Raw genomic sequence first — 71,010 nt, 5'->3', positions numbered from 1 at the left:
AGGTCAGCAGTCACACTATCTGGGTTGTCCGGAACATCCAGATGTTTCTGGTATAATTCCTCTGTGTAGCTCTGGCCACACAGCTAGGGTATCTAGATTTGGGGTGTGGGTGGAGGGATCAAGTGTATCTCTCCAAATCTTGTTCAACTGCAGCTTCCACTATGTCTTACCATTCGCTCTGCTGGCTTTGTCTGATAGGTTTTGTAGTGGACGGCTATGTTTAATGAGCAAAACCAGGAATGAACATTAGTTCTTCTAATGGGAGTTAAAACAAAAAGCGAGCAAGTAAAAGCATACAATAAAATCTGACTGTGAAAGCCAGTGGGGTGTCATAGGTGGAGAGTCTGACGAGGATTCAGGTGTCCTGGGTTCAAATCCTCTCTTGCCCCTGGAAGCTCGCTGGTGGGGTGTCTGTGGGATCCTGGTAAACCCATCCTTAAATATCTTATATGCCTAAAAACCCTGCTGGGTTTGCCTTCATCCAGAAGAAATGTGATGGCACAGAAAAAGCAACCAAATTTTGACTGGTGCCATAAAAATAATGTGCGACGCAACCATGTTGGTATGTATTGTGAAGTTGCTTCTGACATATGGTGCTTCTATAAATTAGGGACCTCCAAAAGATCCTCTCTGGAACATCCCTGCTCAGGTCTTGTAAAGCCGAGGCTCCGATTTCCACGACTGAGTCGATCCATCTCATGCTTAGCCTTCCTCTTTTCCTGTTTCTTCATTTTCGCACTTTTTTTAGCACAACTGTCTGTCTTCTCCTAAGGTGCGCAAAGCACACTACCTTCAGTTTAGTCATCATTCGCAATCAAGCCCGGCTGGATTGGATTTGATCTGGAACCTGGTTGTACGTCTTCTGGGTGGTCTGCGAGGTCCCTGAAGCTGTTTTTCCAATGCCACATTTCAGTTCATAAAATATTCCATACACAGCATGAATGGCTTGGTGGAAGAGAGCAGCCTGAGATGAACAAGGAAAGCCAAAGAAACAGTGCTTTAAACACTGAAAGCCAAATTGAATATTCAAAGGGGAATTATGCTATAAAAAGGGACCTGCTCTTGAAAAGGCACCCACTAGCCTAGCCCGCCCACCACCACCCCCGTGAGTTGGGACACCACCCGCGATGCTCCTAAATTACACACAGGTTGATGTGGAAGAAAATAATCTTCAGATACTGTATCCCAGTCCAAAATCACCTAAAGTCAGGGTTGGCTTTTCCGATGATAACAGACAACTATGCCCATTGTGCTTCAGCAATGGTCAAGCTGGAGGATGGGAACTGGAGTCCAGCCACATCTGGAAGGCCGAAGGTTGCGGCTCGAGGCTTTGCTGGGTCAAAAAGCAAGCACATGAAACCTGTCTCGGAGCAGCGGGGAACACTCCATAAAGTGGATGCACAATGGCTCGGTGTATAAACCAAACATGCTCCTCACAACCCATCCGCCCACTACCTTTTGCACTAGCAGTGGTTGCCAAGCCCCTTGGCCAGGGCAGGCCTGCACGGTGTGTCTTAGGAACACCCAACAAGGCGCGATGACAGCCGGCGCCTCGGTGGTGGAGCCTTTTTAACCCCACAGAGGGTTAGGAGTGGACTGGCCACCTTTTGGCACACCAAGCTGGTGTTCCAGAGGCCACAGACCTGTGGCCCCTCACGGGCACAGGTGTTCAGAAAGCGAAAAGTGTGGAGCTGAACACGTTTGCCCTTGAGAAGGAGAGCCATCATCCTTGAACACATTCTAGATCCAGAGTGGGATAACACCATAAAATTATGAAGTTTGCCCTTTTTAATTATATTTTCATGGTTTCAAGGTGCAGCTTCTCTCCGGCTTCTAGGAAATAAGAGGTTTTAAAGCTTGCATCTTTACAGATCCCCTAAGCATTTTGCTTAGAGGAGAGAGAACCCCCCCCAACCTGGACTTAAGAGTAAAAAAATCTCCCACACACACCAGATTCTCTGTGTGGGCTGAGCCAGCGAGATTAGGTTCTGTCGTGCATCGTATGGACTGGAACTATTCTAATTTGCTGGGTAGGTGGGGCTCATCAGCCTTGGAAGGCAACCCATCTAGGAGAAGGAAAACTCCCATTTCATACCTCCACTGCCTTGTGGCTATATCCACTGATGGAAAAGGCTTCAGGAGTCAACCTCAAGGCAAAATCTGGAGCTGGAGTCCCGGAGGCAGTTCGTGTCGTTCTGACAACTCCTGCGACGTCACTGGAACCAGTCGTATTGGCTCTTGCCTTACCATTGGACTATTTTAGCGACGTGGAGAGGGGGGATTTGCTGCTTGGGTAGCAGCCTATCCTCCATATTCTTTTACCCAGGCTTTGTGCTCTGGAGAGGTTTTATCCTTTAATAAAGGATAGATTCAAAACTTCACTTTTCAGGTTCCATTCTTGTTTAATAACACTGTTTATTGCAGTCTCCTGCAGCTCAACCAGATTAGCAACGGGCAACATTAAATCACCCACCACTAGGATAGAAGTAACCTTAGCACCCAAACATTGCTTTCCTGGTGAAAGATCTAGCCCAGGTTGGATTCCCATATTTGGTGGCCTGGACCACTGTGAACCCAGACAGGCACCTGGTTCTTCCCACAATTCCGAGGAATTTGGACATGGTCTCGTTTCTCTGTTACTAGCTTCCTGGGCAAAACTTTCTCTTTCCTTACTTCTTTGTGTTGGCTAGTTAGCAATCTTGATGTAAATTTCAAGATATGGGAGGAAGGGCTTCCATCACAGACTATTTGATTGTCTGTTTGCATGCTAACTAATCAGAGGGGTTTGTTTTTGCTGGGCTAGATAAACTCTGCCCTTGTTTCTTCCCTTCTCCTCCTCACATGTTTTGAGAGACTCCATTTTGTGTCAGACCCTTTTTTCACCTTGGAAGATGCTAGATCTCCAGGCTGGATCTCTGAACCCTAGAGATCCGCCCAGCCATGGGCTGAGGAAACACACCTTATTTTTACTATTTTTCTTTCTATTCACTTTAAGCCTAATGAGTGCCTGTTTTAAGTAAGTAAAATACACAAAACTTTTTATACTTAAAGATTGCCTCCTGGTCTTATTTTCTAAAGTGCTAGGCTTTGGTGAGGGTGGATACCAAGAACAATTGGGTAAAGAAGGGGACTTCTACAGCTAATTCTAATCTTAAGGAGCTGTCCTTCCGCTGTGTATTTTACTGGAACTTAAGCAAGTTCCCAGAACTCTGAATAGGATTCCCATACAGTGGTGCCCCACAAGATGATTACCTCGCAAAACGACGAATCCGCATGATCATGAGTTTTTGCGATCGCTATAGTGCTTCGCAAAACAGTGTTTCCTATGGCCGATTTTCGCTGTACGATGTTTCGGACTGTGCTTCGCAAGATGGGTTTTTTCTCGGGACTGATGCTTCGCAAGACGACAATTTTAACAGCTGATCGGCACTTCGCAAAACAGTGTTTCCTATGGGTGATTTTTGCTATACGATGTTTCAGACCGTGCTTCGCAAGACGGTTTTTTCCTCGGGACCGATGCTTCGCAAGACAGCGATTTTAACAGCTCATCAGCGCTTCGCAAAATGGCTTCCCTATGGGCGATTTTCGCAAAACAACGACAATTTGTCCCCATTGGAATGCATTAAACAGATTTCAATACATTCCAATGGGGAATCGCATTTTGCAAGACAATGTTTTCACAAGACAGCGATTTCAATGGAAAGGATTAACAGTGTCTTGCGGGGCACCACTGTATTTGGCGGCCTGTATCACTGTGAACATGGACAGCCACCTGGTTCTTCCCATGATTGGTCTCTGAGGAATCTGGACATGGTCTCGTTACTCTATTAGTAGCTTCCTGGGCAAAACTTTCTTTACTTCTTTGGTCTCTTTTTTCAATTTCTCCCCAATAAAGGAGGCTTTCTCATTGGCTGGGAAAGTGTAAATGAAATGATCAGTGTTACATACAGCACTGATGTTACCTGTCTGTCATGGGTTTGGAGGGAAAGTTCCATCCTATGGGGAGTGGAAGGCGGGACATCAGGAGGAGGGGCTGTACTGTATATATATGTGAAGCGTGTGTGGAGAAGCCAGGAGAGAAGCTGGGGGAAGAGCTGAAGGAGAAGAAGCAGCAGCTGGGAAGAAGAAGCTGGTGTGGGAGTCTGTGTGTCAGACAGGGTACTACTGTGTGTCAGTCAGTACCAACCTGATAGGTTCAGGTGTCTGATGGTTAGCCAGAACTGATAGGTTCAGGGTCTGTGCTTCAAGTTAAGTGTTCTGTGTGAACCAAACTGTGTGCATGTATGAATGAGACTAAGCCACGTTACTATATCTTATTCACCTGATCATTTTATTTTCCCTGAGTGTTGTTTTAAATAAACCTTATTCTTTTATTTGTTGAAAATCCATCCCTGGTCTGTGTGACTTCTTATAGGGAATGGTTGGTGGCAGCTTAGTGAAACTGTGGCAGATCCCAGTAGGTCTGGGTTTGTCACATTGATTGGTGTCCAGCGTGTGGGATACGACTGGTCCAGTTGTCCAGTGGTACAGCAAAGCCTTGGCAAGTGTGCCCAGAGCAAGGGGGGTCTAGTCAGGGACAATCTGAGAGCGCGTAGGTAATCTTCTAGGCTTACCTCACGGGGGGGTAAGCTAGTAGAACGTGTAACCTCAGATTGGGGGCTAGATTAGGGAGCTCTGAGGCAGCCTGTTTTGGCGGGAAAAGGCTGAGGCAAAACTGTGAAATAGCAGTGAGCTAGCTTGTCTGCTGAGAGGCCTAGCAGAGGGGGGTGGACTCCGGCTGGCTACAGTTGCAAGTTAGTGCTGAAGAACAGCAGCAATCTATAGAGAAAGCTGGTTCTGAGGCAAAAGAAAAAAAAAAGTGGTCGCTTTATTTTGAGGCTTGACTTTTGAAAGCAGCCTGTTCTGGGGGGGGATTATGCCCTTGACTCGAAGCCAAATGGCAGAAATGGGTGAAGTGAAAGACCCACAGGTGGACCAAGGTTCTGAGGATGAATTTGGCTCAGTGCAGGATGAGAGCACGGGAGAACAGAACCCAGAACTCAGGAAAATACTCCTAGCCCAACAGCATGAACTGAGGGTGAGGGAAATGGAGGAAGTGAGAGAACCACAGGGAGACCTAAGAAACTTTAAGTTATCTCTAGAACATGAATTCAGAATGAAAGAACTAGAGAAGGAGGAACAAATTGAACAGCTTAAAATAAGAGGAAGAGAAAGAGCTGAAATCAGGCAGGCAGAGGCAGATGCCAAGGAAAGGGGAATGGCCATGAGGATAAAAGAGATGGAACTGAAACACAGAATTAGAATGGCACAATTAGAATTAACATTCCTCAATAAGAGAAATAACAATTTATCAGTTGAAGAAATTTTGGAAAAAGAAAAGTATGAGGCTCAGGCCAGACAAAGTGAGCAAGATCTTGAAAAATATAATCAGCAAAAAGACATTAAATTAAAGGAAATCAGAGATAAGACTGAAGAAAAAGTAAAAGAGATAAAAACTAGGGCTGAGGAAGAAATTTTACAGATCAGGGCTGAGTTTGAGGCTAAGCGAAAGGAGCTGGATTTGAGAATAAAAGGGAAGAAATTGCAGCAAGGGGGAGGGGCCCATGGTGAAGGGAAGCCCTCAGACATGAAACCAAGACCTCAGATTTTGGAGGGAAAACCAAAACCAGAGGAGAAAGACTCCAAGTACAGCAGAAAATGTTATTTCTGTCAGGGAAAGGGCCATCTAATCTCAGGGTGTGAGAAATGGAAGCAGATAAAAGGAATTGTGCCTCAGGATTCGAGTGGAACCAAGCCAAAAGCTGTGTTCTGTGTCCAGAAAGAGCAAGGCTTATTGTCACTGAGGGAGCCGGTTGCCATGGCTACTCAATCTGGAACAAGTACATCTGCTGGTCAGGCTGAGGAAAATGGTCCTCTTGTGGAGGTCAAGCGATGCTTGCTCGTGAGAACAGATTCTCAGTTGTTTGAAACCGTAGGGGTGGACGTAGGAATACTTGACCATCAGTATCGGGGGCTGAGGGACACTTGTTCCCAGGTGACCCTGTGCCATCCAGATATTATTCCTAGGGAATATATAATCCCAAATGAGAGCATGAAGGTGGCAGGGATTGAGGGGCAGGTGATCTCACTGCCAGTAGCGGAGGTACCTGTGAACTTTCAAGGCTGGAGGGGAGTTTGGCGGCTAGCGATTTCATCGACTCTGCCAGCAGCCGTGCTCGTGGGAAATGACCTGGCTGAACATGTGAAACGGGTGCTAGTGATTACGCGCTCACAAGCTACCACGGGGACAGTTCAGGGGGGTACTGTCGAGCCCGAGACGGAAGCAGAGGGGAGTTCAGAAGCTGTGGTGGAAACCTTAACCACAGACAGCAGATTTGGCCAAGAGCAAAAGGCAGACGCCACTCTCCAAAAGTGTTTTGAACAGGTGACTGACGCCCAGCTAACACCTGAAACCCCAGTGAGATTTCTAGAGAAAAAGGGGATTTTATATAGAGAGACCCTGAGGAATATCTCAAAAGGGGGAGATGGGATCAGAAGTCAGCTAGTGGTACCTGAAAAGTATCGCCCCATGATCTTACAAAGGGGGCACTCTGACATGTTTGCTGCGCACTTAGGGGTGAACAAAACACAGCAGAGAATCACACAGAATTTTTACTGGCCTGACATAGGGAAGCAGATCAGGGAGTTCTGTAAACAATGTGATGTGTGTCAAAGGCAGGGGAATAACCGTGACAGGACCAAAGCAAAGTTGTGCCCTTTGCCTGTGATTGACACTCCGTTCAAATGCATAGGGGTGGATATTGTGGGACCTTTGCCCAAGGCCACAAAGAGGGGGAACAGGTTCATTCTCACCATTGTGGACCATGCCACGAGGTACCCTGAAGCCATTCCTTTGACTAACATTGAAACTAACACAGTGGCAGATGCCTTGGTGGGGTATATGTCCAGGATGGGATTTGCCTCAGAAATAATCACAGATTTGGGAGCATCATTTACATCGAAGCTCATGAAACGCTTATGGCAAATCTGTGGAATTAAGCACAAGGAAACCGCTGCCTATCACCCTGAAAGTGATGGGTTGGCTGAGAGGTTCAATGGGACTCTAATGCGCATGATTGGGGCTTACTTGGCAGAGAATCCAAACAGTTGGGACCAGAAGCTGCAATCCCTTTTGTTTGCTTATCGATCAGTGCCACAAGCCAGTACCGGGTTCAGTCCGTTTGAACTTTTATTTGGGAGAAGGGTGAAAGGGCCCCTTGATTTGATCAAACAAAATTGGGAGCAGATCACCCAGGATGACCCACAAGACGTTGTGACATACATAGACACCTTGATGAATGACCTAAAGAGAAACCTAGAACTGGCAGCAGAAAACCTGCAAGCTCAGAAGGTCAGACAGAAAACATGGTATGACCACAAAGCTAGAGAGAGGCACTTTGACCCAGGGGAGGAAGTGCTTTGGCCTAGGCCCTGCAAAGAGAACAAACTGCAGCTGGGTAGCCCAGAAATAAAAGACTTGGGTCACATAGTAGGGGGAGGAGTGATAAAACCCCTCGAGGCCAAGATAGAAGCAGTTCGTGATTGGCCCAGACCCAACACCAAGAAAAAAGTCAAATCATTTCTTGGGTTGGTGGGCTACTACACAAAGGTCATCCCGAGGTTTAGCGAGATTGCGGCTCCGCTGACCGATCTGACGAGGAAGAAGGCTGATGACCGCATCCCGTGGACCAGCGACTGTGAGGAGGCGTTCCAGAGGTTGAAGCAGGCGCTCATCAACTATCCAGTGCTGCGTGCTCCAGACTTCGACCGGGAGTTCATCATCTACACCGATGCGTCTAACAGCGGGGTAGGAGCAGTTCTTTGCCAGGAGGATGAGAATGGTGACCAGCATCCAGTGTCCTACCTGAGTAGGAAACTCCAGAAAGGTGAGAGACATTTGGCAACCGTGGAGAAGGAATGCCTGGCCATAGTCTACGCGATCCAGAAGGCCAAGCCTTACATCTGGGGAAGACATTTTATTCTGTGCACTGACCATTCACCACTGCAATGGTTAAAGACAATGAAAACCCACAATAGTAAACTTATGAGGTGGGCTTTAAATCTGCAAGACTATGACTGTGAAGTGAAGGTGGTCAGAGGGTCAGTGAATTATGTTGCTGACGCCTTGTCAAGAAGACCTGAAGAATGAAGACGGCGAAAGAAACATGGACTATGTATATATGTTGGTGACCAAAGGTTAAATGTACCTGTTTTTTTTTAACTTGGTTTGTATGAATAAAGGTAACTTAATGTATGGTAAATGTTTAAATGCCTAATAGAGTGTAAGTATAAGTAAGTATGATATTGTATGTTATTATATAACTGTTTTGGTGTGTTTTATCCAGGTTGTTTTTTGGTGAAAAGCACCTTAGCTTTCCCCCTACAAAACAACTTATAAAGAGGGGAGGTGTTACATACAGCACTGATGTTACCTGTCTGTCATGGGTTTGGAGGGAAAGTTCCATCCTATGGGGAGTGGAAGGCGGGACATCAGGAGGAGGGGCTGTACTGTATATATATGTGAAGCGTGTGTGGAGAAGCCAGGAGAGAAGCTGGGGGAAGAGCTGAAGGAGAAGAAGCAGCAGCTGGGAAGAAGAAGCTGGTGTGGGAGTCTGTGTGTCAGACAGGGTACTACTGTGTGTCAGTCAGTACCAACCTGATAGGTTCAGGTGTCTGATGGTTAGCCAGAACTGATAGGTTCAGGGTCTGTGCTTCAAGTTAAGTGTTCTGTGTGAACCAAACTGTGTGCATGTATGAATGAGACTAAGCCACGTTACTATATCTTATTCACCTGATCATTTTATTTTCCCTGAGTGTTGTTTTAAATAAACCTTATTCTTTTATTTGTTGAAAATCCATCCCTGGTCTGTGTGACTTCTTATAGGGAATGGTTGGTGGCAGCTTAGTGAAACTGTGGCAGATCCCAGTAGGTCTGGGTTTGTCACAATCAGGAACACTGTTCTTTTCAATTCTTTAAATATTTATGTCACCAATTAAAATATTTGTCATTCAAGTAAACAGAGGATCCAAACGGTTCAAAAATTTTGATACCTCTTGAACATTTCTCATACATTGGTTTCCCTAACAACAGGATGTGAAAGCCTTCACGAATACATTTATTCTGAAAGGTTTTCTGTTCCTTATGGCTCAGTTCCCATTTGTCTGCAGAGTCCAATGAAAAACAGGATCCAGAACATTTTGTTTGAGAAAATTGTAACATTGCTTCCTCTTTTTCTTTTCTTACTGAAACAGAAGGATCCTTTCCCTTTCATTTTGATGGCCTTGGTTCTCCTTTGGGATTTTTCTCATGTCAGTCAAAGATCAAGAAAATACCTTGGCTAATTTCCCCATGTGAATCCCTTCTGTGCTCCACTACTCCTTCGTAGTCCTTCATCTCTTTTTTTCTCTCTCCATAAGGTAACAAAGAAAATTGGATTTCTATAGAGCTAATAGTTCTTTCATGGAAAAAACACCCAAGAGTGAAGGCAACGACAGGAAGAAAGAAATCCTCAGTTCTGCCTCCTGTTGATGTTTCTGCATTTCTCACCATCTGAAAAATACCAAGAGGAAAAAGGAAGGAGAATATTTTTGATGGGCTGATAAGCATTGATGTGTACCCCAGATTACAGTAGAACTGGAAGAATCAACTCAAGGGACAAACAAAATCAAGGGACAGAACACGGGAAGAGCAGCACCATGTACAAAAATTGTACTCCATGTGAAAAACCACTGAGAGGGGAGAAAGAGTATAAATGCATGGAATGTGGAAAGAGCTTCAGTCAGAGCAGTCACCTCAGGAGACATCAAAGAGCTCACACAGAGAAGAAACCTTATGAATGCATGACATGTGGAAGGATCTTCAGCCATAGCAGTAACCTTAGTGTACATGAAAGAACTCACACCGGGGAGAAACCCTATAAATGCATGGAATGTGGAAAGAGTTTCAGTCAGAGCTGTAACCTTCGTTCACATCAAAGAACTCACACCAGGGAGAAACCCTATAAATGCATGGAATGTGGAAAGAACTTCACCAACAGCAGCCAACTCAGGAGACATCAAAGTGCTCACACAGGGAAGAAACCTTACAAATGCATGACATGTGGAAGGAGCTTCAATAAAAGTGGTAACCTTAGTGACCATGAAAGAACTCACACCGGGGAGAAACCCTATAAATGCATGGAATGCGGATTAAGCTTCGGTCACTCAAGTAGCCTTAGGTCACATGTAAGAACTCACACAAGGGAGAAACCCTATAAATGCATGGAATGTGGAAAGAGCTTCAGCAAAAGCAGTGGCCTCAGCAGACATCAAAGAGCTCACACAGGGAAGAAACCTTACAAATGCATGGCATGTGGAAGGAGCTTCAGTCAAAGTGGTAACCTTAATGAACATGAAAGAACTCACACCGGGGAAAAACCCTATAAATGCATGGAATGTGGCAAGAGTTTCAGTCAGAGAGGTACCCTTAGTTCACATCAAAGAACTCATACAGGGGAGAAACCCTATAAATGCATGGAATGTGGAAAGAGCTTTAGTCATGGTTCTACCCTGAGTTCTCATCATAGAACTCATCTGGGGGAGAAACCATAGAAATACTTGATATGTAGAAGGAGTCTCTGTCAAAGTCCTAGGCTTCATTCCCATCTAAAAGGTCCAAAGGAGAAACCGTTAAAATCCATGGAATGTGAAAAACCTTTTGTCAACTGTAGTGCTCGTCCGATTAATCAGATCCACTAATGAGGGAAAAACCATAGGAGTAATGTCAATATAGAATATTAGACAGATTTTGAATTGCGGTAAGGGGTTTGTTGACTGGAAGAACTATGGTGCTACGTTCCCTTTGCTGTTTTTAGTATATCAAACTGCTAATCTAGATGGACGCTTACTGGAGTTTTGCTGTTACTATGGTCTCTGTGTCAGCAACACATTCTTTAATACGAAGCTGCAACACAGAGTTTCCTGGAGACATCCAAGATCCAAGCATTGGCATCAGCTCGATTTGATCCTCACTAGACGTTCTAGCCTTCCTAGTGTTACGATCACACGCAGCTACCAGAGTGCTGATTGCGATACTGATCACTCCCTGGTGTGTAGTAGAGTAAAACTGCGAACAAAGAAATTGTATCACATGAAAAAGGAAGGAAGACCACGTATTGACATCAACAAGACTCGCGATCAAAGAAAAGTGAAGGAATTTGCCCAAGCACTCGAGGAAACCCTTCCAGGTCCAGCGAATGTAAATGCACCTGAACGATGGGAACACTTCAAGAACACTGTCTACAACACCGCCTTGTCCACCTTCGGCAAGAAGACCAGAAAGATGGCTGACTGGTTCGAAGCCCATTCGGAGGAGTTAATGCCAGCCATTGAGGATAAGAGAAGAGCTCTAGCAGCATACAAAGCCTGTCCTAGCGAGTACAACCTGCAAGCTCTTCGAGCCGCTCGTAGCCAAGTCCAACAGGCTGCCAGGAGATGCTCCAATGACTATTGGCTTCAGCTTTGCTCTCAGATACAGATAGCAGCGGACACAGGTAACATCAAAGGAATGTATGATGGTATCAAGCAGGCCTTAGGTCCATTACAGAAGAAATCTGCTCCCTTAAAGTCTACTACAGGTGTGATCATCCAGGACCGAGCACAGCAGATGGAACGCTGGGTGCAGCACTACTCCGAGCTATATTCCAGAAAGAATGTAGTAACCGAAGAAGCATTAAATAACATTGAGTGCCTGCCTGTCTTGGAAGAGCTGGACAGCGAACCAACCCTAGCAGAAATAAATGCGGCCTTGGATTCCCTCACCTCTGGCAAGGCACCTGGAAGGGACAACATCCCTGTTGAAGTGCTGAAATGCGGTAAGGAGATCATCATCACCGAACTGTATGAAATCTTTTGTCTCTGCTGGAGGGAAGGTGGAGTACCACAGGACATGAAGGACGCAAACATTGTCACGTTGTACAAGAACAAAGGTGACAGGGGTGACTGCAATAACTACCGTGGTATCTCTCTTCTTAGCGTTGTAGGGAAGCTGCTTGCCCGTGTTGTGCTGAAGAGGCTCCAGGTGCTTGCAGACAGAGTCTATCCGGAATCACAGTGTGGATTTCGAGCAAATAGATCCACCACTGACATGGTATTCTCCCTCCGACAGTTGCAGGAGAAATGCAGGGAACAACAACAGCCACTCTTAGTGGCCTTCATAGACCTTACAAAAGCATTTGACTTGGTTAGCAGGGATGGCCTTTTCAAAATACTTCCCAAGATTGGATGTCCACCTCGACTCCTTAACATCATCAGGTCCTTCCACGATGGAATGAAAGGCACTGTAGTTTTTGACGGCTCAACATCAGATCCCTTTGACATCCGAAGCGGAGTGAAACAGGGCTGTGTCCTCGCACCAACACTTTTTGGGATCTTTTTTGCTGTCATGCTGAAGCATGCCTTTGGAACTGCAACAGAAGGTGTCTATCTCCGGACTAGATCAGATGGAAAGCTCTTTAATCTCTCTAGATTGAGAGCGAAGACCAAAGTCCAACTGAAATGCATGAGGGACTTCCTCTTTGCAGACGATGCAGCCATTGTTGCCCACTCTGCTGAAGACCTCCAACAACTCATGAACCGTTTCAGCAAGGCCTGCCAAGACTTTGGACTAACAATCAGCCTGAAGAAAACACAAGTCATGGGCCAGGGTGTGGACTCACCTCCCTCTATTACCATCTCCACACAAGAATTGGAGGTTGTTCATGACTTTGTGTACCTTGGCTCAACCATCTCTGACACCCTCTCTCTAGATGTCGAGCTGGATAAACGCATTGGGAAAGCAGCCACCATGTTCTCTAGACTCACAAAGAGAGTATGGCTCAATAAGAAACTGACAACACATACCAAGATCCAGGTCTATAGAGCCTGTGTCCTGAGCACACTCCTGTACTGCAGCGAGTCCTGGACACTTTGTGCCCGGCAGGAGAGGAAGCTGAACACCTTCCATATGCGTTGCCTACGACGGATTTTTGGTATCACCTGGCAGGACAGAGTTCCAAATAGAGTAGTCCTAGAACGAGCTGGAATTTTCAGCATGCATACATTACTGAAACAGCGACGTCTACGCTGGCTTGGGCACGTTGTGAGAATGGCTGATGGTCGGATTCCAAAGGATCTCCTATATGGAGAATTAGTGCAGGGAAATCGCCCCAGAGGGAGACCACAGCTGCGATACAAGGACATCTGCAAGCGGGATCTGAAGGCCTTAGGAATAGACCTCAACAGATGGGAAACTCTGACATCTGATCGTTCAGCCTGGAGGCAGGCAGTACATCACGGCCTCTCCCAATTTGAAGAGACCCTTGTCCAGCAGGCTGAGGCAAAGAGGAAGTCACAAAGGAAGCAAAACCAGGGAGCTGGACAGGGGACAGATTGGATTTGTCTTCAGTGTGGAAGGGATTGTCACTCTCGAATTGGCCTCCTCAGCCACACTAGACGCTGTTCCAAGTCCTCCATACAGAGCACGATACCATAGTCTTTCGAGACTGAAGGATGCCTACTAATCTAGATGGACAAAATTAAATATTTTGTTAGATAGATCTGAGTGGACATGAGCCACCCTGGGTTAGAACCCTCTAGTTGCGTGTTCTTTTATATGAAGTGATATTTTCTGTTACAAAAGGAGGCTGATCATCCATTAAAAATTTGATTTATATATTCCCTGAATCGGACGTATAGTAATTAGATGTCTTTTCCAATATATGTCTTTTTCAACTGTTGACATCCACTTGTTTTTTTTCCATTCAGGAAACGTTTAGGTACCTTTTCACAATTGGTGTTGCAGTGAATGATTTTAATACTTGCTTAGATTTCTTCTTTTACTTTATGCTAACATTCAATTCTATATAGTTTAGAGGGGAATGCTTTAGTTAGCAGTCAATACTTACAGTGATTTCTTTAGCATATTATGAGAAAAAATAATATTTTAAAAATAATATCTTGCAGAGTGTGGGTGGCATACAAGTCAAATGGATAAATAAATAAAATGAATAAAGAAGATGGAAACTGGACTGAAATTTACCTAAAACCTATATGAAACCTTGAAGGTTGATGGGTTGATTTTTTGTTTATTTTTGCTTATTTGTTCATTTTTTGGGGTAATTTATCCCCCTGCGTTAATGGTTTACATTTGGAAACATCCTGCACTTTGAATAACTTGTGTGAGAGTTTTCCATGCTAGAATTTACAGCTGTAAGGAAAAAGACTGAGTTGTGTGTGAATTTGTTGAGGAAAGGAAGATTATGAACTTCCAATGAGGGTTATTTTTACTACAGTCTTAATGAGGTCCTTTCCAGAGATTTTTTCAAGTTACTAAAGTCAAGAGCAAATTCTAAACACATACAGTGGTGCCTCGCTTAGAGATGTTAATCCGTGCAGCAAAAATCACTCCTAAGCGATTTCATTGCTAAGCGATTTTAAAAAGCCCATAGAAACGCATTAAAACACGTTTAATGCGTTCCTAAGGGGTTAAAAACTAACCTTATGTGAAAATCCTCCATTGCGGTGGCCATTTTCGGTGCCTCTTAAGCGAGGCAAAACAGCGGGTGGCCATTTTGTTTACCCGGCGGCCATTTTGAAACCACCGATCAGTTGGCCGAAAATGGGGGCTTTGCGATGATTGCTTCCCTGCGATCATCGCAAAGGGAAATTTCCCCATAGGGGCCATCGCAAAGTGATCGCTCTTGCAATGGCAAAAAGTCCATCACAAAGCTATTTCATCGCTATACGGAGTGATCGCTATGCGAGGCACCACTGTATACCATCGTGACTGATAGTAACACAGGCACTCTACAGCCGGTATGAATGGCTTCTGTTGAAGAACCAAATTGCCACAAGCATCCACCTGAAGAATTGTTGCCAGTCACTCACCTAAAGAGGAGTTTGTTCCTCCATTGTTTGAAGCAAAAGTCACAGATGGAGAAGAAGAGGACCTGATTGACTTAAAACCTAGGATTTAAATGTTCGATCATTTTTAATGTAGGTGGACATCAACTTACATGGTTGATGAGCTACACGGTTATGAGCTATCTATTCAAATTTTAAAGTGAACCCTTTCTAACCTTATATTGGGAAATACATTTTCGCCCCTTGCAATTAAGGAATGTGATTTTCTTAATCATAACCGGAGGGGTGCTTTATGTTTTAGACATTAGGAATAATAGGATAGATTAGGTAAGAATTTGTGTGTGAGAGAAGACTCCAAAGAGAAGACTCCCTGGAAAAGACGCTGATGTTAGGAAAGTGTGAAGGCAAGAGGAGAAGGGGACGACAGAGGATGAGATGGTTGGACAGTGTCACCAAAGCAACCAACATGAATTTGACCCAACTCCAGGAGGCAGGAAGACGCTGATGTTACGAAAGTGTGAAGGCAAGAGGAAAAGGGGACGACAGAGGACGAGATGGATGGACAGTGTCATCGGAGTGACCAACATGAATTTGACCCAACCCTGGGAGGCAGTGGAAGACAGGAGGGCCTGGCGAGCTCTGGTCTATGGGGTCACGAAGAGTTGGACACGACTAAACAACAAGTGTGTGAGTTGGTAGCCACTCATTCAATAAAGACTTAAAACCAATATCCTTGTTTGTTGTCCAGGCGGAAGTATATTGGTTTAGCGACTTTAGGGAGATGGCGCCTTTGGACATATTGGATTTGAGGGGAATTATGCTATTCTATGACCGTGATCTCAAATAAACCGTCTGCTTTAGTGGAGAGCTCTGAGGTTTATTAATTATTTGCTCTTCATTTTTGTGACATTCTGAGTTTTCAGTGTAGCACAGAAGCCTTGTCCACCACACACAGTCTGGCTTCTTCTGTCCACAGTGGCCTCTCAGCAGAGCAGTCAAAAACATCCTTCAAATCTCTGCTCAGAAGGGAAACAGATCCTTACCTGGAGAGACCACGTTCCCAGAAATCTCTAGAGTTGTGATGCACAGCCCAGATTCCAAAGACCCCACTCTCTCCGTTTTCAGCAGGAGTGCAACATGCTTTATGTTTTAGAGATTAGGAATAATAGGATAGATTAGGTAAGAATTAGTGTGTGAGTTGGTAGCCCCATGTTCGATAAAGACTTAAAACCAATATCCTTCAAAGGGAGTGGAGAGTTGGGTTTTTCTTGCAAATTTGGGGGGAGGCATTTCGCAGGGAATATTCCTTTGGGGACCACAAGACTTTCTACAGAAGTAGAACATAGCACATATCCTATGAGCAAAAAACATATCACATGAGCAAAAACGTACATCTGTGGCCAGATTCGGCAGACCGTGCCAAGAGGGTAAAGGATACAGGAGTATCTTTGGGATATCAATGGGATATCAATGGAGGCCAGAAAGCAGGAGGGAGAAAAAAAGTGTGGGACACAGAACATGCAGGATGGTCACACCCCCTGAGAAAGGGGACATCAGGAGACTCTGCTGAGGGGGTGTTAGATAGAGATGTCTTCGCACTGCCTGAGATTTCATTTCCTCAAAGGACTCTCTTGTGTGGCTCAGGCATGTCATCAAAAATACAAAAAAGTCTTGTGTCACCTTCTTCCCTCCCTCTTCAACTTGGGAAAGTTACTTTTTCAGGTGAGGACTCCCAGAGACCCCTCCTGCCCAAGACAGCAGGGGTTCCCTTGCACAACCCCTCCCAAAATTGCCAGAGAGGTTTAATTTTTCATTCGCTGGCTGCTTTTTCTTAGATGAAACATCCAAGAGGGGCACCGAGATCTGCCTCAGGCTGACCATGGCAAGGGCTGATGACCCAGGGGAAAATTGTGGGAAAAGACCAGATCTGGCATCTCTTTCTTAAGAGTTCAAAACATTGATTTTATGAGGTGCAGAGGTGTTGCACTAGAATAGAAAAGGTATTTTAAATGTGCCTCAGAGACGTACAGTCGTGCCCCGCTGGACGATTACTCCGTTCTACGACAAATCCATTTTATGTTGACGTTTTTGCGATCGCTTTTGTGATCGCAAAACAATGTTTTAAATGGGTTTTTTTCCGCTGTGCGATGATCAGTTCCCTGCTTCGGGAACCGTTTTTCACTGTTTGCTGATCGTTGGGTTTCAAAATGGCCGCCGGCTGAAGAAAATGGCCTCCTTGCTGTTTTCTAGGATGGATTCCTCGCTTTACAGGCACCGAAAATAGCCGCTGTATGGAGGATCTTTGCTGGACGAGCAGTTATTCAGCCCATTGGAACGCATTGAACAGTTTTCAATGCATTTCAATGGGGTTTTTAATTTCGTTTGATGACATTTTCACTCTACAGCGATTTCCCTGGAACGAATTAACGTTATCAAGCAAGGCACCACTGTATGTTGAAAGTGAAGTGATAAGAGAACCATGTAGAAGAAACTCACTTTTCACGATGAAAAAGTAAACCACTAAAGTTCCCCTTAAACTGCTGCTTGAGAGGGGTGGGGCTTCGTTGCAGCAAGATCGGTCAGGTTTCAGGTTGCATCTCCTGAAAATGACTGAGACCATTCTATTTTGAGCCCTCCAAAACTTGAGGGGGAGGTATTTTACTAGGAGAAGTGAAAGTCTGAAGTAACATAATCTGATTGAGAAAGGGTTACTTGGCCCGGGAGGTTCCTGGATTGGCCTGGAAGCCAAAACTGAGTGGGCGCCATCTTAGCACAAAGCTGTGAATCTCCCAATGACAGAGAGCGGAAAAGTAGAGAAGGATGTTGGAAAATAATCTGCACCAGAGCTTGAAGGACGTGGCTTTTTTAACATACGGAACTCTTAAGGACCTAAACACTGAAGAGAGTGGGTGTAACCTGACAGAGAAAGTGATTAGACCAATATCTGGCCAGATAAGCGAACATTCCACCACCACACCCTTCATCTGAGGCTTGGTGAAGGGAGCTTTCCACTTAGACTGAAGGGAGGCAATTTTAGAGGGACCCTCAGTACTCTTTCGTAATGCTGGGCTAGTGGCTCTCAGAGCAGGAGCTTCATCAGATGTCTCTCCCTCAAAACTCTAGGCCATATTTTTCCTGTGAGGAAAATATGGCCCAAATATTCCTCTGAGCCTACATCTTTCAGGTCACAAGGTGTCTCAGCCCAAGGCTTTCTCCGACCGGGACTATCAAAGCCCAGCTTGTTGCATCTCTTGTTTGGCTTGGCAAGTTCTTGGCCATCCATGTTGGACACAAATTCCCCCTCTGTGGGGGAATGCCCCTCCTCAAGGTTGCTAAGCTGTTGTCTGATTCTACAGTAGAAGAGAACACTCTCCTGGATGACGTCTGAGAGGAGGTGTGGCTACCCATTCTTCCTCTTCCTCTTAGAGAGCTAACTTCAAAGCCTTTCTTTGACCAATCTAATTGGCATTATGTAACCACTGTCCTATCTGAACTCTGTCAACTATCTGTGAGCTTACTAAAATAATAAAAGAGAGTCCTCCAGGGGTGTGTGTGTGGCATGACTAGTCGTCCATCAGGAGCACCGCTAGCAGACATCCTTGTGTGTGTAGCTGACTTCTTTAACTTCTCTCTAAGACTTTTTGCTATCCTAATTATCTGGTGATCACCTAGCCTATCAGTCTTCTCAGTTTTCGTGAACCCTACACCCTCCTTTGAGCACCACCAGATAGACTAACGTTAATTCACTGACAGTACAAGACATCTGCATTTTTCATGAATAGTACAGAATATACACGGGTTTGTACTCTTTTCCAAACTGGCCCGTCTACAAAGAGACATGGATGCACTGTTTATGGTGGCTCCAGTCCGTCCTGGAAGAGGGAACTCCGAAGGTGGTGCTGGAAGATTCCTGTTTGACACCCTGGCTGTCCACCTGTGGGGTCCCTCAGGGTTCTGTTTTATCTTCTCTGTTACTTTGCATCTACATTAAACCACTGGGAGAGACTGTCCGGAGTTTGGGGGTTGGGAGTTAAAAGTATGTCGATGATACCCAACGCTCCCTTCCTTGCTAACTAAATCTGAGGGACCTGTTTCAGTTCTAAATCAGTTTTGGTATCAGTCATGAGGCTGAATAAACTGAGACTTAATCCAAACAAGACAGAGGTACTTCTGGTGGCAGATCAAGGCAAAGGGATACAGCCTGTGCTGGGTGGGATTACACTCCCCCTGAAAACATAAGTTCACAAACTTGGGGTCCTCCTGGAGTCGTCCCTGAGCCTGGATGTCCAGGTTTCAGCGGCGGCCAGGAGTGCATTTGCACCATTAGAACTAGTACTCCAACTACGTCCATTTCCGGAGAGATCTGATCTGGGCACTGTGACTCACACAGGCTAGGTATTTCCTTGACTGGATTACTGTAACACCCTCAATGCGGGGCTGCTGATGGAAAGGGTCAGGGAACATCAGCGGTTTTTGCTTGATAGTTGGACTTGACATACTTTATTCTTGGAAGATTTGCAAGAGCAAAATCATTCTAGTAAAACAAGCAACTTTAATCCAGACACTGAACTGCTGCCCCCGGAAGAATACAGAATCCAAGCCCAGCATCTACAGCCTCTTTCTCTCTCCAGGCAGAGGTTAGAAAAGTTATTTTTTTTCGGACTACAATGCCAGAATCTCACAAACGGCACGAGGGTTGGCCATGCTGCCTGCAGGAACTGAGATATCATAGTTTTGAAAAGAGTACTTTTCAGAGTTCTGCTGTCTGGCAGAGCCAGTATTTCCTTGTAAAAAGCCTTTGAAAAATGGATCTGTGGACATGCCGGAGTTCCTGAACTGAAAGGCTAGGTTATTCCCCATATTGGTTGTTGTGGGTTTTTTGGGCTCTTTGGCCATGTTCTGAAGGTTGTTCTTCCTAATGTTTCACCAGTCTCTGTGGCTGGCATCTTCAGAGGACAGCACTCTGTGCTCTGATGTAGTTTGCTTGGGAGTGGAGTATTTATGGCTGTGAGATCAGCTTTTGTCCTTTTCAGGAGATGGGTGATTAGTGTGTCTTGTTGTGGGTGTATTGTTGTGATAAGGAGGAGAGATTATCACAATCTGTGATTGATGGGCATCATTAGCTGATCTTTTGTGTGTAGTGATCCCGGGTCTTCATTGACTTAAAAAACCCACAACAGCCATTAGATCCCGGCCATGAAAGCCTTCGCGAATACATTTCCCCATAATCCCTGCATGCTGGTCTTCTAAATACACTTTTCTAAAATGTATTACCAGAACTAGCCACTAGAGGGAACCAGGAGCTATACAGTATAGAGTGTTTTTATATCCATGCTTTCTGGGATGGGGGGCTTGAAACCAATTTCCCGGAGATACTGCGGTCCGGCTGGTTTCTCTCTTATCACTGCCTCCCCTTTGGGCTTTTCCTTTTGGTTGAAAAAGCACGACAAAGACATTGCAATGTGAAAAATAGGACATGGATTCTCTCCTATCCCAATTTCAAACATTTTCAAATCTTTATTGCATAATCAACAGATCATTGCAAATTTTAAAAGAATACGCTGCGTTCGAGCAATAGTACTATCATGCCATAGGTATCAGTAAAAATACAATGAATTAAAATAATGCTAATATCAGTAGTTCAAAATGGGGCCTGTAAATATGATAATCACTTATTTAAAAAAATTAGCTGGAACCTCATGAAATCCAATGATAACAGTTAAATATAACATTTAAATTATGTTCCATGTGGCTATCTTCATACATCTAAATCTTTATTTGTAGTGGCTTCAAAAGCAAATATTGCAACTCTATTTATTTTATGTGAATTGGGTGTTTGTAATAACAAGCTTAATTTCTCTGGTATGCTTCTATATTCCACTTTCTTAAAGATGGGCTGTAAATATTGTTCTCTCATGCAGTGGTGCCTCGCTAGACAGTTACCCCGCATGACAGTTTTTTCACTAGACATTGACTTTTTGCGATCGCTATAGCGAATCGCAAAACAGTTATTCCAGTGGGGGAATTTCGCTGGACAATGTTTGGTCCCTGCTTCGCAAACTGATTTTCGGTAGGCGACGATTTTGACAGCTCCGTCCGCGCTTGCAAAACAGGCTTTTTCGGGACCTAAGCTTCGCAAGACAGCGATTTAAACAGCCGATCGGCGGTTCACAAAGCGGCTTTCCTATGGCCGATCCTCACTAGACAACGACGATTCTTTCCCATTGGAACGCATTAAACAGGTTTCAATGCATTCCAATGGGGAAATGCTTTTCTCTAGACAATCGAGTAGACCAGATAGGCGGGGCATAAATCAATCAATCAATCAATCAATCAAACAGCGATTTCAGTGGAATGGATTATCATTGTCTAGCGAGGCACCACTGTATCCATATACAAGGGGCACTCAAGCACATAATGAGACAAGTCCTCATGAACAGGGTTTCCACAAACACAACAATCTTTCATCTGAAGCAGGGGTAACCAACCTTTCCCCAACCACAGACCGGTTGGGGGGGCATGGCACACCCTCGGGGGCAGAGCTTGCATCCATACGCACATCACTCTCATAGAGGGGTGCTCACGCGCATGTGCACAACACACTCAAAGGGTTTGGAATCTGTTCGCGTGCTCAAGGGCGGCACTTGCAGGCGGTAGGAGAGGTGTGATGAGAGCATAGAAGCTCTCATTGGAGTGCCGTCCATCAATAGGGTATCCAGAGAGGTATAGACCACTGCTCCACCAACCCCTCAAGAAAGCGTACACTGGGAAATAGATACTCAGGAATTGGAAAAGACCTTACAGGGCTTAACTGTAGCTCCTGTGAGACAGCAGGTGAGTTGGTGCTCGTCCTTCATCTTCAACCAGACAGAACATAGAGAGAGGAGAACCCCAGTGGACCTCAAGTGAAGTGTCCCAAGAGTCTCTGCCAGAGGGCAGAAGTAGAAGAGGTGACCGAGGAGCTGAGGGGAATGGAAATAAAGGAAGACCTGTCAGAAAGGGAGAAAAACGGGGGGAGGAGACAGAGGCAGGGATAGGGGGAAGTAAGGAGAAAGGAGAGTCTATTGTCTCCCATGGATGCAAGACCCCTGGATGTGGAATTGGGAGAGATTAAGGATCCCTAACAAGAGGCTGATTATAGGCAGAGGACAGGGATCCCTCCTCGACCCTCTTATTGGGGAGAGGCAGAAGCAAGAGAGTGGAGAAGAAAGCTGAGGGGGTGGGGAGAAAGAATAAAGGCCCCCAAATCCCCCCACCTCCATTCGGATCCTCAGGCGGGAAAGAGGTCGGGTGGGGGGTGCGGGGCGAGAGAGAGGAAAAGGGCAGGGAGGGGCACGTCCTCCACTTCCTGTTCCGGCGGGGGGGGACGCAGCGCCGGAATCAGCCCTTCCTCCTCCTCCTCCTCCCGCTCCTCTCACACTTTCGTAGCTCTACGTTCTCCCCCCCTCCCTTCCCTCCCAAGCAATTGCCGCTAAGAAGAGGAGGGGGAGGGGCGGGGACGGGGCATAGAATCCGTTAACTTTTAGTCTCCATCCTGGGGAGGGAAGGGGAGAGAACGTAGAGCTAGGAAAGTGGAAGAGGAGTGGGAGGAGGGGGATGCTTCCGGCGCTGCGTCCCCCCCAGAACCGGAAGTGGAGGCCGTGCCCCCTCCCTCCCCTCTTTTTCCCCCTCTCTCGCTTTTTCTTCCCGCCTCTTTCCCCCCTGAGGATCCCGGAGGAGGTGGGGGCGATTTGGGGGGGGGAGGAGAGGGAGGGGGGAGAGAGAGCAGTGGGGAGTGGGAGTGGGGGAGGCCCTGGAAAGAGGTTCCCACTCGCTCCCTTCCCCCCCACTCGGGGAGGGGGGTCCCAGGAGGGGCCCTTTTCCGTTCCTCTTCCCCTCCTGGGGGGGGGAGGGGAAGAAATCTCCGGCGGGGGGGGGGGTATTGTTTGTGTGTTTGTGTCTCTCTGTGGAAAGGGAGGCGGGGAGTCAGGGCGGGGCCGAGGGACATTCCCCCCCGGGGGGGGGGGCTTGTGCGTGTTCGTGTCTCTCGCGGAGTCCCCTCAGGCTCTACTCTCCCTCCTCCCCCCCAAAAAAGACCTTCTCCAGTCGAGGTCTGAGCGGGACCCTCGCCCCCCAGCCAGGAAACCCCTTTTGTTGGAAAGCTGGGGGGGGGAATTTCCTGGAAAGCCCCAAGTGGGAAGTGGGGGCCTTTTTGTGTGTGGGGGGGAGGAGGGCTGCAAAGGGGTGGGGGATGAATGGGGTGGGAGGACTGAGGTGGGGGCACAGAGAAATGGGGCTTGGAGGTAGGAGAAGATATGGGGTCAGCTGGGAGGGAGGGATGAGGATGATGATATTTCATTTCTATGCTGCCCCATCTGGCAGCCAAGGCGGCTGCTGAAGCCTCTGCAAGGGAGGGAAGTTCCTGGAACGCGTTTAAAAAAATATTCTCAGGAATATTCTCTCTCCTCCCTCCCCCCTCCTCTTCTCAGGGGCTCTCGGTTGGGAGGGAAGGGAAGGGAGTCCCCCCCCACACACCGGAACTTCTCCTTCCGCCTCCTCATCTCTTGACCCTCCATCCAGGTGAGAAAGAGGGGAGGGGGCCCCATTCGATAGGAGCACGAGGAAGGCACCTCCCGCAAGGAAAGATTTTTTTTTTTAATTTTGCTTTATGCATAAAAGCCTCCTGGCTGATCTTTTCTGTTTTTCTTTCCTCCTAGGAAGCGGCGAGACTGAGTTGATGTCTCTTTGCTTTATTTTGGGACCAAAAAGGAAGAACCAAATCCCAGATCCCTCCAAACATCATTTCCCAGGTCAGTGAGATTTCAAGAGGTGGCTGAAGTAGCCTTCCCCCCCCCTTTCCACTCTCTCTCTCCTCTCAGTTTCCCTGGCCCGGCAGGGATTTGAATCCAGGTCTTCTGGTTCCCAGTCTGGTCCTCCATTCACTACACCACACTGCCTCTCTGAACTGTGCAGAGTGGTGGTGTTTGAAGGTATAGTTTTGGAGGGTTTTTTTGCATTGTATTTAGGTTTTTATTTTTTAAAAAATCTCAATCCTGCTCACCCCAACCCCATACTTACCAAGGGCAGGTCCTCTTGATAAGAGGCAAACCTCCATCATCCAGATATGGGGTAGGTGTATGTGTGTGTGGGTTTCCCCTTCAAGCCTCCCTTCTTGTTTCCCCTTAACAGACAAGCCAGGCTGGGGGATTTTGTGCTTTGGACTCTTATGACAATGGAATAACAGGTAAGGTCATTTTTGTTCCCACCTTCTCCTTCAATGTCACTCTCCAGATGGGTCCATGCACAGACAGTCTCAAGAATAGACTACTGTAATCCTCTTTCTGTGAGGCTTCCTTTGAGGCTGACACCGGACTCTCCCCCTCCTGTCGTCTCCTCTGGGAAGGTGATTCCACACCCCCACGTGGGGGAAGGTTCTTCCGTTTCACATTCTCTCTTTTCTCCTCTTTCTATTTGTGTCCACTCTTCCCTTATCTTTCGGCTCCATCCTCCTTTGCTGGCTGAGCGAGGGTTCCTTCCCCTTTCTGCCTCTTCTCTCGGTATCATCAACCTCTCCCAGATAGGAATTCATGGGTTCTCCATCCAAAAACCTTCCCACCCATCTAGGAATACCTTACTCTCTTCATCTGATTTTGGTATTGCCCACCTGGTGATGCCCACCTGGTGATGTCCATCTGTTGGAAAAGGGTGTTTGTGATGACAAGCTTGTTCTCTTGACAAAACTCTATTAGCCTTTGCCCTGCTTTGTTTTGAACTCCAAGGTCAAATTTCCCTGTTGTTCCTTTTATCTCTTGGCTCCCAACTTTAACATTCCAGTCCCCTATGATTAGAAGAACATCTTTCTTTGGTGTCTGTTCTGGAAGGTGTTGTAGGTCTCCATAGAATTGGTCAATTTCAGCCTCCTCAGCAATGGTGGTTGGTGCATAAACTTGGATTACTGTGATGTTGAAAGGTCTGCCTTGGATTTGTATTGAAATCATTTTTTTCATTTTTGAGATTGTATGTCAGTACAGCTTTTCCCACTCTTTTGTTGACTATGAGGGCTACTCCGTTCCTTCTACGGGATTCTTGCCCGCAATAGTAGATATAATAATTGTCTGAATTGACTTCGCCCATTCCTGTCCATTTTAGTTCACTGACGCCCAGGATGTCAATGTTTATTCTTGCCATCTCTTGTTTGACCACCTCCAACTTCCCAAGGTTCATAGATCTTACATTCCAAGTTCCTACGCAGTATTTTTCTTTGCAGCATTGGACTTTACTTTTGCTTCCAGGCACGTCCACATCTGTCATCTGAGACTGTGGTCCTGTCACTTAGTGTAGGGAATGAATAACATCCAAGTGGTAACGGGCAGGGGAAGGTACTGTGCTGGCTGAATAGTTAGTACATCTAGAAGGACGTGGGTCAGCTGTCTGAAGCCTGTCCCTTCTTTTTGCCGGTGGCCAGATACAAAGTAACTTGTTCAGCCAACCCTCCACTCTATCACTGATGTTGTTAAATGCCTCAGATCCATGTCAAATTGTTGTTGTTTAATCATTTAGTCATGTCCGATTCTTTGGGCAAGAGGAGAAGGGGACGACAGAGGACGAGGTGGATGGACAGTGTCATCGAAGCGACCAACATGAATTTGACCAAACTAGGGGGAGGCAGTGGAAGACAGGAGGGCCTGGCGTGCTCTGGTCCATAGGGTCACGAAGAGTCGGATGTGACTAAATGAAAACAAAGCAGTCCATGGAGCTCTCTGACCGAGTGCTAGGCGCTGCTGAGGGAGGCTTGGGCACCACACAACTTATTGTAGACTTCAGAAGAAGCTCATATGCTAGAAAGTCAGATATTCTCCCCTTGGGCAAACATTAACAACGTTCTGGATGCCTTTCAAACTATTTGTTCTAAGGTTATTTATTTAATACCATCACCAGCTCCATCAAATAATCATAAGAAAGGAAAGGCACAAGAAAAGAAAGGCACACAAGGACTTGGGTTTTTCCCCCCAAAAGGTAGGTGTGAGTTGGATAATTCAGGTATACCCCCCCCCAAAAAAAACAACCCACACCTAATTCGTAGAGCAGTGTTTTAAAATTTTAGTGTCAAATTCACAGGGAGAGTCTCCATCGTCAGATCATTCTGGCTTTGAAGATTTCCTTCCTTCTCCTGTCCCCCACATCCCGTAAGACTGCCAGAGCGGCCTCTAGGCAGAGGGGCAGCAGTATATATATAAAATTAAAATTAAAATGTTATTTATCCAAATCCTGCCAGATTCTCCCTCCTGGTCTTCATCATCATCATCATCATCATCATCATCATCATCATCATCATCATCATCTACTTGGAGAGATCAGCCTCCGTGGCCAACGTAAGACCTTCCCTTCCAGCCAAGCCCTTCCATATCCTCCCCCCACCCCGATGTTTCCTCTCTCCTCCCTCCCAGGCTGGAGTCTCCAACTTCACCCCCCACTTTCTATGCCGAGCCCCCTTTCTGGCCCCCCTCCGCCCCATCTCTCTCTGCCCCCAAACCTTTCTCTGCCTCCTCTTCCTCCTGCAAAGACCTCCCCCAGCTTCCCACCCAGGGTGTTGCAGCCTTAAAACCCCTTTTACCACTTTTGCAGAAGGGGTGATCTGGACTTTGGGGGAACCCCTTGTGTGGGGGGGAGAGGGAGGAGGGGGGAGAGCCAGTTTCCCTTCTCTCCTTCCTTTTCTTTTCTCCACAGCCCCCGAGGACTCCAGGATTCAGGAGAAAGTTCGGGGGGGGAGGTCTCCTCAGAGGAAAACCCAGACCAGTATGGGATTATGATGTGTTAGCAGAGTTGACTGGCAGGAATTGTGAGGATAGGGATAAAAGAGTTGAATTCAGGTTCATGGGATTGGTCTTGGATAACTTCATGGATGCTGGAGTTCTCCACCCTACGATATGTTGTAATTGGAATTGTGGTTCTTATTATTTGGGCTTTGTTTGTATGTGTTCTATCTAGACTTTGGCCTTTGTGTGTTGCTTTTCGTTCATCTCCAAGCCCAGGAATGGCTATGCAAAGAGGAGCAGATTTTAAATTCAGCAGTGTTTCAATTGTCAGAATTTAAAAAGAAAAGAGTGATACCTGGATATGGCCAAAAGAAGTTTCATTCCTGGTCTTGAAGTAGAAAATCTTATTCTAAAAGTAATTTCCTATATTAATTCTCTCTTAACCTTTGTATTAAGTCAAAGGCATATATATTTCACACCTTCCAGCCCCTCACCTTTCAACTAGCAGGGGGCCCATTTAGGAATGCTGCCCAGGGGCCAAACACAAATAGAACCATAAAATAATGGAAAAGTGAGGTTGGAAGGGGCCCACAAGGCCATCAAGCCCAACCCCGTGCTCAAGGCAGGAATATGGTCTAAGCAGATCTGCCAGGTGAGGAGCTAAGTTTTTCTTGAAAGCCTCCAGGGTTGGAGCACTCCAAAATATTTGAAATATAAAACCCAGCAGGGAGACGGAGGCTGAAGTCCATACATCTGGGCCCTGCTTGGTACTCTAAATATATTGAGGAATCCTACAGGAAGGTCATCAAGGGGAGGTGTACAGACCCCCAACTATCTGTAAGGGACCCACTTTTTTCCCCCGCACATTTATACCCAGGAGGCAAAAAACCCTCAGATATCTCAAGGAAGACACCCGTGGGCAGAGCTCTCTGGCCTGGATGCAGAAGATCCCGTTTTCTCCTGAGGAATTACAAAGTCAGCTCCTGAAAGAAAACACCAGCAGCTGAAAGGGGAAACCATGAGAAAAAGGGTCGAAAATATTCTCCCCTCTGCAGGCCTGGACAGAAGAGGCAGCGGGTCCACACTCCCAGAGACCGATTCCTTGAATTTAAAAAAAAAACAAAAAACGATTCGATTCATGGCATCCCATTGCAGTTTAAGGGGCATTTTGTTGTTCTGCCTCTTGAGGAGAATTTAGGGAGGAGAAGCTCCCTTTAGGTTTTCCTGGTGTTGCTTCAGAGGCTGCTCCGGTAGGAAGCGATAAAAATCAATATTTTTTTTGCCCTCCTCCTGGATCCTCTCTAGAAGTGCCACATAAGGAATACCCTCCTCAACCATCCGAAAAGGACTCTTTCTCTGTGTGTGTGTGTTTGTGTTTGTGTGTGCGTGTAGGGGGGGGGATCTGTGACCTGCCCCCTCCCTCCCAGCTGACCTCCACACACACACCTTCCTTCTTCAGATCTTTCTAGCTTTGAGGATTTCCTTCCTTCTCCTCTCATCCCCCACGTGTTTGAAGACCCCCAAGTGGTCTTTAGTGTGTGTGTGTGTGTGCGTGTGTGTGTATATATATATATACATATATATACATATATACATACATACATACATACATATATATACAGTGGTGCCTCGCTTAGCGAGGTTAATTCGTTCCAGATTAACCCTTGCTCAGCGAATCCATTGCTAAGTGAAACAAAAAAGGCCACAGGAACGTATTAAAACTGATTTAATACGTTCCTATGGACTTAAAACTCACCGTTGTGCGAGTTTCCTCCATTGCGGTGGCCATTTTGGATGCCTCGTTAGCGAGGCAAAACAGCGGTCGCCATTTTGTTTTAGCAGCGGCCATTTTGGAACCGCCGATCAGCTGTTCGCTATGCTTTGATCGCATCCGCGCGATCATCGCATAGCGAAAAAAGCCCATAGGGGCCATCGCTGAGTGAACGCTCCAGCGATGGCCTGGGACCCTTCGTTATGCGGTTTCATCACATAGCGAAGCGTTCGCTATGCGAGGCACCACTGTATATACATATATACATACATATACATATATACATACACACACACACACACACACACACACACACATATACACACATATATATATACATATACACATACACACACACACACACACACACACATATATATACATACATACACATATACATATACATATACATACATACACATATATGTACATACATACACATATATACATACATACATACATACATACATACATACATACATACATACATACATACATACATACATCCTTGCACCTCCCGAGGCCGGGGAACCTCCCGAGGAGACCCTTTCGGCATGCGCCTTCACCTCCCTCATGAGACCATAGAGACGGGAGGAGACGGACGGGGCCTCCCACCGTTTCCGGTTTGGAGAAAGGCGGAAAAAAGGGGGAGGCGCTCCTTCTCTCCTCTTTTTTCGTAGCTCTAGGTTTCCCCCCTTCCAACCCAAAGGGGTTGGAAGGGCGGAAGGGAGGGGAGGAAACTGCAGAAAAGAAAGGGGGGATTGTTTTTGGGGGGGTATAAGGAAGAGGACAGCCCCCTTCACCCCCCTCCTGATATTCCTGTCAGGGGGAGAGATTGACTCTCTAGAAGGATCTCCGAGCAGTGGCGCATCTGTCTTCCCCATTCGTAGCTCTAGGTTCCCTCCCCTCTTTTCTCCTCCAAGTCGGGCGTACAAGCGAGGGAGGGTCACGTGATCCCGCCTCCTACCCGAACAACCCCCCCTTGCGCCCCCTTGTTGTCGAACTTGGAACTCTGGATCCTTCCCAGCCCCCCCCCCCCCCCGGCAGAGGCAGCCTCTGGTTTGCTCCGTTTCTGAGAGGGGGGGTCCTGCCCTTCCCCCCTCGCAGGCCTCCCCGGTCTTTCTTTGCCTCCTTCTCCCTCCCCCTCTTTCTCTCGGTCCCTCCCCAGCGGTGCTTTCCAAGCAGGAACCGGAAGAGGGGAATCTCTCTCCTCCTGGCCCCTCTTTCCCTCCCCCGTCACCTCTATGGTCTCAGGCGGACACGGTTCCCAAAGAAGGAGGACTCCTCTCGTGAGTATCCCCGCTTGCTTCCCTCCGGCTGCACCTCCTTGGGGAGACGGGGGGGGGGAGCCAAATAAGGGACTCCCCAAGGAGAGGGGAGGGGAGGGGAGGGGGATCTCCTCCGGGCAATCCGGATTGGAAACCGGTTTCTCGGTTTACACGGCAGTCTCCGGCTTGCAAGGGAAGGGCTTTCCGCCTTCTTTCCACCCCTCCCTTGCAAGCTCACCTCCTTTGCGGGGGTGGGAATATTCAGATAGGGTGGAGATCCCCCCTCCCGGGAAAGAGTCCTCGTCCCCCCCCCAATTGCTTGGGGGGCAAGGAAGATGTGTGTGTGTGTGTGTGTTTCTGGATGATCTGGCAGAAAGGACAGCTAAACCGATCCTTCTCAAGACCAGATCCTGAGCTGAGGATCAAGGTCAGGAGCGGCTTCCTTGTTGTGTTGCTTGTGTGGACACAGACCGTCTTTTTCCGAAAGGCAGGCAGGAGAGAAGCCGGGGAGACAGATGGGGGTGGACTTTCCTCCATGGGATCTTTCCTCTGCTTTCCTGGCAGAGACTGAAAGGGAGATCGATTTCTGCCCAGGAACGGGTCTCCCACTGGACGTCCTTCTTCCCCCAGGGCCAAAACGGGTCTGGTCTTTCGGTCCTGAAGGCGCCATTCAGGGCCATTGGCTGTGCAAAAGACCTGCCCCCTGGATCCTCCTTCCTCCTCCTAGGGATTCGCCCTCCTGCCTCCCCTTCGCAGCCCTCCGTAGGGTGGAGGAAAGAAGGGGCTTTGGAAAGAGGGCGGAAGAGGCTCCGGTCCTTCCACAGGGAGGGCAGGAGGAGAGAAGAGCCGGATATTCAAAGGCGACTCAGCCCCTCTGGATCTGCCGGTGTTCCCTCTCCCGGCGGGTCTTTTGTAGAGTGAATGGCTCTGAAGGGTCTGTTCCAGACCAAGGGAATCACAAAACGCTTTGCTTTCCAGCACGGGCTGCCGACACCAAGACCCACACACCCACCCACCCACCCTCGGTAGTCGCCCCTCCAAGGCCCTGTGAAGTTGGCAGTGAGCTCCAAGGGAAAAGCGAAGCCTAAGCGAGGTTGGGAGTTGGAAGACAGCAGGTGAGAAAAGTCCTGAGACCTGAACTCGGCTCACCCTGGGTGGGCGACCCCAAGACACACAGGGCCCTTGGCCCACGGAGGGGGCACGGAGGCCGAGGAGCCCCCTTGGAGACACCCCCCCGCGTTGGGATCCTCGAAGGGACCGAAAATAACAAAGGGTCCCGTGAGAACAGAGGGTCCGGTCCAACCCTCGATCCGCTCCGTCGCACGGGGTTTTGGTGTTTTATTAGAGCTTGATTTTGTTTACCATCCTTAGTGTAGCTTTGGTTTAATTCATTTTCAGGTCTTTAACAGTCTTGCTGTTTTTCACATGAATTTTGCCTTTCAATGATGCTCCCTTTTTAAGGAGAAAGGCGGGGTAAAAATATTTTAAATAAATAGTGGGGAACTTTTGACTTAAGACAGATGCTCCCTTTTAAGGCAAATACCAAAAGAATAGGAATGTGTCTAAGAACATAATCTGTAGAATAAACTTTTCTACTGCCTAGACCTTAAATAAAAATTTCTGCTATATTCAGATATCACTCCTCCCCTCCCCTTTTAAAATTCTGACAATAGAAATGATGCTGAATCTAAATCTGCTCCTCTTGGTTTAGCCTTCCCTGAACAATAGGCAACACACAGAGGCCAAAGTCTAGATATAGCACGTACAAACAATTCCCAAATAATAAGAACCACCCTTCGAATTACAGATGGCCCCATGACAACAGAGGGTCTGGTCCACTGCATCGCACGGGGCTCTGGTGTTTTCTCGATGTTGATTTCGTTTACCATCCTTACTGCAGCTTCGGGTTGATTCATTTTAAGATTTGTAGTCTTGCTGTTTTTCACTTTTAAATGTTGCCTTTTTCTGAGGCACGTTAGCGATCTTGCATCTTTTTTTCATGAGAAAGGCAAGATAAAAATATTTTAAATCGACAGTGAGAGACCTACCCTCTTGTATTCTGCTACTTTCATTGCATGTGTCAGAGGGAAGTTACGCCTGCCTGCCTGCTTTTCTTTTCGTCTGGAGAGAGATGGGGGATGTAGCCCCATTCAATAGAAACATGAGGAAGGCACATCCCAGAAGGAAATGTTTTTGATTTGCTTTATCCGTAAAGCCTCCAGGCTGATGTTTTCCTTTTCTCCTAGGAAGGGGTGAGACGGAGGTGATTTCTCTCTGCTGTTTTTGGGACCCAGAAGAAAGAACCCAAATCCCGCATCCCTCCCAACGTTTGCAAGGTCAGTGAGATTTCAAGGGGTGGCTTACCTAGCCTTGCCCCCCCCCCCCTCTCTCTCGTCTCCGTTTCCCTGGCCCGGCAGGGATTTGGATCCATGTCTCCTGGTTTCCAGTCCGGTACTCCATCCGTGACACCACACGTCTTCTTTGAACATGTGCAGAGTGATGGTGTTTGAGGGTATGGTTTCCTTGGCATCCGATGCAAGAGGGGCAGCGTCTCCTCCGTCCACCGCTCTCCCCCTCCCATCACCTCCTCTGGGAAGACATTTCCACACAACCCGCGTGGGGGAAGGTTCTTCCGTTCTACCTTCGCTCTTTTTTCCTTTCTTGTTTGCTTCCCCTCTTCCCTTCTCTTTCGGACCTATCCTCTTCTCTCCCATTTACCCCAGTAGAAAGGTTTCCTGGCTGAGTGATGGTTCCTTTCCCTTCCTGCCTCTTCTCTTGGTATCATCATCCTCTCCCAGATACGAATCCATGCTTTCTCCATCCAGAAACCTTCCCACCCTTCTAGCAATCACTTACTCTCTTCACCTCTGCCGTTCTGGCCTCCACTTCTCTCTCTCTCACTCACTCACTCTCTCACTCTCTGCTCCTGGTCCTTCTTATTTCTAGTCTCCTTCCTTTTCTCTCCCCTTCACATCCCATGTGGGGGTGGCAACGTTTTCCCTTTGTCCCATTTCCCCTCTTTCCTGGCTGGACCCTCCTCGCGGAGACGACGGAACCACGGATCAAGACTCCACACTCCCTTTGGGTCCAAGACTTTGTGTTTCACGCACTCGTGTCCCTCGGTCCCAATCCCAACCACCAAGGCAATGCTTAACAGTCCCCTCTTCTTACCTTGGTCCGAGCACGGAGTGGCCTGGTTGTTATATTTGTGCCCATCAAATTCTCCCGGTCTCCTTCACCGGGGTGTCGGACATCTCGGTTTATCTCGCCTGCGCAGCCGAGGTCCCCTCCAGGGGACAGTAGGCTGTTGAAATCGATGGGATGCGTCTCCCTGTTTTCTCAGCAGCGGAACACGGCAGGAGACTAGGATCCCGGATGAGCCCCCAATTGTGAGAAATGCTCACACCCTTGTTACTTAAATGCAGGAACCAGACAACCACGAATACAAGCAGCTCTCATTTATTCAAAACCCATTTTGCAAAAGCGGGTGTCCGAACTGGGTAGGCACCCCATCAATCCAAAGCAAAGCAAAGCAAAGCAAAAAAAAAAGTGTGCAGCTTATATACCGCCCCATACTGCTTCAAGCACTCTCTGGGCGGTTTGCAATTTAATTATGCAGGCTACGCATTGTCCCCCCCCCCCCAGTGAGCTGGGTACTCATTTTACCAACCTCGGAAGGATAGAAGGCTGAGTCAACCTTGAGCCGGCTACCTAGGATTTGAACCCCAGGTCGTGAGCACAGTTTTAGCTGCAGTACAGTGGTTTAACCACTGCGCCACGAGGCAGGATGATCCAGGCAGGATGATCTTTATACCCTACTCCCGACCCTTGTTTCCCTCTTGGTCTGGGCAATCTGAGGTGCGCCTAAACTGATCAGAGGAAGTCCTGCCTCTCTTTCCATCTCCCTCTCCTCTCTTTGCCTAGACCCCAGACTCTTATTTATTTCTATTATTATTTCTATGTTGTTGTTGTTTAGTCTTTTAGTCGTGTCCGACTCTTCATGACCCCACAGGCCAGAGCACGCCAGGCCCTCCTGTCTTCCACGGCCTCCTGGAGCTGGGCCAAATTCATGTTGGTCGCTTCAATGACACTGTCCAACCATCTCATCTTCTGCCCCCCCCCCATTACAAGGTTTCTTAATTCCTTCTCACTTTCTGTCATATCTGGGATTGTTGATATTTCTTCCGGCGATCTTAATTCCGGCTTGGGATTCCTCCAGTCCGGCCTTTCGCACGATGTATTCTACATATAAGTTAAATAAGCAGGGGGACAATATAAAGCCTTGTTGTACTCCTTTCCCAATTTTGAACCAATCAGTGTTTCCGTATCCAGTTCTAACTGTTGCTTCCTGTCCCACGTATAGGTTTCTCAGGAGATAAATAAGGTGGTCAGGCACTCCCATTTCTTTAAGGACTTGCCATAGTTTGCTGTGGTTGACACAGTCAAAGGCTTTTGCATAGTCAATGAAGGAGAAGTAGATGTTTTTCTGGAACTGACTTTCTCCATAATCCAGCGCATGTTAGCAATTTGGTCTCTAGTTCCTCTGCCCCTTCGAAATCCAGCTTTTACTTCTGGGTGTTCTCGGTCCACTTAACTGCTGAAGCCTACCTCGTAGGATTTTGAGCATAACCTTCATAGCATGTGAAATGAGTGCAATTGTATAGTTGGAGCATTCTTTGGCACTGCCCTTCTTTGGGATTGGGATGTAGACTGATCTTTTCCAGTCCTCTGGCCACTGCTGAGTTTTCCATTGATGATGATTTAAAAAAAGCGAGCTGATCTTGATGTTGGGCTGTGGCACTAGGGTAGGTGACATGACATTTAGCCTGGTTTGTTCTTTTTTGCACACCACACACAGAATGATTAAAGTGATAGGAAAAGCCCCCCCCAACTCTGCCTTGGCTGTCCCTAGCAAGCATAACATCGCTAGCACCACTCGGGCAGCCACTGATGATTATTAAATCCTCTGTGAACTAGCAAACATTTAATGCATCTTGCTAGGCACGTTTGACACTTCTAAATAAATTTTTGGGATGTAAAAGGTAAAAAAGTTCCCTGACCCCTGGTTTAGAGTATACCTGACTAGTCCAGTGGTTTTTCCTACGTTCTTCAGTTTAAGCTTGAATTTTGCTATAAGCAGCTGATGATTAGAGCCACAATCAGCTCCAGGTCTTGTTTTTGCTGACTGTATAGAGCTTCTCCATCTTCAGCTGCATAGAGTATAATCTGATTTCGGTATTGCCTATCTGGTGATGTCCATGTGTAGAGTCGCCTCTTGTGTTGTTGGAAAAGAGTGTTCGTGATGACCAGCTTGTTCCCATGACAAAACTCAATTAGACTTTGCCTTGCTTCATTTTGAACTGCAAGGCCAAACTTACCTGTTGTTCCTTTTCTCTCTTGACTCCTTACGTTAGCATTCCAGTCCCCTATAATGACAAAAGATCTTACTTTGGTGTCAGTTCTAGAAGCAAAGCGTGCTGCTTATATACCGCCCCATAGCGCTTCAACCACTCTCTGGGTGGTTTACAATTTAATTATGCAGGCTACACATTGCCCCCCCCCCCTAGCGAGCTGGGTACTCATTTTATCGACCTCGGAAGGATAGAAGGCTGAGTCAACCTTGAGCCGGCCACCTGGGATTTGAACCCCAGGTCGTGAGCACAGTTTTAGCTGCAGTACAGCGGTTTAACCTCTGTGCCACGAAGGTGTTGTACGTCTTCACAGAATTGGTCAATTTTAGCCTTTTCAGCAGTGGTGGTTGGTGCATAAACTTGGATGACTGTGATGTTGAAAGGTCTGCCTTGGATTTGTATTGAAATCATTCTATCATTTTTGAGATGGTTTCCTGGTACAGCTTTTCCCACTCTTTTGTTGACTATGAGATATGGTAATCATCTGAATTGAATTCTCCCATTCCCGTCCATTTTAGTTCGCTAAAATGTTTATTCTTGTCATTTTGACCACATCCAGCTTACCAAGGTTCATAGATCTTACATTCCAGGTTCCTTTGCAGTATTTTTCTTTGCAGCATCGGACTTTCCTTTCACTTCCAGGCGCGTCCACAGCTGAACATCCTTTCGGCTTTGGCCCAACCACTTCATTAGCTCTGAAGCTACTTGCCTTTGTCCTCCGCTCTTCCTCAATAGCATATTGGACGCCTTCCCACCTGAGGGGCTCATCTTCCAGCATCATATTTTTTAGCGTTTTGTTTCTGTTCATGGGGTTTTCTTGGCGGAGATACTGGAATGGCTTACCAGTTCCTGCTCGAGGTGGATCACATTTAGTCAGAACTCTCCACTATGACCTGTCCGTCTTGGGTGTCCCTGCATGGCATAGCCCATAGCTTCTCTGAATTACTAAAGCCCCTTCTCCATGACAAGGCAACAATCCATGGAAGGCTTCTATGGTTACTGGTGGCCAAACAGGAAGATCAGAGAGAGCAAAGAGTGTAGATGGTCTAACAGCACTATCTTTGTCAAAAAGAAGGTCTGAAAAATATTCGACCCATCTTTGTGGAGATATTATGGCAGGGTCTTTTACTTCCAGCCTGGAAGAGCTGGCCTCAATGGCCCAAAATAGTGTATTGTTTTTCTGGTTCACTGCCTGTTGGAGCTTGTTCCATTGCTCCAAAATAATTTTTTTGTCTTTTTTCTTTTACACAATTCCTTAATTGAGTTTTTAGGGAGAGATATTTGTGCCGATCTTGGGCAGAATTTTCCAATGATGTTTCAGATCTAGCAGTAAAATGTTTTTCCCTTTGCAGGACATGAATTAACTCCTGTTTGTATTTTTCTTGTGATGGAGATAAGGAGGGGGAAAAGGCGTTCTCTATGTTCTTGTTTAGACAGAAAAAAACTGTTCCTCAAGCCCTTTTTCCTTGGGAGCCAGTCTTTCGTGCCTTTGATTAATAGCTTCCAAGGTCCTTGTTTGGGTGCCAATATGTAGGGTCATGAAATGAGAAAGTTGGTAGGCTTGGTGATCACCAGATAATTAGGATAGCAAATAGTCTTAGAGAGAAGTTACAGAAGTCAGCCACACACACAAGGATGTCTGCCAACAGAGTCCTCCTCACACACCTCTGGATCCAACTCTGCATACAGATTCTCTGGGGCAAAGCCCCCAGGAGGACTCTCTTTTATTAAGCTTACAAGTTCACATTAGGATTGGCCCAAAGAAAGGGTTTGAAGTTAGCTCTCTATCACTATGAGGAAGAGGAAGAATGGGTAGTAGCTCCTCCTCTCAGAAGCAGCTATGACGTCAACCAGGAGAGCGTTCTCTGCACTGAAGAATCAGCCAACAGCTTAGCAACGTTGGGACGAAGCGTTCCCCCACAATAGTTTTCTGCCACCTCTACTTCTCCTTCCTATTTGAGTCCCTGCTGACTGTTTCCAGAACTCCGGAGAAGATCTCCTGGTGACATCTGTGGCTCTAGTAGAATAATGTGTATCTGATTTAATTCATTATTCAAGGAGGGCTGTTCGGCCAGTGCAGGGCACATACACTTGTGTGCATGTGGAAAGGCGTGGGGGAGCGCATGCCTGGTCCGGCTTAGGCCACGGACTGGCACCGGACTACGGACCAGGGTTTCAGGATTCTGTCCTAGAGGAAACATTGATTTTTGTAAACCGAGATACTAATGGAATATGCAGCATTTATAATTATTAATATTCTTCCCTCCCCTCTTTCCATACACATTGGTTTAGGTATCTAACTGTGGATACAGAGGTTAGGAGTTCACTTTCCTTCTAGCTCTGCAGTTCTAAGATGCCATTGCTTCAGCACCTATTTCCCTGACCATCTCTGCTTCCTATCCCCATTGAGCCCCCATTCACCTCCAGGCAGGACCCGCTGAGGACTTGCAGAAACTCCCAACAGAGGCACCCAGCTTTTGGTCCCCAGCACGCTGTCCTTGTGAGCTCTGCAGGCAGCCTCATATGAGTCCCGCGATATGAGCTCTGGCGCCAGCTCCGATCCACTGCCTCATCCCGCAGGACCAACCCAGCTCCAGTCACGAAACACCCCTTCTCTCATCCTCCTCAGCCACAGACAGCAGCGACACGACCAGCTCCCAGTCCTAATTCCTACACTGACCCTCTCTGCTTCCTATCCTGTTTTCAGAAATTCCTGATGGTTCTCTACCCGTAACAGCATTTTATAAACTCTACATTCCATCCATTTCTAGGACCTGTCCTTTCTCTTCTCCCTCTGAATAATAATCTCTGCAGACTTTGTCAGTTCCCTGCATTGACCACTCACTGATCTTTACCCGTTCTCGAGTCCATTCATCCACTTTTCATCTTCCTTTCTAATACTGTCCTTTCCCACCTTGTTATTCATTTCTGCTAAACAATCCTTTAATTCAAATATTTGTTTCCTCTTTAATCAACTTTGAGAAATTCCTTTCTAATTTTCTGGAAATGTAAGTCCAGTCATTGGGGAGAATTTGAGAAGGGAAAAAAAGTTACTTTGAATATACTTTGAATTTGATGTATTTATTTGGGGGTGGAAATGATCCTCCTTTCATTACTCCTCCCTCCAAAAGGTCCCTCAGTGAAGAGCCCTTCCAACTTCAAGCCCAAAAGAACAACCTACGGTCTGGCCTCATCCTCCCCCCCCGATTCTCTTCCCTCACCTTTTTGGCTATCTTTCCTTCCTCCTCTGTGAGTCAGGGGAAGCCTGAATACATCATTCTTTTTCCTGCAGATTTTGGAAGTGGTTGTTTCTCTGTTTTTTTCCCTAACCTACCAAATGATGAACAGAAAAAGAAAAATTGCTCAGCAACATCTGGAGCAACCTGGACAAGAACTAATAACCAAGCAAGAAAGGAGGGAATTGAAAATCGGAGTGGACAGGCATGGATTTGACATAAAAGAACTGATGCAGGGGAGAAACCACGTAAATGCATGTCACCTCAGTATACACCAAACAACATATGCTGGGGAGAAAGTGTATCCAAGTAGGGAATGTGGAATGAGCTTCAGTCAGAACAAAAACCTGCATATATACAAAAGAACTCACACTGGGGAGAAGCCTTATAAATGCATAGAATGTGGAAAAAGCTTCAGTCACAGCAGTCACTTTAATTCACATCAAAGAATTCACACAGGGGAGAAACCATATAAATGCATGAAATGTGGAAAGAGTTTTAGTCAAAGCAGTATCCTTAGGTCACATGAAAGAACTCACACTGGGGAGAAACCGTACAATTGCATGGAATGTGGAAAGAGTTTTAGTCAGAGTGGTGTCCTTAGGTTACATCAAAGGATTCACACTGGGGAGAAACCATACAAATGCATGGAATGTGGAAAGAGCTTCAGTCAGAGTGTTGTCCTTAGGAAACATGAAAGGACTCACACTGGGGAGAAGCCTTATAAATGCATAGAATGTGGAAAAAGCTTTAGTGACAGTAGTGTCCTTAGGTTACATCAAAGGGTGCACACTGGGGAAAAACCATATAAATGCATGGAATGTGGAAAGAGCTTCAGTCAAAGCAGTCACTTTAGTTCACATCAAAGAATTCACACAGGGGAGAAACCATATAAATGCATGGAATGTGGAAAGAATTTTAGTGAAAGCAGTAACCTTAGGTCACATGAAAGAACTCACACTGGGGAGAAACCGTACAAATGCATGGAATGTGGAAAGAGCTTTAGTCAGAATGTTGTCCTTAGGAAACATGAAAGAACTCACACTGGGGAGAAACCGTACAAATGCATGGAATGTGGAAAGAGCTTTAGTCAGAGTGGTGTCCTTAGGAAACATGAAAGAACTCACACTGGGGAAAAGCCTTATAAATGCATGGAATGTGGAAAGAGTTTTAGTCAGAGCAGTAACCTTAGGTCACATGAAAGAACTCACACTGGGGAGAAACCGTACAAATGCATGGAATGTGGAAAGAGCTTTAGTCACAGTGGTGACCTTACGAAACATGAAAGAACTCACACTGGGGACACACCTTATAAATGCATAGAATGTGGAAAAATCTTTCATCACAGTGGTGTCCTTAGGTTACATCAAAGGATTCACACTGGGGAGAAACCATACAAATGCATGGAATGTGGAAAGAGCTTTAGTCAGAGTGTTGTCCTTAGGAAACATGAAAGGACTCACACTGGGGAGAAGCCTTATAAATGCATGGAATGTGGAAAGAGCTTTAGTAAGAGTGGTTACCTTAGGAACCATGAAAGGACTCATACTGGGGAGAAGCCTTATAAATGCATAGAATGTGGAAAGAGCTTCAGTCAAAGCAGTCACTTTAGCTCACATCAAAGAATTCACACAGGGGAGAAACCATATAAATGCATGGAATGTGGAAAGAATTTTAGTGAGAGCAGTAACCTTAGATCACATGAAAGAACTCACACTGGGGAGAAACCTTACAAATGCATGGAATGTGGAAAGAGCTTTAGTCAGAATGTTGTCCTTAGGAAACATGAAAGAACTCACACTGGGGAGAAGCCTTATAAATGCATAAAATGTGGAAAGAGCTTCAGTCGGACAGATGAACTGAGTTCACATCAAAGGGTTCACACTGGGGAGAAACCGTACAAATGCATGGAATGTGGAAAGAGCTTTAGTCAGAGTGGTGTCCTTAGGAAACATGAAAGAAGTCACACTGGGGACACACCTTATAAATGCATAGAATGTGGAAAAAGCTTTAGTGACAGTAGTGTCCTTAGGTTACATCAAAGGATGCACACTGGGGAGAAACCATATAAATGCATGGAATGTGGAAAGAGCTTCAGTCAAAGCAGTCACTTTAGTTCACATCAAAGAATTCACACAGGGGAGAAACCATATAAATGCATGGAATGTGGAAAGAATTTTAGTGAGAGCAGTAACCTTAGGTCACATGAAAGAACTCACACTGGGGAGAAACCGTACAAATGCATGGAATGTGGAAAGAGCTTTAGTCAGAATGTTGTCCTTAGGAAACATGAAAGAACTCACACTGGGGAGAAGCCTTATAAATGCATAAAATGTGGAAAGAGCTTCAGTCGGACAGATGAACTGAGTTCACATCAAAGGGTTCACACTGGGGAGAAACCGTACAAATGCATGGAATGTGGAAAGAGCTTTAGTCAGAGTGGTGTCCTTAGGAGACATGAAAGAAGTCACACTGGGGAAAAGCCTTATAAATGCATGGAATGTGGAAAGAGTTTTAGTCAGAGCTGTAACCTTAGGTCACATGAAAGAACTCACACTGGGGAGAAACCGTACAAATGCATGGAATGTGGAAAGAGCTTTAGTCACAGTGGTGACCTTACGAAACATGAAAGAACTCACACTGGGGACACACCTTATAAATGCATAGAATGTGGAAAAAGCTTTGGTCACAGTGTTGTCCTTAGGTTACATCAAAGGATTCACACTGGGGAGAAATAATAGAAATGTGTGGAATGTGGAAAGAGTTTTATTCAGAGCTCCTGATGAGTTAGCAGGGCATGAGGAGTTCATTCAGTTTTGTGCTGGTTTCCACTGGAAAGACTAAGCAACCTAATGCTGACGTAATGCAAAACGGAGAGAAAAGAGAAAAAATGCAGTGAATTTTGAAGTGCCACTTGTCATGTGTTTTACTTCTATCATTAGTTAAAAGGGAAATATCACAAAATAACCGTAAAAGCTTGTGTTAAAAAATGGGAATCATATATTTTACAATGAAAGCTTTTACATAATCAGTGTAAAAAATAAAAAGATGGATGTTGTAAGGCTGACTGATGAAAGAAAAGCAAGTAGTGAAGAGAAAAAAGCTGTCATTTGTTTTAGAAGGCTTTACCCTCATAAATACAGTGGTGCCTTGCATTGCGACATTAATTTGTTCCAAAAAAATCGCTACAGAACGAAAACGTCACAGTGCGAAATAAAAAAGCCCATAGAAACGCATTCAAATGCGATTAATGTGTTTCTATGGGCTTGAAACTCATCGTTCAGCGAAGATCCTCCATAGCGCGGCCATTTCTGGTGCCTCTTAAGCAAGGAATGCATCCCAGAAAATAGCGGGCGACCATTTTGTTTACCTGGTGGCCATTTTGAAACCGTCAATCAGCTGTTAAAAAATCATCGCTTTGCGATGATCAGTGCCCGAAGAAGGAAACCGATCATCGCAAAGCGAACTTCCCCCATGGGGAACATCGCAAAGTGATCGCTTTTGAGATCGCAAAAAGTTTGTCGCAATGCGGTTTTGCCGCTAAACGGAGCACCCGTTAAGCGAGGCACCACTGTAATAGTAATTGAGTTTTAAGTGGGTACCAATGAATATATATTCTGTATTATGAAGAATTAGGCGTTTCTATGCTATTGTACTGAGCGTATAGTCAGGAATTGTTAGAATGAGTCAAAATTTTGTTTATTTAAGGTGTGGTCACTTTGGTCCCTGGAGCGCAGTGGGTTGGAGGTGACCAATTCCTTTGATCCTTAACATCTGAGCTTCTGAGAGCCTGGGAAACACAAGCCTTGGGAAGATATGATTTTGTTGACTGATGCAGAACAAAGGGATATAAATATTTGGAGAACTCTCCCACAAACTGTTCTTAGAAAGGAACGGAGAAACATAGATGTTTGGTTTCATGAAGTACAACAGACGATGGAACTGATGTTGAGTAGGCCTGCAGTTTTTGCATAACTGTATGACGTTTGGATTTGAAGATCTGTACCAACAGTTTTTTCCTCACGCCTGTAAGTATGAAATCTAGAAATGATGTAAATAAATGAACTTGTGCAGAATTAACAAGTTTTGGAATTGCCTGAAATCATTGCAACAACGAAAAGACTTCTTATGAGGTACCCAGATGAGCTTCAAACACCTTGTCACTGGTAGTCTATGTGAGGGAGAAAGTCAGGCTGAACCCATCCTGACTGGAGTGACATCCTTTCCCAAGAAGAGGAGGGAAAAACCCAATGGAGCCCCAGAGTCAGAACATATGACCCATCAGAGAAGTGACAACTCGATGGGGAGAACGGGAAGATAGAGAGCTGAGAAGGGTCACAGAGAAAACTAGGAGGGTAGAAATAGTTCCGGGTGAAGAATGAAAGGTTGGGACCAATGTAGGGATGGGAGAGTCTGGAAATAAAGAGCCTGGCGTGTCTCAGGTGGAAGTTCCAGAGAGGGAAGCAGAAGGTCCTTCAGAAGAAAGGAAGGATCCACTGCGTAAAGGAACCTTAGGAGCAGCAGAGATGCAGGAGAAAAAGGAAGGAATAAGACAGGAGGAGGGAAGAGTACTATATCTTGGGGAACAATCCAGAAGGGAGACAGTGGAAGGTGGAGAGGTAGAAGGGCAAAAGAAGGAGAGGATATTACCACAAGGCTGGGAGTGGATATTAATGGAGAAACCCTGGACCAAACAGTAGGAGAGCTTGATGAAACCTCATGAGTGGCAGAAAGGAGTCAGAGAGAGGTAAGACTGGAGAATCCCTCCTATTGGGAAGAGATAGTGGAGGAGAAAGATCAGGGAGGAAAGAGGCAAGCTAGCTAAAGAGAGGAAGGGAGAAATAGAACAGCCCCTCCCCTCAGAGAGGGCTTTTAGCATCATCCCAGTGGGTCAGTTGTGTTTATTGGAACCCACAGGAGAAACCGCACATCTCCAGCTGTCTGAGAATACCAAACCACCGCAGATTCTCATTTTGAGAATCACTGTTTTTCTGCAGTCGTATCAGCATGGATGAATTGTAGAATCTCCTTGCAAATTTGGGAGGTCTGCAAATTTCTGTAGGATTCCTGTGGAGTCAGGTATCCTAATGAAGTTCTGTAGTACCTGTAGATATCAAAGACGTCATACAGGGGAGAGGCCATAGAAATACACAGAATGTAGGAGGATCTTTTATAAAAGCAGTCATCATTCTATTCATCCAAGATCTCATACAAAGGGGAAACCTTTGAAATACAAAGAATGTGGGAATAGCTTCAGTCTGAGCAAAAACGTAAGGATACATCAAAAACCCACACAGGAGTAATTTTATAAGTCTGTGGTGTGAGGAAAGGGTTTGAGTGACAGCGGAGCACATATGAAATGTTGAAGACCTCAGGGACATGGGGAATTCCCTCCGTATCACACGCCTACCAAGGGAGTAAGATTGGAGAAGATCCCAACGACGGGCAAACTCCATGTTTCCTTCCATGGATAAAAAGGTAAAGGTTCCTCTTGACAATTTGTCCAGTCGTGTCCGACACTAGGTAGTTTCCGTTTCCAAACCATAGAGCTAGCATTTGTCCACAGACAATCCTCCATGGTCACGTGGCCAGCGTAACTAGACATGGAATGCCATTTACCTTCCCACCAAGGTGGTACCTATTTATCTACTCGCATTTTTGCTTTTTGCATGCTTTTGAACCGCTAGTTTGGCGGGAGCTGGGACAAGAGGCGGTGGCTCACTCCGTCGCATGGATTCGATATTACAACAGCTGATCTTCTGACTTTGCAGCATAGAGGCTTCAGCAGTTTAACTCACAGCACCACCACGTTCCTTACATGGATAAAATTTCACCAAGTAAGTGACAGAATTACCCGTTAGTTAAAGCAGATAACAACATGGCTCAGAAATCAAAGCATGAAGCCTCGATTCCCAGTTTTATATGTTTTTTTACTATTTCCATCAATATGTTAGAGGTTGCTAATCCATTTCTGCTATACAGTGGTACCTCGCTAGACGATGATCCTGCTAAATGACGAATCCGCACTTCTCTTCCCAAAAGCTGGTGAGGGCTGCCTGTCCATCTTTCGTTCCATCTCCAAGCTTTGGGAAGGATGAAGCAGCTCCAAAATGAAGTCAGACCAGTTCCTCTACATTCTCGGCTCAACGCTCTCCCACATAAGGTATTTATAAAGCGCTTGCTTTGAAAACAAGGGGGCACCAAAAGGAAAGCTGTAAACCTCCATGAGTTGTGGGAAAGGCTTCATTGACAGGTGGACGACAACTGGCAATGATCCAATGAAATCTCAGAGGTGGGTGATCTGTTAAACAGGGAAATGGCTTGGGATCTTTCCATGGGTCTACCCCAGCTGATGCCAACGGTTGTTGGGATGTGTTCCCTTATCTCATAGTCAGTCGTGACACTGCACAGAGATAAGAGTGTGGAAGTCTACAGATGAATTTTTGAATGGCTTGTGGGGGGAAGGAAGTTTCACTTTGCCCCCCACCCTGAGGGGACCCATGTGTTTCCTTCAAGGCTCTGTGGAACAGCAGCTGGGAGATCCCTTTGCCACTCATCAAGTCCAACCCCCTACTCAATGCAGGGATAAAAATCAAAGGATATCTGCAAGTAGCTGTCTAAATTTCTCTTGACTCCCTCCATGGAAGCTAGCCAGTCCCAAGAACTCTGGCAACATAAGGCTTCAGAGTGTAAGCAGGAAACATCTCCACCCAGCCGCAGGTGCCTGGAGCTGCCAGAGAGTCACCGAGACGGGACAAGAGAGTCTGCTGAGGTAGAAAGATGACTCTGCTCAAGGCCTTTTTGGTCCTTGATGGGGAAAGGATGGAGGACGAGGGAGGAAGAGGAGGAGGAAGGTGCCTCCGGGGTGCTCCTCTTGCGAAGGGAGGGGCGATGAGAGCATGCTTTGGAAAGCAGGAGCAGCAGCAATGGCCAGTCCATAGGTTCAGGGAGCAAGAGTGTTTTCCCCCCTGAAAGAACTCCTCGCTCCATAGAAATCCAGTTGTCCATGTGAAAGAGAGATAGAGGTGGAGAAAATTATGAGCGAGCCATCCCCTTCACAAAAGATAACTTCGCGGCATGAAATAGATAAGAAGAGAGAGAGAGACCCAAATGGAAGGGGAGAATGTAGAAGAAAGGGGAGAGAGAGAGAATTGAAAGAGGCAAAAGAAAATATTAAGGTTTGTCTAGCAGTAGCGAAAGGGGGGGAAGGGGAGGAGTTGACCCAACCAGTTTGGGAGGAGGTTGGAGAAGATCAGAGAGGGAAGAGGTAATTCAGAATCATGGTGACAGGAGAGGGGAAGGATAAGAAAGTGAGAGGAGAAAAGGAGAGCGAAAAAGATTATGATAGGATGAGAGGTTTGCTGGAGGACTTCCCCAATGTGAAAACCGGAGGTGAGAAGCATCAGGTGGCTGTGAATATTTGCTTTCCTGCCCAAAATCTGCATGCAGTAAAAGGGAGAACATGATGAAAAGGGGAATAAAAACAGAGTTTAAGGATTTCATACTGAATAAACCATCTTCAGGGGCTTCTCTTCCTTTCCGTTCCAAAATTCTCCCATCTCAAGATATCCAGGTAGATAACCTGTAGGAAAGTGTTACTCTTTCAGCCAATAACCTTAATTACATTCTGGCATCAAGCTGAATCCTGCTGATGAGGCCGAAGGCTGAGGTGATTCATATGAGATCACCTGGGATGAGTTTAAGGTTACCTTATAGTTTACCTGTACTATATACTGTACAGAGGAATACAAATGTACAGTGGTGCCTCGCTAGACGACAACCCCGCTGTACGACGAATCCGCAGGACGGTGACTGTTTGTGACCGCTATAGCGATTCGCAAAACAATCATTCCTATGGGGGAATTCCACTGGACATCGATTAGGTCTTTGCTTTGTGAACCTTTTGTTCGCAAGACGACCATTTTTCCAGCTGATTGTCGGCTTCCTAAAATGGCTGCCCTGTGTTTTCCGGACCCATGCTTCACAGGGCAGCCATTTTTACAGCTGATGGGTGCTCTTAAAATGGCTTCCCTATGGAGGATCTGGATGACGAGGTAATTTCGCCATTGGAATGCATTAAACCGGGTTTCGATGCATTCCAATGGGGAAAGGCTTTTCGCATGACAACGATTTTACTTAACAGTGATTTTCCCAGAACGGATTATTGTTGTCATTCGGGGCACCACTATATTGTGGAGAGTTGGAGAATTGCTAGACGACATGCAGTTGGAGTATTTCATACAAAGACTGTACATAATGTAATATAAGCTTTGAGTAAGAAGCTGTTGCCTCGTATTTTTCTTCTCTGAGAAGACCTTGGAGGCTGGTGGTACCCCTGCTTTGCTCAGCGCACCCCACAAATACTTGACACAAGTTCTGCATCCGGCATACTTCTGCTGCACAAGAAAGCGTGTGTGACGCTGGCGAGCAACTTGTGGGTCCCGAGGGAGTCCAGAAGTGCCAGGAGCTCTTAGGGGCCCAGTGGTGGTGAGCGTTCCTGCCTGTCAAGCCCAGGAGGGGTAAAAGGCCAGCCAGAGACAGAAGGAAATGAATTTAATGTTCAAAACTGCTATCTAACTCAGCAGCAATGGGAGGATTTCCTCTAGTAAAGTTAAATGGTAAGAACTACATGTCATGGTTCTTAAAAATGGAGATGCTTTTAAAAAGAGACAAAACATGGACTGTAGTTGAAACTCCACCTGACAACCCTGATGTACAAGAGAAGGAATTGATTGAGAGGGCGTCATCTAGTTTTATTTTGTGCTGGGAGGATAGTCAGCACATACACACACACAGGCACACCCCTCTTCTTCTCACTCCCTTTTTGCTCACACCTCTCATCTCTTCTCTGTCTCCTGTAGGAATGTTTATGATAGAATATACCGTATAGACATAGACCAGAAACCACTCCATGTGAAATGTAAGATTGGCCTGAGCCAATGGCTTCATGCAAGAGAAGCAGGAAATACATGCAGAGAAGAACATTCTGGAGAACACCTGTCTCCAAAAAATACTCTAGTAGTTTCTACCCACCTATACACCAGGGGAAGGAGGTCTGGAGAAAAAGGTGTAGGAGCCAGTATAAATGTCAGAGGAGGGGAATCCATGATTCTGGCAGAGGAGGAGAAAGAGGATAAATAAGGGGGGGGGGGAACAGCCAGCCTGATTTTTCTTTGGGGCTAGGAGAAAGGCAGCATCTTGGGCTACATGAATGGGTCGTGTGATCAGCATAATCAGCAACCAAACAGGACAGAGCGCATTCATTGATAAAAATAAAATAAAATCACTCTGTCTCCCACCAGCTTCCCCTGCTGGGGTTGTGAGCTGTTACTATTTGAAATTTTATATAAACAAGCCTGGGCAGGGCCAACGAGGTCCATGAAGGAAGAGCCGGCCAAGGTTTGGATATTGACATGCAGTTAGAATTTATTGACCCAAAATAAAAGCGGGAGGGAGAGAGATGTGTGCAGTAAAGGCGAAACAGTGTAGGTAGAATTGATGAGGGGCCAAGTGCAGAGTCCTGCTGTGCAGGCAGATGATGGAAGAAGCTGATGGAACCTCATTTCTCCTCGGCTATTGTGAGTCAAGCCCCCCCCCAACCTTGTTCCTGGACTCATCCACGGGACGCCCCTTCGAACCGGAACCGGGATCTGCAGCGCCTGCCTTCCTCCTCCTCCTCCCCTTTGGCCCCAGGAGAGAGAAGCGACTCGGAGAGAAGAAGCGGGGCTCTTTTTTTGGGGGGGCCCTCCCGGATCGGGACCGGGAGGGAGGTGGGGCGCTTCCATCGGGATCCCCATCCTGGGGGGGGGAAGGGGCTGTGCCAACAGGATCACGTGACCATACATCCCTTCTGCCCAACTGGGGGGGACCTAGAGCTACGAAAGAGGAGAGAGAGGACCACGTAGCTGATGTAGTTCTGCCCTTGGGTGTGTTCTTTCCTGTAAAGGCCAGGACTGTGGGAGCAGCACCTTCCACTTCCCAAATATTCATATGGTTTCTCGCCAGTGTGTGAATCTGAGACATGGCACTTGAGGACATGCGTTTCACATTCCCTGGAGTGTTCTGCTCCTTCTGTGAATGTTTAGATGAGAACAAATCTTATGACTTTGAAGCTCCTCCCACATTCCATGCATTTCTACGGTTCCCTCCCTGTGTGAGATCTTTGACGCGAATTCAGGGATCTGCTTTCACTGACTTTCCATGCATTTCCATGGTTTCTCCCCTGGATGCAAAGCAGGGGGGGGGCTTGCCAGGAGCTTCTGCCGGGCTTTGCCTTCTGGGGTCCAGATTCCCCCCTAAAAACACATACAGACGAGATCCCCCCCTGAACAGCCCTCACGACTCCGGAAGGAGGGCGGCTGGAGGTCGAGCTTGTAAGCAGGGAAGTCCGGGGGGGGGTGAAGGCTGCCCATTCTGGGGTTAACAAATAAGCATTTTATTATTATTGTATCTCACTCCATGCACCGCTTTTATTCCCATTGCTTCTTCCACAACGCAGCAATTGTATTTAGTTTCAATACAACTTAATTATTGTAACGTCTTGCACATGAATACTTGTGTAACTTTATGTATCTGAATGTATCTGTATCCGAATGGGTCTGTATTAGAAACTGCTTTTACTGTAGACTGACCCTGACTTAGATCTCTTCTGACTCTTGCCACAATCACACCAGGGTGCTAACTTTACAAACACACCCTTGCATATCAAAACACATAGTGCCTCAATGGCCTTCTTTACAAACACACCCTTGCATATCAAAACACATAGTGCCTCAATGGCCTTCCATCTGCTAGCTGAGAGATACACATAGTGCCTCAATGGCCTTCTTTACAAACACACCCTTGCATATCAAAACACATAGTGCCTCAATGGCCTTCCATCTGCTAGCTGAGAGATATCGCCCCAAGGAACAGAACGCAATACTTTCACTTCCCAAAAGTGGGGCCTTCTTCTTCCTCCCTTTCCTTCTCTCAGCCCCCTCCCCCTGCGGCGCTTTCCAAACAGGAACCGGAAGAGGGGATCTCTCTCTTCCTGGCCCCTCTTTCCCCCGCCACCTCTATGGTCTCAGGAGGACGCTCTTGCAAAGAAGGAGGATTCCTCTCGTGAGTTTCCCCGCTTGCTCCACTCCGGCTGCACCTCTTTGGGGAGGCGGGGAGGGGGAGGGAGGCGAAGAAAGGGACTCCCCAAGGAGAGGGGAGGGGAGGGGGGATCTCCTCCGGTCAATCCGGATCGCAAACTGGATTCTCCCTTGGTTTGCACGGCAGGCTCCGGATTGCAAGGGAGGGCTTTCCCCTTCTCTTCCCACCTCCCTCCGCTCTCCTCCTTTACGGGGGGAGGAACATTCAGAGGGGGGTTGAGATCCCCCCCATCGGGAAAGACTCCTCGTGTCCCCCCCCGTGCCCCCCCCGGTGGGGGAGAGATGAAGGCTATCTGTCAGACCCCCCCCCCTTTGTTTACTTCAGAAGCCAAAATCAGAAGGTGCCGTTTAGAAGGGGGGGGCAGCCTGGCCTTTTTTCCCAAAGGGCAGGAAAGCAAGCCTGGGGTAGGGAGAAAGAGGAGGGGTGAGCAAGAGTTGGGGGGGTCAGAGGGAGGAGAAGAAAGAGTGGAGGGGGGGCATAGGTTGCCCTGGATGCCAATACAGGGAAGTGAAATAGGCGGGGGTGGGTGGGAGAGAAAGGGGAAATGGCCAAAGAAGATCCTGGGGAATCCACTGGGGCAGACCTTGGCAAAGTGTGGCCCGAGGGCCACATATGGCCTGTGAGGCGCTCCTGTTCCGGCCCACGGACAGTTTTGAACATCAAAACCATTTATAGCTTTTTGTCTAAAGTTGATCAGTTGTTTATCTTTAACATACTGCAAAAAACTTCTTTAGTATTTGTGAAGATTAACAAGTTTAAAATAAAAACAATCATAACATCACTGTTTCATTTTATTTTTAAGTAAAGTTGGTTCAGCCCCCCTAACACAGTTCAGATTTTTCATGTGGCCCCCCCTATAGAAATTAATTGCCCATGCTTGCACTGGGGGGACGAAGGACCTGTGGCGGCTCATACTTCATTCTCTTTCTTTCCGTTCTCCCTCTTGCTCTTTTCATGCCTGCCTTTCTATTATCTTTTCTTCTTTTTTTGGCTCTTGGAAGAAAGGACAGACAGACGGATGTTCCTCCACAAGATGTAAGAAAAGAACAAAGGAGCTTTACTGCTGTTTCCTTTGTCCAAGAAGCCTCTTCACTGATTTTTCCCCCCTCTGTTGTCCAAAGGAGGGCCTGAGATGGAGCTGGCCACTCGTGGCTTTTCTCTGGCGCAAAAGGGAAGAATCCAGCTCCAGAGTCCTCCAGCATTTGCAAAGCAGGTGAGAGCTATTCCTTCCTCCTCTCTTCATCCTTCCTGCCTTTCTCCCTCCCTCCCTCCCTCCCTCCCTCCTTTCTTTCTTTCTTTCTTTCTTTCTTTCTTTCTTTCTTTCTTTCTTTCTTTCTTTCTTTCTTTCTTTCTTTCTTTCTTTCTTTCTTTCTTTCTTTCTTTCTTTCTTTCTTTCGTCAGGAGCACCACTGTACAATTAACAACATGTTAAATCCACAGCTGATGGCACCAGAGAAATCATAGAATTAGTGGAGTTGAAGGAGGCCTACAAGGCCATCTGGCAGGCAGTGGAAGACAGGAGGGCTTGGCATGCTCTGGCCATGGCGTCACAATGAGTCAGACACGACTTCACAACTAAGAAACAACAACAAGGCCATCAAGTCCAACCCCCTTCTCAAGGCAGGAATAACATCAAAGCATATATTCAAGTTTTTCTTGAATGCTTCCACTGTTGGAGCGCTCACCAAATCCCAAGGTCACTTCCACTGTCTTACTGCTCTAACACTTAGGAAGTTTTTCCAGATATTCAACTGAAATGCAGCTTCCTTTAACTTGAGCCCATTGTTGTGTGTCCTGCACTCTGGGATGATCTGGGAAGCACTACCTATCTTCAATCAAGAAGGATCGGAGGGGTTTTTCTCATAAGGATTTTTGATCCTGTCCTCCCGTTTTTTGGAGGTTGTTGATATTTCTTCCGTCAATCTTAATTCCGGCTTGGGACTCATCCAGTCCAGCCTTTTGCATGATGTATTCTGCATCACGTATTCCAGCATGTACTTTTGGGAGTTCTCGGTCCACATACTGCTGAAGCCTACCTTGAAGGATTTTGAGCATAACCTTGCTAGTGCGTGAAATGAGTGCAATTGTACGGTAGTTGGAGCATTCTTTGGCACTGCCCTTCTTTGGGATTGGGATATAGACTGATCTTTTCCAGTCCTCTGCCCACTGTTGAGTTTTCCAAACTTGCTGGCATATTGAATGTAGCATCTTAACAGCGTCATCTTTTATTTTATTTATTTATTTATTCTATTTGTATCCCACCTATCTGGTTGTTGCGACCACTCTAGGCAGCTAGATTTTAAATAGTTCAACTGGAATGCCATCACCTCCACTGGCCTTGTTGTTAGCCATGCTTTCTAAGGCCCACTTGACTTCTCTCTCCAGGATGTCTGGCTCAAGGTCAGCAGTCACACTGGGTTGTCCGGAACATCCAGATATTTCTGGTATAATTCCTCTGTGTAGCTCTGGCCACACAGCTGGGTTATCTAGATTTGGGGTGTGGGGACCTGGTTCTTCCCACAATTGGTCTCCGAGGAATTTGGACATGGTCTCATTCCTGGGCAAAACTTTCTCTTTCCTTACTTCTTTGTGTTGGCTAGTTAGCAATCTTGATGTAAATTTCAAGATATGGGAGGAAGGGCCTCCATCATAGACTATTTGATTGTTTGTTTGCATGCTAACTAATCAGAGGGGTTTGTTTTTGCTGGGCTAGATAAACTCTGCCCTTGTTTCTTCCTTTCTCCTCCTCACATGTTTTGAGAGACTCCATTTTGTGTCAGACCCTTTTTTCACCTTGGAAGATGCTAGATCTCCAGGCTGGATCTCTGAACCCTAGAGATCCGCCCAGCCATGGGCTGAGGAAACACACCTTATTTTTACTATTTTCCTTTCTATCCACTTTAAGCCTAATGAGTGCCTGTTTTAAGTAAGTAAAATACACAAAACCTTTTATACTTAAAGATTGCCTCCTGGTCTTATTTTCTAAAGTGCTAGGCTTTGGTGAGGGTGGATACCAAGAACAATTGGGTAAAGAAGGGGACTTCTACAGCTAATTCTAATCTTAAGGAGCTGTCCTTCCGCTGTGTATTTTACTGGAACTTAAGCAAGTTCCCAGAACTCTGAACAGGATTCGCATACAGTGGTGCCCCACTAGATGATTATCTCGCAAAACGACAAATCCGCATGATCATGAGTTTTGCGATCGCTATAGCCGCAAAACAGTGTTTCCTATGGGCAATTTTCGCTGTACGATGTTTCGGACTGTGCTTCGCAAGATGGGTTTTTTCTCGGGACCGATGCTTCGCAAGACGACAATTTTAACAGCTGATCGGTGTGACAACCCCAGACCTACTGGAGTATGCCCTGTGGTAAAAGCGTTCCTTAGAACTGCCTTTACACGAGACAGAGAGGGATTCAGAATGATTAGTCCCTAATGCTAGCAAAACCGGGTCCTGTAATTTTGCCCTAGGCGACTTCTCACTCCTTCACCCAAGTCTGTCTCGATTTTATATAAACAATCTGGAAGGTCTGCTCTTCCTCTTTTTACTTTAGGACCCTCTTTTGGTAATATGGTAATGTGGCCAGATCAAAACAATCTTAGTTCAAAAATATCAAATTTACTATAGTAGCTTGGTCTATACAAGGAGACAGCTTACAGACAATTTGACTTTTTATATTTTATTACAAAAGATACCATTTCAACAAGATTAGTTTAACGTCATTTAGTATTTTCAAAATAACCCCCAGCCTTAGCCACCAGTCATTTCCTCTACAAAGTGAAAACAATAAAATGTCTATCTAGATCTTAAATAAGCTTTCTTATGCAATCCTTTTGATTAAAGTTCTGTCGGCTGCATTTCGCTTGGTGTTGTCTCACTCCCTTCCATATCTTCTCCGTCCTCTTCTTTCTTCTTTGCCCATCTTCCTTAAATTAAGAAGCTATGTCCTTGTCCATCGAGGAGTTGAGATAAGATAAGGTCAGCTTGCTCTTCTTAACTTTTTTTTTTTTTAGCTGGAGAAGAACTGACCTTGTACATTTTCTCTCTAATTAGCACCTGGGCATAAGCAGATTTCTAGTTTTTTCGTTGCAGCTCTGAACTAAATCCTATGAAATACAATTCTATTCTAATTTCATAATCAAATTCATGACAAGCCCCCCCTTAAAGATACAAAATATAGGACTATTAAAGTTCTTATTTTGTTACTAACTTAACATTTGATTATGCAAGTGACTATTTACAATATCACATGTGTATATACAGTTATCTTAATTACTCAGTTTCATTATCAGCATACATTCGTGAAAGACTATCTGCAACAATATTTAATTTTCCCGGAATATGTTGTATTTCAAAATCAAAGTCTTGCAGGGATAGACTCCATCTTAGCAATCTCTGGTTGTGAGATTTGATTTTTTGTAACCAAACCAAAGCTCGGTGATCAGTTTGCAGAGTGAATTTGCGCCCCCATAAATAAGGTCTTAATAGATTTAATGCCCAGACAACAGAAAGTGCCTCCTTTTCCGGTACGGCATAATGTTTTTCTCGTTCTAAGAGTTTTCTGGAGAAGTAGGAAATAGGATACAGGTTCCCATCTTCTCCTTGTTGTAATAATACTGCTCCGAGACCCAATTCTGAGGCGTCTGTTTGTAAAACAAAAGACTTGTTAAAATCAGGTGATTTTAGAATAGGGGCATTGATGGCTTTGGTCTTTAATGCATCAAAAGCATTTTGACATTCAGGGGTCCATTTTACCTTGACAGGCTGCCTTCTTGAATTTTCTTGGTGTGGGTAAAGGTGTCTGTCGGAATGTTCGTGGGACAGGTAAGGGTGTTTTACCAACTTGCTTCCCGTCTTGGTTATCTGATATGGACAGTCTTGGACAATCTTTCTTTAAATGGGCTCCTCCACAATGGAAACAAGCCAAGGGTAAACTAATCTGGCTAGTGTCCATGCTTCTTTGCTCTCCAGCAAAAGACTGTCTTGGTTCAGGAACCACTGTTTTCTTGGCTTCATCTAGGCTCTGCCTCCTAGGCACTTCTGGAATAGGCCTAACTCTGGGAGTAGGTTCAATCTTCTTAAAGGAAATTAATTCATCATCTTCCTGTTCACAAGTCAGGTTTCCACTATCCGTGTTCCCTAAGGAACCTCTGGTCCACTCTTCCTCAGCAATCTTCCTCTGCAAAAGATGCAGTTTCATCTCATGGTATTCCCTTGCTTTTCTCTGACTCGTGGAGTGGGCTTCAAACCATTGCCTCTGGCTCTCCATGAAGTCTGCCATCATCAGGGTAAACTGCTCTTGCAACCTGAAACTCGCATCTCTTTTATCTGCTGGACTGCTGCTGGCCTCTGCCATTGCTGCTCCTGACGACCTCTGGTCATTAGCAAGAATTTTCTCTGTTAGCAGGTCCTGCTGTATAGGAACTTGTTCCGCCCCAGTGTACTGCTGTGCCCTTCTTGGCATTACTTTAGGTTTAACTACTTCTGGATTTTCTTCCATTAACCTTTGGGCATCCTCTTCAGTAAATCTTGTGACAGCACTCCTCATATGAAATTCTTTGGGTATCTGTAGTGATCTACTAATAGTTGTTGATCTTGCTCCACTCTGCAGTAAGGAACTATGCTCCATTGCTGACAAAATCTCCTTATCCACTGATACTTCAGGCAGTGAAAACCGACTGCTAAAAGCCATTTTTCCTTTTTTTTCCTCTCTCCCTGCAGCCTTGGCCGAAGCACGGGAGGAGCAATAAAACAATTAAACTGTCAGCTTTGACTGATCCTACTTTCCCTCCAGGAAATCCTTTTGGCTCTGGCTTGGGGTAGGAAATTTTCCCTTTTTTAATTTTATTTAATTACTTTTAAATTACTTTTATTATCCTGGCTGCTCCTTATAGACTCCTGCTACACTCAAAACAATTTTGCCACTCTGTCACCTGAGTGAATCGAGCTGGCACTTTTTAAACAGCACAATGCTTGTTCCTTAGAACTCTTAAGCCACTGGCAGAATCTCTCCTTGCATTACTTTAGCCTGAGCTTTCTGCATAGGAGTCTTCTCCAGTCACAATAATTTACAACCTTCCCTGCTTAGCTCTGAAGCTCACGCCAGAGAAGTTTCTCTTGTCCTTTATTTAGCAGTGTGTATCTGCTTGCTCACACATCTGCCTTCATAAAACAATTACCAGCGCTAATTCAGCCCTTGAGCAAAGCGCAACCCAAGCTGCAACTCTTTAAGCTGCCAGCATGGCATAAACACAGCACATGGATTTGTATCCAAACACAGCCACCATGGCTTGTAAATCAAATCCCATCTGCCACTATACTGTAAACACGGCACATAAGGCTCAGATCCCAAGATGCCACCATGTGGTAAACACGGCACGTGAATAATATCCCACCTGCCACCATGTGGTAAAAGCGTTCCTTAGAACTGCCTTTACACGAGACAGAGAGGGATTCAGAATGATTAGTCCCTAATGCTAGCAAAACCGGGTCCTGTAATTTTGCCCTAGGCGACTTCTCACTCCTTCACCCAAGTCTGTCTCGATTTTATATAAACAATCTGGAAGGTCTGCTCTTCCTCTTTTTACTTTAGGACCCTCTTTTGGTAATATGGTAATGTGGCCAGATCAAAACAATCTTAGTTCAAAAATATCAAATTTACTATAGTAGCTTGGTCTATACAAGGAGACAGCTTACAGACAATTTGACTTTTTATATTTTATTACAAAAGATACCATTTCAACAAGATTAGTTTAACGTCATTTAGTATTTTCAAAATAACCCCCAGCCTTAGCCACCAGTCATTTCCTCTACAAAGTGAAAACAATAAAATGTCTATCTAGATCTTAAATAAGCTTTCTTACGCAATCCTTTTGATTAAAGTTCTGTCGGCTGCATTTCGCTCAGTGTCGTCTCACTCCCTTCCATATCTTCTCCGTCCTCTTCTTTCTTCTTTGCCCATCTTCCTTAAATTAAGAAGCTATGTCCTTGTCCATCGAGGAGTTGAGATAAGATAAGGTCAGCTTGCTCTTCTTAACTTTTTTTTTTTTTAGCTGGAGAAGAACTGACCTTGTACATTTTCTCTCTAATTAGCACCTGGGCATAAGCAGATTTCTAGTTTTTTCGTTGCAGCTCTGAACTAAATCCTATGAAATACAATTCTATTCTAATTTCATAATCAAATTCATGACATGCCCCACTATAATTAAGCTGCCACCAACCATTCCCTGTAAGGAGTCACACAGACCAGGAATGGATTTTCAACAAACAAAGGAATAAGGTTTATTTAAATAACACACAGGGAAAACAAAATGATCAAGTGAATAAGATACAGTAACGTGGCTTAGTCTCAATCATACATACACCAGTTTGGTTCACACAGAACACCTTTAAATAAAGCACAGACCCTGAACCTATCAGTTCTGGCTACCCATAAAGACACCTGAACCTATCAGGTAGGTACTGACTGACACACAGTAGTACCCTGTCTGACACACAGACTCCCACACCAGCTTCTTCTCTCAGCTTCTCCTCTTCTCCACACAAGCTCCACATATATATACAGTACAGCCCCTCCTCCTGATGTCCCGCCTTCCACTCCCCATAGGATGGAACTTTCCCTCCAAACCCATGACAGACAGGTAACATCAGTGCTGTATGTAACACCTCCCCTCTTTATAAGTTGTTTTGTAGGGGGAAAGCTAAAGTGCTTTTCTCCAAAAAACAACCTGGATCCAAAACATACAAAAACAGTTATACAATAACATACAATACCATACTTACTTATACTTACACTCTAAGTTAAACATATCAATTAGGCATTTAAACATTTACCATTTACAATACATCAAGTTACCTTTATTCATACAAACCAAGCATGTTTAATAAACAAGTACATTTAACTTTTTGGTCACCAAAATATATACATAGTCCATGTTCCTTCGCCGTCTTCATTCTTCGGGTCTTCTTGACAAGGCGTCAGCAACACAGTTCACTGACCCTCTGACCACCTTCACTTCAAAGTCATAGTCTTGCAGGTTTAAAGCCCACCTCATAAGTTTACTATTGTGGGTTTTCATTGTCTTTAACCATTGCAGTGGTGAATGGTCAGTGCACAAAATAAAATGTCTTCCCCAGATGTAAGGCTTGGCCTTCTGGATCGCGTAGACTATGGCCAGGCACTCCTTTTCCACGGTTGCCAAATGTCTCTCACCTTTCTGGAGTTTCCTACTTAGGTAGGACACTGGATGCTGGTCCCCATTTTCATCCTCCTGGCAAAGAACTGCTCCTACCCCGCTGTTAGACGCATCGGTGTAGATGATGAACTCCTGGTCGAAGTCTGGAGCACGCAGCACTGGATAGTTGATGAGGGCCTCCTTCAACCTCTGGAACGCCTCCTCACAGTCGCTGGTCCACGGGATGCGGTCATCAGTCTTCTTCCTCGTCAGATCGGTCAGCGGAGTCGCTATCTCGCTAAACCTCGGGATGAACTTTCTGTAGTAGCCCACCAACCCAAGAAATGATTTGACTTTTTTCTTGGTGTTGGGTCTGGGCCAATCACGAACGGCTTCTATTTTGGCCTCTAGGGGTTTGATCACTCCTCCCCCTACTATGTGACCCAAGTATTTTATTTCTGGGCTACCCAGCTGCAGTTTGTTCTCTTTGCAGAGCCTAGGCCAAAGCACTTCCTCCCCTGGGTTAAAGTGCCTCTCCCTGGCTTTCTGGTCATCCCAAGCTTTCTTTCTGACCTTCTGAGCTTGCAGGTTCTCTGCTGCTAGCTCTAGGTTTCTCTTTAGGTCATTCCTTAAAGAGTCTATGTATGTCACAACGTCTTGTGGGTCCTCCTGGGTGATCTGCTCCCAATTTTGTTTGATCAAATCAAGGGGCCCTTTCACCCTTCTCCCAAACAAAAGTTCAAATGGACTGAACCCGGTACTGGCTTGTGGCACTGATCGATAAGCAAACAAAAGGGATTGCAGCTTCTGGTCCCAATTGTTTGGATTCTCTGCCAAGTAAGCCCTAATCATGCACATCAAAGTCCCATTGAACTTCTCCGTTAACCCATTACTTTCGGGGTGATAGGCAGTGGTTTCCTTGTGTTTAATTCCACAGATTTGCCATAACCGTTTCATGAGCTTCGATGTAAACGATGCGCCCAAATCTGTGATTATTTCTGAGGCAAATCCCATCCTGGACATATACCCCACCAAGGCATCTGCCACTGTGTTAGTTTCAATGTTAGTCAAGGTAATGGCTTCAGGGTACCTCGTGGCATGGTCCACAATGGTGAGAATGAACCTGTTCCCCCTCTTTGTGGCCTTGGGCAAAGGTCCCACAACATCCACCCCTATACATTTGAACGGAGTGTCAATCACAGGCAAAGGGCACAACTTTGCTTTGGTCCTGTCACGGTTATTCCCCTGCCTCTGACACACATCACATTGTTTACAGAACTCCTTGATCTGTTTCCCTATTTCAGGCCAGTAAAAATTCTGTGTGATTCTCTGCTGTGTTTTGTTCACCCCTAAGTGCGCAGCAAACATGTCAGAGTGCCCCCTTTGTAAGATCATGGGGCGATACTTTTCAGGTACCACTAGCTGACTTCTGATCCCATCTCCCCCTTTTGAGATATTCCTCAGGGTCTCTCTATACAAAATTCCCTTTTTCTCTCGAAATCTCACTGGGGTTTCAGGTGTTAGCTGGGCGTCTGTCACCTGTTCAAAACACTTTTGGAGAGTGGCGTCTGCCTTTTGCTCTTGGCCAAATTTGCTGTCTGTGTTTAAGGTTTCCACCACAGCTTCGGAACTCCCTTCACCTGCTTCCGTCTCGGGCTCATCAGTACCCCCCTGAACTGTCCCCGTGGTAGCTTGTGAGCGTGTAATCACTAGCACCCGTTTCACATGTTCAGCCAGGTCATTTCCCACGAGCACGGCTGCTGGCAGAGTCGATGAAATCGCTAGCCGCCAAACTCCCCTCCAGCCTTGAAAGTTCACAGGTACCTCAGCTACTGGCAGCGAGATCCGCTGTCCCTCAATCCCTGCCACCTTTATGCTCTCATTTGGGATTATATACTCCCTAGGAATAATATCTGGATGGCACAGGGTCACCTGGGAACAAGTATCCCTCAGCCCCCTATACTGATGGTCAAGTATTCCTACATCCACCCCTGCGGTTTCAAACAACTGTGAATCTGTTCTCACTAGCAAGCAGCGCTTGACCTCCACAAGAAGACCATTTCCCCCAGCCTGATCAGCAGATGTATCTGTTCCAGATTGAGTAGCCATGGCAACAGGCTCCCTCAGTGACAAGGAGCTTTGCTCTTTCTGGACACAGAACACAGCTTTTGGCTTGGTTCCACTCAAATCATGAGGCACATTTCCTTTTAGCTGCTTTAATTTCTCACACTCTGAGATTAGATGGCCCTTTCCTTGACAGAAATAACATTTTCTGCTGTATTTTGAGTCTTTCTCATCTGGTTTTGGTTTTCCCTCCAAAATCTGAGGTCTTGGTTTCATGTCTGAGGGCTTCCCTTCACCATGGGCCCCTCCCACTTGCTGGTTTCTCCCTGGTTCCTGAGAGTACTTGCTGTAGGTTTCTTTGGGTTTACCTACAGATTTCTCCTCACCTAAGGGCTTTCTTATCTGGTAAATAAAATCTGCGATCTCGGCTGCTTCTGCCATAGATCTAGGTTTCCTTTCCCTCACCTGGAATTTCAGTTCCCCATGCAGGACTGAATAAAACTGTTCCAGCGCTATCAGGTCTTTGAGCTGCTGGAAGGTCTCTGTCCACTCCTGAGATAGCCATTTCTCTAGCAGCCTCACCAGTTGGGCCCCCACTTGGGTAAAAGTCTGCTCTGGTTTCTTGGTGAGTGACCTGAATCTTTGCCTCAGCTGTTCCGCATTTATCCCATGTCTGGCAAACACCAGTTTTTTAAACTCAGCGAAATCTTTTAGCAGCTCCTCTGGCATCTCTGCATAGACTTCTGCCAGGCTGCAACTGATTAAAGATCGCATGATGGTCATCTTCTCAGTTTCCCTTACTGAGAAGTCCACAAACGCTCTTTCCACTAGGGAAAAGAACACCTCAGGGCAATCTCCCTTGTGGTATACAGGGAATTTCTTCAGGTCAGTTTTAGACAATTGGCCTCCCTCAGAATCTCTATTGTTATTATTGTTCTGATTCATCAGTTCCAATTTTCTTAACTCAAACGCCATTTTCTCTTTCTCCAATCTTTCTGCTCTTTCCATTCTCTCTCTCTCTAATTTTTCCTCCATTTCCAATTGCCTCATCCTCAGTTCATGCTGTTGGGCTATGAGCATTTTCCTGAGTTCTGGGTTCTGCTCTCCCGTGCTCTCATCCTGCACTGAGCCAAATTCATCCTCAGAACCTCGGTCCACCTGTGGGTCTTTCGCTTCACCCATTTCTGCCATTTGGCTTCGAGTCAAGGGCATAATCCCCCCCCGAACAGGCTGCTTTCAAAAGTCAAGCCTCAAAATAAAGCGACCACTTTTTTTTTCTTTTGCCTCAGAACCAGCCTTTTATAGATTGCTGCTGTTCTTTCAGCACTAACTTGCAACTGTTGCCAGCCAGAGTCTACCCCCCTCTGCTAGGCCTCTCAGCAGGCAGACTAGATCACTGCTACTTTACACAGTTTTGCCTCAGCTTTTTCCCGCCAAAACAGGTTGCCTCAGAGCTCCCTAATCTAGTCCCCAGAGTTGGCACGTTCTTCCACTAGCGTACCTCCCCGTGAGGTAAGCCTAGAAGATTACCTACGCGCTCTCAGATTGTCCCTGACTAGACCCCCCTTGCTCTGGGCACACTTGCCAAGGCTTTGCTGGACCACTGGACAACTGGACCAGTCGTATCCCACACGCTGGACACCAATCAATGTGACAACCCCAGACCTACTGGAGTATGCCCCACTATAATTAAGCTGCCACCAACCATTCCCTGTAAGGAGTCACACAGACCAGGAATGGATTTTCAACAAACAAAGGAATAAGGTTTATTTAAATAACACACAGGGAAAACAAAATGATCAAGTGAATAAGATACAGTAACGTGGCTTAGTCTCAATCATACATACACCAGTTTGGTTCACATAGAACACCTTTAAATAAAGCACAGACCCTGAACCTATCAGTTCTGGCTACCCATAAAGACACCTGAACCTATCAGGTAGGTACTGACTGACACACAGTAGTACCCTGTCTGACACACAGACTCCCACACCAGCTTCTTCTCCCAGCTTCTCCTCTTCTCCACACAAGCTCCACATATATATACAGTACAGCCCCTCCTCCTGATGTCCCGCCTTCCACTCCCCATAGGATGGAACTTTCCCTCCAAACCCATGACAGACAGGTAACATCAGTGCTGTATGTAACAATCGGCACTTCGCAAAACAGTGTTTCCTATGGGTGATTTTTGCTATACGATGTTTCAGACCGTGCTTCGCAAGACAGTTTTTTCCTCGGGACCGATGCTTCGCAAGACAGCGATTTTAACAGCTGATCAGCGCTTCGCAAAATGGCTTCCCTATGGGCGATTTTCGCAAAACAACAACAATTTGTCCCCATTGGAGTGCATTAAACAGATTTCAATACATTCCAATGGGGAATCGCATTTTGCAAGACAATGTTTTCACAAGACAGCGATTTCAATGGAAAGGATTAACAGTGTCTTGCGGGGCACCACTGTATTTGGCGGCCTGTATCATTGCGAACATGGACACCCACCTGGTTCTTCCCATGATTGGTCTCTGAGGAATCTGGGCATGGTCTCGTTACTCTATTAGTAGCTTCCTGGGCAAAACTTTCTTTACTTCTTTGGTCTCTTTTTTCAATTTCTCCCCAATAAAGGAGGCTTTCTCATTGGCTGGGAGAGTGTAATTGAAATGATCAGGAACACTGTTCTTTTCAATTCTTTAAATATTTATGTCGCCAATTAAAATATTTGTCATTCAAGTAAACAGAGGATCCAAACGGTTCAAAAATTTTGATACCTCTTGAACATTTCTCATACGTTGGTTTCCCTAACAACAGGATGTGAAAGCCTTCACAAATACATTTATTCGGAAAGGTTTTCTGTTCCTTATGGCTCAGTTCCCATTTGTCTGCAGAGTCTAATGAAAAACAGGATCCAGAACATTTTGTTTGAGAAAATTGTAACATTGCTTCCTCTTTTTCTTTTTTTACTGAAACAGAAGGATCCTTTCCCTTTCATTTTGCTGGCCTTGGTTCTCCTTTGGGATTTTTCTCATGTCAGTCAAAGATCAAGAAAATACCTTGGCTAATTTCCCCATGTGAATCCCTTCTGTGCTCCACTACTCCTTTGTAGTCCTTCATCTCTTTTTTTCTCTCTCCATCAGGTAACAAAGAAGACAATTGGATTTCTATAGAGCTAATAGTTCTTTCAGGGAAAAAACACCCAAGAGTGAAGGCAACGACAGGAAGAAAGAAATCTTCAGTTCTGCCTCCTGTTGATGTTTCTGCATTTCTCACCATCTGAAAAATACCAAGAGGAAAAAGGAAGGAGAATATTTTCGATGGGCTGATAAGCATTGATGTGTACCCCAGATTACAGTAGAACTGGAAGAATCAACTCAAGGGACAAACAAAATCAAGGGACAGAACACGGGAAGAGCAGCACCATGTACAAAAATTGTATTCCATGTGAAAACCCACTGAGAGGGGAGAAAGAGTATAAATGCATGGAATGTGGAAAGAGCTTCAATCAGAGCAGTCACCTCAGGAGACATGAAAGAGCTCACACAGAGAAGAAACCTTATGAATGCATAACATGTGGAAGGATCTTCAGTCATAGCAGTAACCTTAGTGTACATGAAAGAACTCACACCGGGGAGAAACCCTATAAATGCATGGAATGTGGAAAGAGTTTCAGTCAGAGCTGTAACCTTCGTTCACATCAAAGAACTCACACCGGGGAGAAACCCTATAAATGCATGGAATGTGGAAAGAGCTTCAGCAAAAGCAGTGGCCTCAGCAGACATCAAACAGCTCACACAGGGAAGAAACCTTACAAATGCATGGCATGTGGAAGGAGCTTCAGTCAAAGTGGTAACCTTAATGAACATGAAAGAACTCACACCGGGGAAAAACCCTATAAATGAATGGAATGTGGCAAGAGTTTCAGTCAGAGAGGTACCCTTAGTTCACATCAAAGAACTCATACAGGGGAGAAACCCTATAAATGCATGGAATGTGGAAAGAGCTTTAGTCATGGTTCTACCCTGAGTTCTCATCATAGAACTCATCTGGGGGAGAAATCATAGAAATACTTGATATGTAGAAAGAGTCTCTGTCAAAGTCCTAGGCTTCATTCCCATCTAAAAGGTCCAAAGGAGAAACCGTTAAAATCCATGGAATGTGAAAAACCTTTTGTCAACTGTAGTGCTTGTCCGATTAATCAGATCCACTAATGAGGGAAAAACCATAGGAGTAATGTCAATATAGAATATTAGACAGATTTTGAATTGCGGTAAGGGGTTTGTTGACTGGAAGAACTATGGTGCTACGTTCCCTTTGCTGTTTTTAGGATATCAAACTGCTAATCTAGATGGGCAAAATTAAATATTTTGTTAGATAGATCTGAGTGGACATGAGCCAGCCTGGGTTAGAAGCAAAGGATGTGAACCCTTTAGTTGCGTGTTCTTTTATATTAAGTGATATTTTCTGTTACAAAAGGAGGCTGATCATCCATTAAAAATTTGATTTATATATTCCCTGAATCGGACGTATAGTAATTAGATGTCTTTTCCAATATATGTCTTTTTCAACTGTTGACATCCACTTATTTTTTTTCCATTCAGGAAACGTTTAGGTACCTTTTCACAACTGGTGTTGCAGTGAATGATTTTAATACAGTGGGGTCTTGACTTGAGAACTTAATCCGTATTGGAAGGCGGTTCTCAAGTCAAAAAGTTCTCAGGTCAAATCTGCATTTCCCATAGGAATGCATTGAAAACCATTTGATCTGTATCTGCTCTTTTCCGTCCATAGAAACTAATGGGAAGCTGCTATTCTGCCTTCGACCACTAGAGGGGGATATTTTGTTTCTTTTTTTCTTAGGTCAAGAAAGGTTCAGGGAAGGCAGGGAAAATACAGTCCAGGCAGGACAGTACCAGGCAGTCCAAAGACTGCCTCCCAATCCACTCTCTAAACGATGGGAGGAGTGAGGAAGCAGACAGACACCCTTTTCACTGGCCAATAGTTAACTGAAAGTTCAAATTTTGCACTTTCCCTGCCTCCCACGTGGTTTTTTTCAGTTCTTAACTCAAATCTAAGTATGTAAGTCAAGTCAATATTTTCCTATGAGAGTGGTTCTTAAGTCAAAATGTTCTTAAACTCGAGCCGTTCTTAAGTCAAGACCCCACTGTACTTGCTTAGATTTCTTCTTTTACTTTATGCTAATATTCAATTCTATATAGTTTAGAGGGGAATGCTTTAGTTAGCAGTCAATACTTACAGTGATTTCTTTAGCATATTATGAGAAAAATAATATTTTTAAAATGATATCTTGCAGAGTGTGGGTGGCATACAAGTCAAATGGATAAATAAATAAAATGAATAAAGAAGATGGAAACTGGACTGAAATTTACCTAAAACCTATATGAAACCTTGAAGGTTGATGGGTTGATATTTTATTTATTTTTACTTATTTGTTCATTTTTGGGGTAATTTATCCCCCTGCGTTAATGGTTTACATTTGGAAACACTTTGCACTTTGAATAACTTGTGTGAGAGTTTTCCATGCTAGAATTGACAGCTGTAAGGAAAAAGACTGAGTTGTGTGTGAATTTGTTGAGGAAAGGAAGATTATGAACTTCCAATGAGGGTTATTTTTACTACAGTCTTAATGAGGTCCTTTCCAGAGACTTTTTCAAGTTACTAAAGTCAAGAGCAAATTCTAAACACATACAGTGGTGCCTCGCTTAGCGATGTTAATCCGTGCAGCAAAAATCACTGCTAAGTGATTTCATCGCTAAGCGATTTTAAAAAGCCCATAGAAACGCATTAAAATGCGTTTAATGCGTTCCTATGGGCTTAAAAACTAACCATATGTGGAAATCCTCCATTGCGGTGGCCATTTTCGGTGCCTCTAAAGCGAGGCAAAACAGTGGGTGGCCATTTTGTTTACCTGGCGGCCATTTTGAAACCACAGATCAGTTGGCCGAAAATGGGGGCTTTGCGATGATTGCTTCCCTGCGATCATTGCAAAGGGAAATTTCCCCATAGGGGCCATCGCAAAGCGATCGCTCTTGCAATGGCAAAAAGTCCATCGCAAAGCGATTTCATCGCTATACGGAGTGATCGCTATGCAAGGCACCACTGTATACCATCATGTCTGATAGTAACACAGGCACTCTACAGCTGGTATGAATGGCTTCTGTTGAAGAACCAAATTGCCACAAGCATCCACCTGAAGAATTATTGCCTGTCACTCACCTAAAGAGGAGTTTGTTCCTCCATTGTTTGAAGCAAAAGTCACAGATGGAGAAGAAGAGGACCTGATTGACTTAAAACCTAGGATTTAAATGTTCGATCATTTTTAATGTAGGTGGACATCAACTTACATGGTTGATAAGCTACACGGTTATGAGCTATCTATTCAAATTTTAAAGTGAACCCTTTCTGACCTTATGTTGGGAAATACATTTTCGCCCCTTGCAATTAAGGAATGTGATTTTCTTAATCATAACTGGAGGGATGCTTTATGTTTTAGACATTAGGAATAATAGGATAGATTAGGTAAGAATTTGTGTGTGAGAGAAGACTCCAAAGAGAAGACTCCCTGGAAAAGACGCTGATGTTAGGAAAGTTTGAAGGCAAGAGGAGAAGGGGACGACAGAGGATGAGATGGTTGGACAGTGTCACCAAAGCAACCAACATGAATTTGACCCAACTCCAGGAGGCAGAAAGACGCTGATGTTAGGAAAGTGTGACGGCAAGAGGAGAAGGGGACGACAGAGGATGGATGGACAGTGTTATCGGAGTGACCAACATGAATTTGACCCAACTCTGGGAGGCAGTGGAAGACAGGAGGGCCTGGCGAGCTCTGGTCCATGGGGTCACAAAGAGTTGGACATGACTAAACAACAAGTGTGTGAGTTGGTAGCCACTCATTCAATAAAGACTTAAAACCAATATCCTTGTTGGTTGTCCAGGCGGAAGTATATTGGTTTAGCGACTTTAGGGAGATGGCGCCTTTGGACATATTGGATTTGAGGGGAATTATTCTATGACCGTGATCTCAAATAAACCGTCTGCTTTAGTGGAGAGCTCTGAGGTTTATTAATTATTTGCTCTTCATTTTTGTGGCATTCTGAGTTTTCAGTGTAGCACAGAAGCCTTGTCCACCACACAGTCTGGCTTCTTCTGTCCACAGTGGCCTCTCAGCAGAGCAGTCAAAAACATCCTTCAAATCTCTGCTCAGAAGGGAAACAGATCCTTACCTGGAGAGACCACGTTCCCAGAAATCTCTAGTGTTGTGATGCACAGCCCAGATTCCAAAGACCCCACTCTCTCCGTTTTCAGCAGGAGTGCAACATGCTTTATGTTTTAGAGATTAGGAATAATAGGATAGATTAGGTAAGAATTAGTGTGTGAGTTGGTAGCCCCATGTTCGATAAAGACTTAAAACCAATATCCTTTGAAGGGAGCAGAGAGTTGGGTTTTTCTTGCAAATTTGGGGGGAGGCATTTCGCAGGGAATATTCCTTTGGGGACCACAAGACTTTCTACAGAAGTAGAACATAGCACATATCCTATGAGCAAAAAACATATCACATGAGCAAAAACGTACATCTGTGGCCAGATTCGGCAGACCGTGCCAGGAGGGTAAAGGATACAGGAGTATCTTTGGGGGGGGAGGAAGTCCCCACAGGGATATCAATAGAGGTCAGAAAGCAGGAGGGAGAAAAAAAGTGTGGGACACAGAACACGCAGGATGGTCAAACCCCCTGAGAAAGGGGACATCAGGAGACTCTGCTGAAGGGGTGTTAGATAGACATGTCTTCGCACTGCCTGAGATTTCATTTCCTCAAAGGACTCTCTTGTGTGGCTCAGGCATGTCATCAAAAATACAAAAAAGCCTTGTGTCACCTTCTTCCCTCCCTCTTCACCTTGGTACTTTTTCAGGTGAGGACTCCCAGGGACCCCTCCTGCCCAAGACAGCAGTGGTTGCCTTGCACAACCCCTCCCAAAATTGCCAGAGAGGTTTAATTTTTCATTCGCTGGCTGCTTTTTCTTAGATGAAACATCCAAGAGGGGCACTGAGATCTGCCTCAGGCTGACCATGGCAAGGGCTGATGACCCAGGGGAAAATTGTGGGAAAAGACCAGATCTGGCATCTTTTTCTTAAGAGTTCAAAACATTGATTTTATGAGGTGCAGAGGTGTTGCACTAGAACAGAAAAGGTATTTTAAATGTGCCTCAGAGACGTACAGTCGTGCCCCGCTGGACGATTACCCCGCTCTACGACAAATCCATTTTATGTTGATGTTTTTGCGATTGCTTTTGTGATCGCAAAACAATGTTTTAAATGGGGTTTTTTCCGCTGTGCGATGATCAGTTCCCTGCTTCGGGAACCGATTTTCACTGTTTGCTGATCGTCGGGTTTCAAAATGGCCGCTGGCTGAAGAAAATGGCCCCCTTGCTGTTTTCTAGGATGGATTCCTCACTTTACAGGCACCGAAAATAGCCGCTGTATGGAGGATCTTTGCTGGACGAGCAGCTATTCAGCCCATTGGAACGCATTGAACAGTTTTCAATGCATTTCAATGGGTTTTTTTATTTCGTTTGATGACATTTTCACTCTACAGCGATTTCCCTGGAACGAATTAACGTTATCAAGCGAGGCACCACTGTATGTTGAAAGTGAAGTGATAAGAGAACCATGTAGAAGAAACTCACTTTTCACGATGAAAAAGTAAACCACTAAAATTCCCCTTAAACTGCTGCTTGAGAGGGGTGGGGCTTCGTTGCAGCAAGATTGGTCAGGTTTCAGGAGGGCTCCTGAAAATGACTGAGACCATTCCATTTTGAGCCCTCCAAAACTTGAGGGTGAGGTATTTTACTAGGAGAAGTGAAAGTCTGAAGTAACATAATCTGACTGAGAAAGGGTTACTTGGCCCGGGAGATTCCTGGATTGGCCTGGAAGCCAAAACTGAGTGGGCGCCATCTTAGCACAAAGCTGTGAATCTCCCAATGACAGAGAGCGGAAAAGTAGAGAAGGATGTTGGAAAATAATCTGCACCAGAGCTTGAAGGACTTGGCTTTTTTAACATATGGAACTCTTAAGGACCTAAACACTGAAGAGAGTGGGTGTAACCTGACAGAGAAAGTGATTAGACCAATATCTGGCCAGATAAGCGAACATTCCACCACCACACCCTTCATCTGAGGCTTGGTGAAGGGAGATTTCCACTTAGACTGAAGGGGGGCAATTTTAGAGGGACCCTCAGTACTCTGTCGTAATGCTGGGCTAGTGGCTCTCAGAGCAGGAGCTTCATCAGATGTCTCTCCCTCAAAACTCTAGGGAGTTTTTTCCTGTGAGGAAAATATGGCCCAAATATTCCTCTGAGCCTACATCTTTCAGGTCACAAGGTGTCTCAGCCCAAGGCTTTCTCCGACCGGGACTGTCAAACCCAGCTTCTTGCATCTCTTGTTTGGCTTGGCAAGTTCTGGGCCATCCAGGTTGGACACAAATTCCCCCTCTGTGGGGGAACGCCCCTCCTCAAGGTTGCTAAACTGTTGTCTGATTCTACAGTAGTAGAGAACACTCTCCTGGATGACGTCTGAGAGGAGGTGTGGCTACCCATTCTTCCTCTTCCTCTTAGAGAGCTAACTTCAAAGCCTTTCTTTGACCAATCTAATTGGCATTATGTAACCACTGTCCTATCTGAACTCTGTCAACTATCTGTGAGCTTACTAAAATAATAAAAGAGAGTCCTCCAGGGGTGTGTGTGTGGCATGACTAGTCGTCCATCAGGAGCACTGCTAGCAGACATCCTTGTGTGTGTAGCTGACTTCTTTAACTTCTCTCTAAGACTTTTTGCTATCCTAATTATCTGGTGATCACCTAGCCTATCAGTCTTCTCAGTTTTCATGACCCTACACCCTCCTTTGAGCACCACCAGATAGACTAACATTAATTCACTGACAGTACAAGACATCTGCATTTTTCATGAATAGTACAGAATATACACGGGTTTGTACTCTTTTCCAAACTGGCCCGTCTACGAAGAGACATGGATGCACTGTTTATGGTGGCTCCAATCCGTCCTGGAAGAGGGAACTCCGAAGGTGGTGCTGGAAGATTCCTGTTTGACACCCTGGCTGCCCACCTGTGGGGTCCCTCAGGGTTCTGTTTTATCTTCTCTGTTATTTAGCATCTACATTAAACCACTGGGAGAGACTGTCCGGAGTTTGGGGGTTGGGAGTTAAAAGTATGTCGATGATACCCAACGCTCCCTTCCTTGCTAACTAAATCTGAGGGACTTGTTTCAGTTCTAAATCAGTTTTGGTATCAGTCATGAGGCTGAATAAACTGAGACTTAATCCAAACAAGACAGAGGTGCTTCTGGTGGCAGATCAAGGCAAAGGGATACAGCCTGTGCTGGGTGGGATTACACTCCCCCTAAAAACATAAGTTCACAAACTTGGGGTCCTCCTGGAGTCGTCCCTGAGCCTGGATGTCCAGGTTTCAGCAGCGGCCAGGAGTGCATTTGCACTATTAGAACTAGTACTCCAACTACGTCCATCTCCGGAGAGATCTGATCTGGGCACTGTGACTCACACACGCTAGGTATTTCCTTGACTGGATTACTGTAACACCCTCAATGCGGGGCTGCTGATGGAAAGGGTCAGGGAACATCAGCGGTTTTTGCTTGATAGTTGGACTTGACATACTTTATTCTTGCAAGATTTGCAAGAGCAAAATCATTCTAGTAAAACAAGCAACTTTAATCCAGACACTGAACTGCTGCCCCTGGAAGAATACAGAATCCAAGCCCAGCATCTACAGTCTCTTTCTCTCTCCAGGCAGAGGTTGGAAAAGTTATTTTTTTTCAGACTACAATGCCAGAATCTCACAAACGGCACGGGGGTTGGCCATGCTAGCTGCAGGAACTGAGATATCATAGTTTTGAAAAGAGTACTTTTCAGAGTTCTGCTGTCTGGCAGAGCCAGTATTTCCTTGTAAAAAGCCTTTGAAAAATGGATCTGTGGAGATGCCGGAGTTACTGAACTGAAAGGCTAGGTTATTCCCCATATTGGTTGTTGTGGGTTTTTTGGGCTCTTTGGCCATGTTCTGAAGGTTGTTCTTCCTAACGTTTCACCAGTCTCTGTGGCTGGCATCTTCAGAGGACAGCACTCTGTGCTCTGATGTAGTTTGCTTCGGAGTGGAGTATTTATGGCTGTGAGATCAGCTTTTGTCCTTTTCAGGAGATGGGTGATTAGTGTGTCTTGTTGTGGGTGTATTGTTGTGATAAGGAGAGATTATCACAATCTGGG

General features: G+C 45.6%; 2 protein-coding genes, 1 long non-coding RNA gene and 1 pseudogene across 21 annotated transcripts; 3 read left to right on the top strand and 1 right to left on the bottom strand.

The window, feature by feature from the left end:
• Positions 1-9,006: 9,006 nt before the first annotated feature.
• On the top strand, positions 9,007-10,748 carry LOC110071337 (uncharacterized). The gene has a single exon (XM_078387316.1). It carries the CDS (start codon positions 9,649-9,651, stop codon positions 10,627-10,629), a length of 981 nt encoding a protein of 326 aa, XP_078243442.1. The 5' UTR covers positions 9,007-9,648; the 3' UTR covers positions 10,630-10,748.
• Positions 10,749-22,474: 11,726 nt separating this feature from the next.
• LOC110071444 (uncharacterized) lies at positions 22,475-42,423 on the top strand. Of its 18 annotated transcripts, XM_078386908.1 has the most exons (7): positions 22,481-22,638; positions 23,616-23,708; positions 24,088-24,142; positions 26,174-26,270; positions 30,672-30,808; positions 31,940-32,029; positions 38,397-42,423. In XM_078386908.1, the coding sequence occupies exon 7, from the start codon at positions 38,442-38,444 to the stop codon at positions 41,076-41,078; it is 2,637 nt and encodes an 878-aa protein (XP_078243034.1). In that variant the 5' UTR covers positions 22,481-22,638; positions 23,616-23,708; positions 24,088-24,142; positions 26,174-26,270; positions 30,672-30,808; positions 31,940-32,029; positions 38,397-38,441; the 3' UTR covers positions 41,079-42,423. The 18 variants fall into 18 exon arrangements, with proteins under 18 accessions (XP_078243046.1, XP_078243045.1, XP_078243049.1 ...); XM_078386920.1 differs by lacking the exon at positions 26,174-26,270 and having other exon boundaries at positions 22,475-22,638; positions 31,944-32,029; positions 38,453-42,423; XM_078386919.1 differs by lacking the exon at positions 26,174-26,270 and having other exon boundaries at positions 22,475-22,638; positions 38,453-42,423.
• Positions 42,424-49,510: 7,087 nt separating this feature from the next.
• LOC144587280 (uncharacterized) lies at positions 49,511-64,280 on the top strand (annotated as a pseudogene). Its single transcript, XR_013542431.1, has 2 exons — positions 49,511-50,692; positions 62,848-64,280. The product of XR_013542431.1 is annotated as an uncharacterized LOC144587280 (transcript).
• Positions 50,744-62,854, bottom strand: LOC144587316 (uncharacterized). The gene is made up of 2 exons (XR_013542469.1): positions 61,382-62,854; positions 50,744-52,827 (listed from the first exon to the last, which is right to left on the bottom strand). It is a non-coding gene; the product is annotated as an uncharacterized LOC144587316 (long non-coding RNA).
• Positions 64,281-71,010: the final 6,730 nt, after the last annotated feature.

This window comes from Pogona vitticeps, chromosome 2 (genome assembly GCF_051106095.1).
Source record: "Pogona vitticeps strain Pit_001003342236 chromosome 2, PviZW2.1, whole genome shotgun sequence".
NCBI classification, from domain to species: domain Eukaryota; kingdom Metazoa; phylum Chordata; class Lepidosauria; order Squamata; family Agamidae; genus Pogona; species Pogona vitticeps.
Note: the sequence above shows the minus strand (reverse complement) of the source record. Positions and strands in the feature narration are given on the sequence as shown.

Coding starts and splice junctions, on each gene's coding strand:
- LOC110071337 (XM_078387316.1), top strand. CDS start 9,649: ATGTGTACCCCAGATTACAGTAGAACTGGAAGAATCAACTCAAGGGAC.
- LOC110071444 (XM_078386916.1), top strand. CDS start 38,442: ATGATGAACAGAAAAAGAAAAATTGCTCAGCAACATCTGGAGCAACCT.